At 32.6% G+C, this 72,089-nt stretch overlaps 4 protein-coding genes, 1 long non-coding RNA gene and 3 pseudogenes across 5 annotated transcripts; 2 read left to right on the top strand and 6 right to left on the bottom strand.

Moving 5' to 3' along the window:
• The first annotated feature begins 6,873 nt into the window (after nucleotides 1-6,873).
• LOC120128180 (pyruvate dehydrogenase E1 component subunit beta-2, mitochondrial-like) lies at nucleotides 6,874-10,008 on the top strand. Its single transcript, XM_039145929.1, has 14 exons — nucleotides 6,874-6,920; nucleotides 7,016-7,090; nucleotides 7,273-7,353; nucleotides 7,462-7,488; nucleotides 7,600-7,662; nucleotides 7,816-7,902; nucleotides 8,305-8,430; nucleotides 8,649-8,782; nucleotides 8,896-8,968; nucleotides 9,121-9,186; nucleotides 9,318-9,356; nucleotides 9,456-9,580; nucleotides 9,679-9,793; nucleotides 9,901-10,008. The coding sequence occupies exons 1-14, from the start codon at nucleotides 6,897-6,899 to the stop codon at nucleotides 9,952-9,954; spliced, it is 1,089 nt and encodes a 362-aa protein (XP_039001860.1). The 5' UTR covers nucleotides 6,874-6,896; the 3' UTR covers nucleotides 9,955-10,008.
• A 759-nt stretch (nucleotides 10,009-10,767) lies between these two features.
• On the bottom strand, nucleotides 10,768-12,036 carry LOC120127989 (leucine-rich repeat protein 1-like). The gene is made up of 6 exons (XM_039145776.1): nucleotides 11,810-12,036; nucleotides 11,663-11,734; nucleotides 11,318-11,461; nucleotides 11,156-11,227; nucleotides 10,980-11,051; nucleotides 10,768-10,902 (listed from the first exon to the last, which is right to left on the bottom strand). The coding sequence occupies exons 1-6, from the start codon at nucleotides 12,019-12,021 to the stop codon at nucleotides 10,827-10,829; spliced, it is 648 nt and encodes a 215-aa protein (XP_039001707.1). The 5' UTR covers nucleotides 12,022-12,036; the 3' UTR covers nucleotides 10,768-10,826.
• Nucleotides 12,037-32,998: 20,962 nt separating this feature from the next.
• Nucleotides 32,999-34,556, bottom strand: LOC120128023 (annotated as a pseudogene).
• An 11,850-nt stretch (nucleotides 34,557-46,406) lies between these two features.
• On the top strand, nucleotides 46,407-47,237 carry LOC120128110. Its single transcript, XM_039145885.1, has 2 exons — nucleotides 46,407-46,711; nucleotides 46,804-47,237. The coding sequence occupies exons 1-2, from the start codon at nucleotides 46,508-46,510 to the stop codon at nucleotides 47,164-47,166; spliced, it is 567 nt and encodes a 188-aa protein (XP_039001816.1). The 5' UTR covers nucleotides 46,407-46,507; the 3' UTR covers nucleotides 47,167-47,237.
• Nucleotides 47,238-51,198: 3,961 nt separating this feature from the next.
• LOC120128163 lies at nucleotides 51,199-55,995 on the bottom strand. The gene is made up of 4 exons (XR_005516606.1): nucleotides 55,985-55,995; nucleotides 55,775-55,779; nucleotides 54,812-54,823; nucleotides 51,199-51,421 (listed from the first exon to the last, which is right to left on the bottom strand). It is a non-coding gene; the product is annotated as an uncharacterized LOC120128163 (long non-coding RNA).
• Nucleotides 51,520-53,554, bottom strand: LOC120128162 (protein TIFY 9-like). The gene is made up of 6 exons (XM_039145915.1): nucleotides 53,314-53,554; nucleotides 53,046-53,217; nucleotides 52,866-52,956; nucleotides 52,652-52,772; nucleotides 52,451-52,508; nucleotides 51,520-51,586 (listed from the first exon to the last, which is right to left on the bottom strand). Exons 1-6 carry the CDS (start codon nucleotides 53,534-53,536, stop codon nucleotides 51,556-51,558), a joined length of 696 nt encoding a protein of 231 aa, XP_039001846.1. The 5' UTR covers nucleotides 53,537-53,554; the 3' UTR covers nucleotides 51,520-51,555.
• A 5,107-nt stretch (nucleotides 55,996-61,102) lies between the features above and the next one.
• LOC120128161 lies at nucleotides 61,103-65,983 on the bottom strand (annotated as a pseudogene).
• Nucleotides 65,984-70,581: 4,598 nt separating this feature from the next.
• The window catches only part of LOC120128173, a 2,751-nt pseudogene continuing 1,243 nt past the window's right edge, over nucleotides 70,582-72,089 (bottom strand).

Genomic DNA, 72,089 nt, shown 5'->3' with positions numbered 1-72,089 from the left:
GTCAAATGGTTGATAGTCTTTGAATATATACTATCTTGTATAACCTATTAAGCAAGCACATTTGGTCGGTTAGTCAAACTGCTCATCTTTGTTCCTTCATATTCCCTTAGGTAATATGTTATAGATTCACTAGGAGCATTTCCTTTTCTTATCCCAGAATCTCCCCTTCCTCTTCCTCTAAGTAGGATTATGATTAAATTCAGGATCAGTAGGAAATAATATTGATACTGTACGAAAACAAAACCGACGAAGCCGAATCATGAGGCTTTAGGTTAAACACAAGATAATTTCTCTCCCTATATATATAATGTTTTGTTTTATTGTTTTTGTCTTTGGTATTCCACGTAAATGCGTGTCCGATCCAAAGTACACATAAATTATAGAGTTGTACAAATCACCACAAACATGAAGGACCCAAGTTTATTCTATGCTAGGATTTAATATATTATATAGTTTGTTTTAAATGATTTATTCTTTTAATAAATTATTCTTTTTGCATGGATCAGCTAACCTACAAAAAATTTAGAATCGCATTGATGAATCAATCATACAATTACTAATAATAATTTGTATACCATCTTCATGCTACAAACACGTGTATTTTATAATTCATGATTGATATATAAAGAAACAAAACACTCACATGACATTAGGTATGGGAGGAAACACTCGTTTTTGTTTCATGGAGACAAGTGAGACTTATCTTTTTCTCAATAATTCGTGTATTCCTATAGTATTTATTTTTATTCTATTTTATTTTAATATTATATAAAATTTATTAATTTTACATAAAATACAGTTCATGTAAAATTAATAAATAAAACAATGTCATATGAGTAATATTGTTAGATGTATATATAAAATAAATCAAAATTTTATATGTACAATTATATAAAATCAAAATATTTTTTTCTGTTGTATATTAAATAATATGTCAGATGTGCGATATGGTCGATCTAAATTAGCCAGAACAAATCACTGAGAATCATGATGAAAAAAAAACATAATGTGTTCTCTTGTACGTGATTATTACTTGTTGACTAAAGTTGATGAATCATGAAAATGGACAGGGAACAAAGAGAAGATCATATCCATATATCATGGAATCTATTTGTATTTTTTTTCTCGAATGAATATTCTTTATGGGACAATAATATCAAGAATGCATACCACCTAATTCAAATTTATTTATTAACATGATTTAAATGTATTTTTAAAATTAATTTAAAATTAATATTTAATCCTTGTACTTTATTCTGACATAATTTATAATACAATTCAGTTTAGATGAAAAACTATATGTATGATTAACTATCGATGAGACATTGATTTGATGATAAGAAAGAGATTTGAGAATTCTATAAGTTTCAATTTTAAATATAATTGCATATGATTCAAATATTTAAATTTAATTTAAATTAAGTCGAACTTTTCAATAAAATATTGTCTAAATTGAACTCGAACTCGAAGTTTATATTTGGGTTTATAATCACATTTATCATAGATAAGCCTAATATTGCATATTAGACCCACATATGATTTTGGGTATTAGACTTGGGCTTTATTTCAATTTGAGCCATGCACAGGTATCATAATTATGTGTTTTTAATAGATGATTATATGTAATTATAAGATTTGTTGTCGTATATAGTAATTTATAAGTCTATGCGTGCCATAATTATATAGGGATATTGGCACGATTGACCCCTGAATTTTTAAAATACTCAATGTAACTCTTAAAGTTTGAGTCCGTTTTATCGTTATAACCTTAAACTATGGGGTTTATTCTAATGTGGCCCCCGATAATTAAGTCCATTTCAATATAGCCCATGACACTAACGTTGATGGGCTTTATAGTTGATATTATCAAATTGGGAAAAATTTCTAAGTTCATATATCAAAATGGTTTAAAAATAAGTTTATGCATTACTTTGAGAAAGATTACCAGATCTAGAAACCAAAGTGATTGAAAAAAAAAGTAAAACAAATTCTGTCATAGGTACTACTTTGAGAATAATTGCTCAAGTTCAAATATCAACATAGATTTTTTTTTTGGATAAGTAAGAATTTATTATCCAGAGAAACAGTTGCTACAAAATCGTTCCAAAGGGAGTAGAAACTATAATTACAACAAAAAAATGGTTAGTCTATACCCCATTTACAGCAAATATTAAAGTTAATAATATCAGTTCTGTTGATGTTTTTTCCAATAAGCTTGACCCGAGCAATATATTTGATAGCTGACAGAAGTTGAGCAACCTCCCTTTTCCTTTGTTGGAAAATTCTTCTATTCCTCTCTTCGCAAATCATATATATGTAGGAAGTCTATACAATTTTCAGTAGGATGGAGATCAAAGATTTACCCCTTCATTCATGGCAAGCCTATTCAAGCATTGATTCCCAAGACATTTGAGGTTTATGCAAGTGAGTCAAGTTTAAGATAGCTTGCCACAGGTTTTTAGCAAAATTACAATCAGCAAAAAGATGGTTCCTAGTTTCGATAGTCTCATTGTATAGAACACATTGAGTATCATTGAGAACTCTCATCCTTGACAGTCTTTCCTGAGTTGGAAGTTTGTCTAGGATTGCCATCCAAGCTATCATACTAAACTTGGGAACATGCATGGAGAACCAAATGATTTTGTGCCAAGAAACCTTACTTTTTCTTTCTCTAACAGCTTCCCAAATATCTTTTGTGCAAATTGTTTGTGTGTTCACAATGGGAAGAGCAAAATGTCTCAATTTCAGAAGTTTTTTAGTACTTCAGCTTTGAGCATTGTTAACAACCATATCACGGAAATCATTGTTCTTAAGAACATAACAGTGCAGTCAAGCCACCCAAAGGGATCCTTCACCTGCCAGAATATTCCGAATTAACAACATCATGCAAGCAATATTCCATGATTTTAAAATTTCCAGGCCTAAGTCACCTTCTGATTTAGGAGAGCAAATATTTGACCAGCTAACACGCGCCCCTGAAGCAGCCTGATCAGTACCTTTCCACAGGAACCGAGAACAAAGCTGGTCAATTCGGTTAATAATAGACTGAGGGAGCATGAATTGTCTGCACCAGAAATTAGCCACGCTGAATAGAACAGTTTTGATTAACTCAAGTCTCCCCGCTTAACTGAGTAGTTTATTAGACTAATGATACAGCTTTAATTTGATTTTTTTCTAGAAGAGGCTGGCAGTCAAGCTCAGAAAGTTTTTTAGTGGTTAATAGAACCCCTAAATACCTGACTGAAAGCTGACCAATCTTAAAGCCAGAAATGGCATGAATGATTTCAAGATTTCTTGAGGAAATACCAGTAGCAAATAATTCAGTCTTGCTAACATTAAGTTTGAGTCCATACAAGGAATAGAAATGATTTAAGACTGTAATGATTCCAGTAATAGAGTCAAGATTTCCTTTGCAGAAGATTAGAAGGTTGCCAGCAAAAGAGAGATGGGTTAAACCAATTTTTCTGCATTTAGGGTGATACCCAAAGATCCCTTTAGAAGCAGCAAGATTAAGAAATTTGGAGAGTATGTTCATAGCAAGCACAAAAATGATAGGTGATAAGGGGTCTCCTTGTCTAATTCCCCTTTGACCTTTAAAATAGCCCACTAAGCTACCATTGAAGGAGATAGAATATCTGACTTCTTTGAAACAAACCTCTATCCAATTTAAGAAGGTACTAAGAAGGACAATGGCTTTGAGAGTAGCAGAGATGAAATCTCAATGAAGAGAATCAAAAGCCTTATGAAGATCCATTTTAAGAGCACATCTTGGAGAGATAAGTTTCCTTCCATAGCCTCTAACAAGTTCCTGAGCTAGAAGAGTGTTGTCAATAATAGATCTTCCACGAACAAAAGCAGACTGGTTAGGAGTAATAATAGCAGGAAGCAAAGTGGCCAGTCTTTTAACAAGGATTTTGGAGATGGTTTTGTACACCACTGAGTAACATGAGATGGGTCTATAATCCTTGATAGAACTTGGATTATGAGTCTTAGGAATCAAGGCTATAATTGTAGAGTTAAAAGCTGACATAATGAATGCTTCTTCAAAAAAGAATCTGATTGCTTTGGTTACATCATCCCCAACAAAAGACCAAGATCTTTTAAAGAAAAGAGGGGTAAATCCATATGGGACGGGAGATTTATCATTTCCTTGACTGAATATGGCTTATTTGATCTGTTCGTTAGAAACATTTTTTACTAAGTCTGAAGAAAGTTCAGCAGGCATGTTGAATTGAAGAATATTTTTCAAGAAATGAGGGTCAGTTTACTGCAAATTAGGATCAACAGTTCCTAATTGTTGTTTGAAGAATTCCAAGGCTTCTGAAGACATGTCTTTGAAAGATTCCAGTCTTTTACCTTGAGCATTTATAAGGACTCTTATGGTATCATTTTTGTTCTTTGTTGCCATAACTGAGTGAAAGTATTTAGAACACTTGTCTCCCTCTTTAAGCCACTTGATCTTTGATTTTTGCCTTAAAACAGTTTTTCAGCTTCCTCAAGTTTTGAACAGATAGTTCCTTCTCAAGGGGGCTAGTTCCTTTAAGAGTAGAAATTTGAACTTGTTCCAGCTATGTTTTATTGAGCTTGACTCTATTAGAAAGGTTGTTGTAGTAATTATTGTTCAAAGCTTTTAAACAAGGCTTAAGTCTTTTAAGTTTGAGGAAAAAAGCCTGCATTGGATTACCATGAATAGGTTGCTGCTAGGAATTTCGCACTTCATCAAGGAAAGTAGGATGGTTGGACCAAAAATTGAAGAACTTGAAAGGTTTTGGTCTGTTGGTATGGGCTTCTTTGTTCAACCAAACAAGAGCCATGCAGTGATCAGAGGGGCCTGGAGCTAAAAATTCCACAAAAGACTTTTTGAAGTAATTGACCCAAAGAGAGTTTATGAGAACTCTATCAAGTTTTCTTGCAAGGAATGTTTCTTTTTGTTTGTTACTCCAAGTAAAGGTAAGGCCAAAAAATGGATGGTCCTGAAGAGAAGGTCTTGAACCACATCAAGGAAGTCTTTCATGTCAATAGAAAGATAAGGACCTAAAAGGTCAGAGTCAGAGCTTTCTTTGTAGTGAAGGAATGAGTTAAAATCTCCTCCAAGAATCCAAGGGAGAGAACAGAAATAAGAATTTAAATATCTAAGATGCTGCCAAATGTGTCTTCTAGAAATGCCATTGTTGTTGCCATAGATGGCAGAGATGATAAAAGAGATATTGTTGAATCTGCATTTGATAGTAATACTTTGATCCGAAGAATTACAAAAGCATATGTTAATTCCTTTTTTCCATAGCAGCCAAATTCTTCCATTAAAAGCAAATTCATAATTAGTGAAGCATTCCAACTTCCAAATTTAGAGTGTAACATGTTGACATAGTTTTCAGTCTTGATACGAGTCTCCATCAAACAAAGGAGATCTATTTTATATAGATTGGCTATTTGGAGAACTTTTATTTGTTTTTGAGGATTGTTTAACCCTCTGATGTTCCAAAAACAAATAATCATTGAGAGAGAGGTTTTGAAGTTTCCTTTTTTTCTCTAGAAGGGGTTTCAACTTTTACTATTTGTTCCTTCTTTTTTGCTTTAAGTTCCTTTAGAAGGTTAACCACTCCTGAAGCTACTGGTCGTGTTTTCTTAATTCGAACCTTGCAATAGGTGAATTTTCATCAACGGTATTGAGGATTTCGAATCTATTAGCTGAACCCTTAAGAGCAACTTTGGTTTTAGCCTTAATAGGTCTACCTCTACCTCTTTTAGGGAAAGAGGTAGGCTCTTGATCCTTGTCAAAGGAAGATTGACAACCTTGTCAGATTCTTCACTTTGGGAATGAGTTGAAGGTAGCTTTCCTTCAGTAGCAGGGTTGACAGAAGAAAGTGAAGAATCATCATTAGGAGCCTTAGGGGATTGCTCTGTTAGATTATGATGATCAACTGAAATCTCTCTTGTAGGAGTGTCTTTAGGATCAGATTATTCCTTTAGAATCTGAGATAGAATTAAATACTATTTTTTTTCTCTAGATTTTCTTTGTTTGAGGAGTTGTTGGTTGATGAGAAGGACAGTTCTTGTTAGAGTGCCCAAAAGATGATTAAGCCTCTTTTAGGAAAGAGGTAGGCTCTTCAACATGGATTTGAGAACTATTGTCAAGAGGCAAATTGTTATATTAAGTCTTTCAAATATACTTCACTTCTTCTGATCCGTTCCAACGTTTAATGCCTAAGCAGATGATTAAGCCGTCAGGAAGTACCTAATTGATATAATATAGATAATTTGAAGATTCAATTAAAATATTATAAAGTTTGAAGACTAAATTAAAATCTAGACTATAATTGGAGGATTTATTTTTGAATTACTCCATTTTATTATTTAATTTTTTCTTTGAATTGTGTCACACCGTCACTCGATTAGCTTAGTTGAGCTTCCTCCTTGCCTTCCGGTATCTACTATATATTCCTTTCTATTTTTGGCTATCTCCTTGCTGATTAATTTCCAATTCTAAACCCCCAAAGTCTACATTTTCATTAACATCTTTTCAAACGAAAAAAAGGGTATGTTCTTCTTTGATATTCCATCGATCAGCATTTGGTTCGCAGTTTTCAGCAACTTTTTTTCAATGTGTGAATTAGATTTCTCGATTTGTTTCGTCCATTTATACATAAATATAATATAATTTATTGTTTCTTTATAATTGGTTTTTATTGATTGAAGTCTCTGATTTAATTAGTTAGCATAAACAAACCTCATAATTAGTTATATAAGAACTTCACACTGGTCATTGTTGTGATTTACACTGTAATACTTTTTTTTCCTGATATTTGTATGAAACTGGGTTATCTTTGAAATTACTAAATCATTAATAGATTTATATTTTTTTGGTGATCATAGAAATTTAATTTGGAGAAGGAAAGATGTTGGGAATAGTAAGGCAAAAGGTGATTTTCTGTAATTCAGCTGATATCTTATATATGAAAATGATAGGCTTTTATTGTTGTTTTTTGGTTCTAATTTTATGACCTTCTTTATTCAGATGTTGGAGCAGTCGTTGAAAAAGATTCGGCCTGCGGTGGCGGTGTTGAGAAGTTACTCATCTGCTGCAAAACAGGTAATTTGTATCACTGGATTTGATGAACAATATTTAGTAGAAAGACCCACATCTCAGATGTGTTTGCAAAATGCACACATACACAATTGGAAACATGGTTATGCTTGCGTGTATTTGTTTATGTATATACCCAGTTTACATTTTCTTGCAGTCAATTTTTCTCTAATGACAATTATATGCAGATGAATGTGAGAGAGGCATTAAACTCTGCTCTCAACGAGGAGATGTCAGCTGATTCGAAAGTCTTTTTGATAGGTGAAGAGGTAAGGAAATGATAACAAGGATCATTTTTTTATGATTCTAACCATTTTTCAGATAATCTTTATTGCTTTTATTCCCATTCTTATGTTTTTTAAAATTATAAACTGCAGGTCGGAGAATATCAGGGTGCATACAAGGTTGACATTTAATGTGCAAGAATGAAATTCTTATTTCACCATCTATAATAGTGGCCATAGGAGCATTTTTAAAACTTTCTGAGTATTGGCTTTTGTTTTCTCGTCTTTTAGATAACCAAGGGGCTTCTGGACAAGTATGGAACTGAAAGGGTTCTTGATACTCCAATTACTGAGGTTATTTTTGTGCTGCCTTGCATAATCAATGTCTCTTTTATTTGATCTAATGATTAATTTCAAATCATTCTTAAATGTGCATGTATTGATGCCTTTTAGTTTCTTATTACATTCTTTTTTCTCACCACAGATTTTTTTTATCTTGTTTCATAGGCCGGTTTTGCTGGGATTGCGGTTGGTGCGGCTTACTATGGTCTGAAGCCTGTCGTGGAGTTCATGACATTTAACTTCTCCATGCAGGTCCGAGATTTCTGACTCCAATATCTGCTTATGTACACTTCTATTAGTTTTTTGTGCTCCCATATGCATGTTGTGAAAAAGAAAAAATGGAGATCATATGCTATCATTTGCTGTGTTCGACAATGAGGTTAACAAGTGAAATCCTTGTAAGTTCAAATGAATGAAGTATGCATGTTTTGCCTTGAATCCTAACATACTGAAGGAACATAGGTGGTTTATATGTTTAAACTGTACTTCATAATAAGATACTAAAATTGGGATGTTCGAAAGAGAAAATGATTTGGAAGTGATTTATGTATGCTGAATCATACGAATGTTCCAGCATTGTATTTGCTTCTTGGAGTAGCACATTGTGTTTTTTGTCTGATACATTGTTTTAGATCCCATTTTCTTTTACTGCAGGCAATTGACCACATTATCAACTCTGCTGCAAAGTCAAACTACATGTCTGCTGGCCAGATTTCTGTACCCATAGTTTTCAGAGGTCCCAATGGTGCTGCAGCTGGTGTTGGTGCCCAACACTCTCAGGTTTGGTTTCTTAATACTGTTACTTGCACCCATTATTTGATTTGTTTACATTCATCTACTTTCTCTCGTTCCCTAGAGCTTACCGAGGTTAAAAATTAAGTTACGTTGTACTACGTGTTGTAATTAATGTTTACTTGCTTCCATATTTTAGAAATCTAACTTATTTTCAATAGAGTAAGAAGCTTGTTTGATTGTTTTGTCTCTTGGTTACTTTTCAGTGTTATGCTGCATGGTATGCTACTTGTCCTGGGTTGAAAGTGCTGACTCCATACAATTCTGAAGATGCTCGTGGACTACTCAAAGCTGCTATCAGAGATCCTGATCCAGTTGTTTTCCTTGAGAATGAGTTGCTGTAAGTGAATTAGTAAACTATGACTCTTTGTGTATCGAATCCCACTCCACTGGTTCCCTGTCTATCAGAATTTTAATTCCTGATGCTACTTCGATATAATCGTTCTGCTTCAGATATGGAGAATCATTCCCGATTTCCAATGAAGTTCTGGACTCCAGCTTTTGCCTTCCAATTGGTAAAGCTAAGGTAAACGCTACAGCGCCCCTGAAATTTTACTCACAAGGCTGTTAGCATTACTATTTCTATGCTTCTGCTTCCACCGGTTCTGCTATAAATTCGATATCATGAAGCTGCATTTGAATACACATACATATAGTTTTTAACCACAACTTTAACAGATAGAGAGAAAAGGAAAGCATGTGACTATTGCTGCTTATTCAAAAATGGTGGGCTATTCTCTTAAGGTATGTCTTGTATGCAGTATCTGTTTGGATATGCAGATGCCTAGTTATAATTCGAGATACATTTATATAGTACTTTCATTTCGGCTTGTGGGGTTATCAACTTACCATTTAAGAGATTGTTTGTTGTTCAGGCAGCTGAGATACTCGAAAAGGATGGAATCGATGCCGAGGTAAAAATTATAACTCAAAGTAGTGCATGCCCTTACAAGGCTCAATTTGATTTGACCATTCTACCGAGAAGTGCAATGTCTGATCTTTGTTAAATACAGGTCATAAATCTGCGTTCGATTAGGCCGCTAGATCGATCCACGATTAATGACTCGGTCAGGAAAACCAACAGATTGGTCACAGTTGAAGAAGCGTTTCCACAGCATGGGGTTGGTGCTGAAATATGGTTAGAGTTTTTTTATCCTAAAATCATTTAAGTTTCTGCTTAACATGTATAATATTCTGGGACCCTGTATATATTTACGCAGTATACTTCGTTCACAGTGCGTGTGTTGTGGAGGAGAGTTTTGCATATCTCGATGCACCGGTTGAGAGAATCGCCGGAGCTGATGTTCCTATGCCGTATGCGGCAAATCTCGAGAGAATGGCGGTGCCACAGGTGGTTCTATTTCTCCCTGTTCTTACTACAATTACCATTATGATATATACACACACAGACACGCAGTCTATAGATAAAGTTAATTCATTTATACATGAATTGTGCAGGTTGAAGATATAGTTCGCGCTGCAAAGAGAGCATGCTACAGATCTGTACCGTAGGCTGCCGCTGCATAATTGAAACCACGTTAGAACATTTTAAATTCGTCACACAGGTACCAAATTAGAAAAAAGTGTCGAATTCAGGTACCAAATCGGATATAAAAACAGTGACAAGTCCGGGTATCAAATCGTATATTATAGGTCCTAACTTAACCAATGAATCATTGTTTCAGGAATGAAGCTCAACACTGTTGGGAAGGAGCTGCATCATTTTAATAACTAGAAGGAGATTGTTTGAAATTTGGTGATCATTAAACCTCAAGATAAGATTTTATGTTTTTGTTTCATCTTTTGGTGCGTCTGAGCTTGAGTTTTTGATTATCTTTGATTTTGATGTTCCTAAATCACTACGAAGTAGTGTTTGTTTTGAACTTTGAAACCACTTTGTAGCAGAAAGAAGTAATGAAAATAATGTGAGCATTTAGCTATGGGATTCTAAATTTTCATATATTTTATCTAAACCTATTTAATTAAAGGAAGGTTATGTTTCGGGTCGGATCAAGTTAAGTTTTCTGTCTATTCGAATCCGACTCAAATATAATACCTTTGCATGATTTGGATTTAGAAAAAATCCGACCCTACCAAAGTTCAAGGAAGGTCCATCAAGGTAACAATATTCATTCGATGTTATCCAAATTGAACTCGTTAGGTTCAGGTCAAATACTCCTCTCTACCCTTAATGCATATAGTTATTAATTTTAATATATTTAATTGGGAACAAATGTTGAATATATGAAGTCAATTCCATTGATACCCCCAAAAAGAGATACAATTGGCTTCCAAAGATGACATCTTTAGGGCTACAAAACAGCATTTTCCATATATAAAGAGAGAATATATATGGAATTTCGGTTATATAACTTGTAATGTTTTCATTTGCATCCCCCTGTATCATATCTCACAAACCCCATCAGCTCAGGTCCTTCAAGTCTTGAGTTATTCCTAAAACTGCAACAAAATATAATAATAATCAAACATTTATGCAACAACAATCTAATTAGCAAAATTGTAAATCACTCATGTACCTTTCCTCCGTAAACTTAGAGAAGGAACCCGTCGTCGGGATTGTGCCGCACAAATCGTTGTTCGATACGTCGCTGTTTCACACCACACAATCGTATTAAACAACAACAATAACAAAATCGGAATCTCTACCGGACCGGTAGTGTTGTAAACAAAGCTTTATTATTATGTGACTCACAAGATCTTTAAATTTTGGAGTTGTGTAAGTTGTCTCGGAATCATTCCGATCAGTCGATTACTGTTGAGTCTCCTGCAAGGAATGGACAGAACATTAGTACAAACATTAACAACGACCGTATCGTCTCGATTTTATCGGATGTCCCCGGAGGCAATTACATACATGAACTTGAGATTTGAAAGCTTGGAAAGGGAAGCAGGGATGGAGACTGTAAGGTTATTATGGTAAAGATCCAAACTCACTAAGCTTTTCAATTCTCCAATTTCCTCTGGTATTGAACCCACCAAGTTGTTCCTGTATAGCTCTCTGCATACAATACATGAAAAATCACGTCTTTCATAAAAAAATATAGGTCAAATTCCATAGAGGGTCCATGAACTCTGTTTTCCTGACGAATTTAGTCCCTCTATCATAATTTGATTCTTTTTTAGTGAAATAAATACATTGTACAGGGACCTTTTATATCATTTGACCTAAAATAAACTACTGTAGATGTTATTTGCTTACAGATATTGAAGGCGCTCAAGCTTTCCCAAGTCGGGCACTAAACGGCCCCGCAGCTTTGCATTTCCAAGATCTCTGCAATGTTTAGCACGAAGTAATGATTAATACATACCCGTATTTGACACTCACATTCGAATTTGAGTTACTTACAGACGAGTAACTCGATTATCGGCATCACAGGTGACATGGAACCAAGTACAAGGATCGACCAACGTAGGATCCCAGCTCTGCAGTACCTTCTTTGGGTCTCTAACAGCTCTCCTGAAAGCAAACAAAGCATCAACTTCTACATTTGCATTTGCCAATGTGTTCAACAGAGTTACTGTAAGAACAAGTTGATGCAGTAGACTGGCCATCGCCATTATCACTGGTTTAAACGACACTTTAATGGTGTTTATATATAGAAATCTTGGTAATCGTGAGAATGCAAAGGGAAGCATGGAAACAAGAGGTTTTGGTGTGATGGAAGAATTTATAGAGCCCATCAAAGGATGGATGGCTTTAATGAATGAAGTGTGGGGCTGTTTCACGTGGGGTGGAGAGCATCTTCTCTAGTGCAATGCACACTCCCCTATTCACAGGTTTGTGGTTACTAGGTGTTTGTAGAGGGTTCAAGTTTATATTCCATCACTTTGTATAGGTCTAATTATGAATTTATCCATTTACTCTATGAAAATCGAAAAGTTAAAGCTTTTATATATTAGATTGCATGCAAGAGTGGGGAAAAGACAAGAGAGCAGAGGGAAATCTTTTGAACTCTGTCGGAGCCAAAAAAACAGACTGGTATGAATAATGGAGACCCCTATGCACTGACATTTGTCTATTTTTTGCCTTATCTATATGTTCTTCCGACACCATAAATAAATAGTAAAATACATCACATGTCTCTCACTTATTAATAAGGTTATAAATGGGTCACTGAATTTAAAACAATAATTCTTATATGGATAAATAGAATGACATGATTGACTTAACTTCCGTTTCATTTTTAATGATATATTAATTTATTTGTTACGATCGATTAATTGACTTATTTATGATTTTTTGAAATTCAATGACCTATTTATAATCTTATTAATAATTGAATGACATAATATAATATTTCCTAAAATAAAAGTAGCTACAACAACGATGTATATACGCAAAGGGGTAAACTATATCCAATGTCATTTAATTAAGAGTTTGGTAACAAACAAGCTCATTTTTCTAAAATTTATAAATATGACATTCAATTAAAATATTATTATAAACAAATCACTCTATCATTAAATATTAAATAAAATTACTACATGACATGACATGATATAATAATATTTTTTTATTAAAACAAATACAATTTGTCAATTTAGTCTTAATTTAAAAATTATTCAATAAATTTAACTTTTTAGGTTTAAAAAGCTACTCATTTGAGGCTTTGTTCTTATCTTATAAATGGTATAATATTTTCATTTTTTTGTATAATAATAATTTAATAGTAACTTGTCGTTGTTTTATGACTAAATGCAAATATCCGATTACTATTTTGATTGACCTTCTTAGTTTGGTAGTATCATAAAAAGAGGGTAAAGTATAGTAATAGTCATTGAACTTTTCTAAAACTTTCATTTAGGTCTCTCAACTTTTAAAACTTGCAATACAGTCACCCAATATTTAGTACGCTTGCAATATGGTCCCCCAACAGTTACGTTGGGGACCATATTGCAAAAAGACTAAATGTTAGAGGACCATATCACAAACAAACTAAATGTTGGGGGACTGTATTGTAAGTTTTAAAAGTTGGGGACCTAAATGAAAGCTTTAGAAAAGTTCAATGACCATTACTATACTTTACCCTTAATTTATTTAAAATTTTGTTTGTAATTTTACATTTCTTCAATTTTGTCCTTAAATTTATATTTTTTTACAAAATTGATCCATGATTATTTTTTCGTAATTTACTCGAAATAATATACAATTACAACTTGGAATTCAACAATCACGAAAGATGACAAAATAATTAATCCAAAATTAAAAACGACCCGACCTGAACTCAATATGTATCTGGTAAACATCCGACCTGAATTTTATCTATCAATGATGTGACCCGATCTGAACGAGATCCGTCTGAAGTCCACCTGAACCTGAATTAACTGGTCTTTATTTGCTTCGGACCTGAACGATTTTGACCTGAACTGACATCGATTCGAACTGAAAATGACTCGACTTGAACCCGATATGGATCTGGTGTTAATCAACCTGAAAATAACCCGAACTGATTTGACCTGTACCCGACCTGATCCGAGTCAAACCATCAAATTAATCTGACTTGACATGTACCCGATTTTACTCGACCTGCTAGGATCCGACTGAAACCTGACAAATTACCTGATTTTACAGCCTTAACTGACACCTTCTTGAGTAGATATTCCACCACACCGGGCTATTGAGGCCGCCCTCTAAGAACGAGGGTAAGGATGTTGTTTGGGTAAAATTATTGAATTCTTACGTAATAAATTTAATCATCTAGAAATTTTTAATCATTCGAATTATAATAGAATTTAATTTAATTATTAATTAAAATTTGAATAATCTAATAATAAATTATATAATACTCTAATTATATTTATAACATAAAATATAAGATTAATTAATACTTGAATATGATATATTATAAAATAAAATATAAAATAAATAATAGGGTAAAGTATAGTAATGGTCACTGATGTAATACCCCAAACTATGGGTTAGTGACTAAATGGTAAACTTTTAGAATTTGGGGATTAAAGTAGAAGAATGGATTAGTTCAATGATTTATCTGGAAATAAATCCTAAAAGATGTTAGTAATTATAAAAGGTATTAAAGGGCAAAAGGGTCATTTGACCAAGAGATGAATTAAATAATGATATATATATATATCGATAAGGATGATAGATTTTCCAGAAATCTTTTCTCTCTTTTCTTCTTCGTCTTCTTCTTCCTCCCGTGAAAGCTCCAAGGCAAAGGTAAGATTCCTTGTTAGCTGATGATTTGTTGATTTTAAGAGTGGGTTTTGATCCTTAGGTAATACTTAAGATTATGGAAAGCTTAGGTTGTCCTAAAATCAAAAGATAAAGGAGATAAAGAAGATTAAAGATTAGTGGTTCTTGAATGAAATATTGAAATAGAGTTTATAATAAGAATTGAAAGTTGGATTTGACTTGTCATCAATCTAAGTAAGAGATATGAAGTAATATAATTGGATTTGAAACATGTTGCAAAATTGATGTAATTATTGAATTATATATGGAATATAGGATTTTGAGGTTTAAGATGAAATAAATATGTATAGATTGGTTTAAGTATGTGTACTAGCGTTAAGAATGAAAAATGGGATGAAACATGAAGGATTTAAGCCAAAATGAATGATTTTCGGGTTCAAAAAGAGGATTCTGGGCAGAGTGCATCGATGCATATTCATTGTGCATCGATGCATCAAGGTTAAAACCCAGAAATTGTTTGAATGTGCACCGATGCATTGGTAGTGCATCGATGCACTCTTTTAAAATAAATACATCGAATGCAATTCATGCATCGATGCATAAGTAGTGCATCGATGCATCCCATTAATAATGAAACATCGAATGCAATTGGTGCATCGATGCATAAGGAGTGCATCGATGCATCCCAGCAATAATATTACATCGAATACCTTTTATGCACCGATGCATCAGTAGTGCATCGATGCATACCTTAATTAAAAGATGAAATTGACTTTTCTCTTAATCTAAAGAGTGAACCATTATAGTATATTAGTTATAATACTACTATAGATCTATGTATGATTATGTAGATATAGAACGTGATCCCGTTCTGAATCAATTGAAGGATTATAATCGAATCAAAGCAAAGCTAAGGTGAGTGCAATTTAATTGTACTTATGTTATCGAATAAACATTGGCTTGTGATAAGCCAGTGATGGAGTTACTATGGTAAGAAGTGACTCCTAAAATGTTATTTGATTTGTGAATGATATGATGCTTATGTGTGTATGAGTACATGATTACATCTATATGTGATATTGAACTATATGAAATTATAATATATGAGAATACATGCCTATGTGACAAGCTATGTGAAACTGAATTAAGTAAATACATGAGAATATGACATGAGATAGATAATATGAGTTATGTGATCATATTAGAAAATATGTTAAGTGATATGTGAAAGTGGATTACATGTTTATGTGAATATGTGATACGATATGAGATTCATAAATATATGTTTATGAGATATATGTTTACACATACATAGGGTATGTGACAGAAGAGAAGGAATATGGGATTATAAGATCAATGATTACACGTATATGTGATACGTGACAGAAAAGAAGAGATATGTGTTTATAAGAGAAATGATATGATATAAGTTATGTGATTACATGTATGTATTGATACATCTTGATTGCATTACATGTTAGTGTGATTGTGAATAGGTGGGAAGGAAACAAATGATGATATAAGAATCTATTATAAGATATATGATATGAAATACATGGTTACACATACATGTGGTATGTGACAGAAGAGAAAGAACAAGTGATGAGAAATGTATTCATAATGATAATGCCCATGTTATGTAATATGAGAGCTAGTGGTATAGTTGGCATGCCAAGAGTCGAGGGTATAACTATGTTCTACGGAACATATGGACAGAATTACCTATGTCTTTCGAGACATATGGACAGTATACCTATGCTCTAAGGAACATATGGACAGTTTACCTAGGTTCTTCGGAACCTATGGACAGTTGCCAAGGATCTTTATGACCTCTGAATAGGTCCTTCGGGACATATATGTATTCTTTGGAACATGTGTGAAGCCTGGTGAGACACATACTTGATCCTTGACATATGTATATGATTCTTAAGGAATGATATGTGGTCCTTCGGGACATTTATATGAGCTGTGGTGACAGCATATGTGTGCACAACCTCAATGTACTCACATACCTTAAGTTCTCACTAGTGTACATGGGCTAATAAAGAGATTAAACAAACATACTGAATGTGATATGTATACGATGGGTTTATAAATGGTTATCAAAAGTAAGTGGTTTGAAATATGTTACATGAACCATATGATGTTATGTGTGTTTCTTAATGATAATGATAGAGATTATGATAATGATGGTATATGTTTATGTATGCTTTATGTTATATGAAATATTATATGTTTTATATGCCTCACTAAGTCATCGACTTAGCGTGTGATTGTTTCACACGTAGGTTTGGAAAGCGAAAAGAGAAGTAAAGAGGAACAAGACAGGTCAGTTCTCCTTACCGAATGTCAGATCAGAAGAGAGGTGAATAATATGTATTTTTGTATATAAAGTTCTAGTTGGCATGTAATCAAAAGAATATATTGTATAAGCTCTGAATAGTTTTGTAAATGATTTGAATAAGTTAAATGTTATAAAAGTTTTTAAAATTACTCACTATTTTATACGAATAAAGGTTTGAAAAGTCAATGCGACACTTCGGACTCGTATCCGGGTTGGATACGGGTTGGGGGTGTTACAACTGAACTTTTCTAAAGCTTTCATTTAGGTCCCCTAACTTTTAAAACTTGCAATACAATCCCCAACATTTAGTTCATTTGCAATCTGGTCCCCCAACAGTTACGTTGGGGACCATATTGCAAACGGACTAAATGTACCATATTGCAAACGAACTAAATGTTGGAGGATTGTATTGCAAGTTTTAAAAGTTGGGGGACCTAAATGAAAGCTTCAGAAGAGTTCAGTGACCAATACTATATTTTACCCTAAAAATTAATATAATTTTTAAATATTATATGTGTGTGTTTTTTTTAATTAAGACAAAAATGATAAAATATACAAGTTGAGAAAATTAAAAATATTAGAGAAAATAACCTCAGTGACCAAAAATGCCTTATAATATACGAATTTAACCAACTTTTTTTGGATTTGCCAAAATGACCAACAAATTCGCAACGCGAATTCCAATTTCGCAACCCAGTTTCCAATTTCGCAACGCGAATATGTAAATCGCATTGCGATTTTCCAAATTCGCAACGCGAATTTGTAAATCGCAACACATAAGTCAAATGTTTTTACACGAAACACACTATTAATTTCGTAACACAAATGTAAACAGTATTATCGCAAATCATCTCTAACCTAAAACCCTAAAGCACAACTCAGTCTCATCTCCATCTCTCACTCTCTACGGCGACATCCGTCCCCATCTCCGACGAAATTCGCCCCTATTCCCGACAAAATCCGTCTATCTCTATCTCTCAGATCAACCCTCACAACCATTCACGGTCAGAAATGGAAAATCAACCACCGAGGGTTAGTTTTTTTAATCTCTTATTTTTATTTTGAAATTTTTGTATTATTATTAGATTAACCATTTCACTGAGATTACTAAATTCATTCGGTTGATGATAATACTGCTAAATTGTTTAGTCTTTAACCCTGTGAAGTTAGTATTTATCTTTGTTTTGTCTTTTTGTTGAAGAAACCCTAAATCGCAACACCAAATTCACAACGCGAAAATGAAAATCGCAACGCGAAACTAAAATCGCGTTGCAAATTTAAGTTTCAGAAACTTCTTTTATTCGACAAATTGAAACTTGAATGAATTGTATTACTTCAACCAAAAAACAAAGACAAATACTAACTTCACAGTGTTGCTAATTTAAGTTTCAAGAATAAACTACTACTCTTTATGTTGTCTTTGAACCTGCACTAAACCTATATGTTGTCCTTTTAAATGTTTATATAAGTGCTTACTTCTGGAATGTTATCTGATGCATTTTGTGAACTATGATGGAATAATGACTTGGGTGAATATCGTGCTAGTTTGAAACATATTTGGCTTTGTTTTCACTGTTTAATATCATGTCTGTTTATAGTGTATAATTTGTAGTTTTTGGTATATCTAACTTGGTATGTTTATTGTTTTTGTAGAAATTTTTATCGGCTGCATTGACCTTAAAGAATAAATTAAGCCTAGCCACTAAAATTGCGTCAACGCTTACACCTCTATAAAGAAAATTATTTGAGGATACTTGTTTCGGGCCATGGCTGAAAGTGCAATATACGGGTGGAGATGCTATGTTGACACATTTGTTTCTTCAGACCATGACTAACAATCTACCCGAGGGGGTACAGCGTGGTGATGAGGAGATATGGTTTTATTTTCCTCCAGCACCGGCGTATACTTGTTTTGGGCGGGATGAGTTTTGCTTAATCACCGGTCTACGCTTCGGACATGATGATGTAGGTCGGTACACTAGTCATATCGGCCGCCCATCATGGTTATATCGGGTTTTTCATGAGCTGGCAAAGTCGAAGTCGAGTATACACGTCGACGACTTGAAGAGATTATTTGAAAAAGATGGTTTTACTCAGATGGATGATCTTGATGTTGTCCGAGTATGCCATTTATTACTTTTGCATGCCGGCTTTTTAGGCAAAGAGGGCAGACAACCAATCTCCGATGACCTAATGTTATTGGTAGATGACCTAAATGCATGGAACCTATTTACGTGGGATTCATATCTATGGAAAGCTACCTGGAAGAAGTTGTCGTCTGCCTTTGAGGACCGAAAAAGTTTGTGGGGCGATGGTTCTAAATACACTTTGACAGGCTTTACTTGGGCCTTTAAGGTAAGAATTTATATAGTATAATGTTTCCAAAATTATAATTAATTATTTAACAATTACTAATGTTTGTGTATTATATTGTTTGTAGATTTGGATATTTGAGGCTTTCCCTAGCATGTAGACATATGTGATAAAAAGATCAAATGATATTCCTATGGCTATTACCTAGAAGAGGATTCGCATGTTGGATTGGGAAGAGTTACTCCCATATACGACGATGAATGATGTAAGTTAACACACAAATAATACCATATAAACAAGTTATTACTAGTACAAGTTTAACTTTGTTTGAGCTTTTATATTGTTAGGTGGCCAACTATCCATACCCACAGGGGCTGAGCTTGCCACTGATTGGTGGCAAGCTAGTAAGCGGGGTTTTGATGGGACGGATGATGAGCACCCCCACCTCGAGAGCCATCACCTATTCGGGCCGATTCTACAGCTCGACACCCGGAGCCATCACCTGATCGAGCCTCTTCTCCACCTCCACCATCACCTATTCCATCACATCATCGAGCCTCTTCTCCACCATCACCTCATGATAGGCGACCGGCAAAGAGGCCACGACATTTATCTCCATGTTCTCCACCTCCACGGGATGAGTTAGGGGAATTACGTGATGAGGTCGGTGCTTTGCGTCATGAGGTCGGTACTTTACGTGAAGATAATGGTGCATGGCGTGATGAGGTTTGATCTTTACGTGGTGAAGTGGATTTTTTACGCGATGATACTAGTGTGCTACGTGGTGAGGTATCTACCTTACGTGATGAGGTTGTCGCTCTACGCGAGATTGTTTCATTGTTGCAGAATGAGGTTAATACTCTACGCAATGAGGTAAATTTGTTTAATACTATACTAAAAATGCAAATAATATTTTTTCGACATTATTTATTTATTTATTTACTGATTTATATATTAATTTATTTTCAGCGGCCCGTTAAGGTAGATGCTTTACGTCGGATTTTTCTTACACGATGGGGTTTACGCATCAAACGTCGTGCACGTGCCATTACGTCTCCGTTCACCCCACTAGTGCCAAGACTCCGTAAGAATAAGCCCGATGCACCTATCATCATTCAAGAGGTGCCTCCTATCGTTCAAGAGGCCCCTCTCATCATCGAAGAAGCCCCTCCCACCGTTTAAGAGGCCCCTATCATCGTTCAAGTGGTCTCGTCCGCCGTTCAAGAGCCTGATTCATTTGGCGTCATAAGTCAACATATTGATAAACCACCTCCCGTTCCCGATATGATGGATGCGTGTTGGCTTTCGTATGAGTTACCGGCCAGTACCATTCCTCAGCAGGAGATGGAAACACTACCGAACACAATTACGGATAATACCCTTTGGGCTAAGACCGCAGTTGATTTTTATCTACATGAGCGGAGCAAGGGGTGTTATTCTGACCTATGCCAAATCGACGATGCTATTCATTTGTTTCTTGATCGGTCTTGGTGGGGTATTTTATTAGGGGTTGAAGATAATGGCTACCTCGAAGGGGGTAAGTATTATATTCTTCTTATATTGCATTTTGATTAATTTTTTTAAAAATTATTAATAAATTCACTAATATATTTATTTTTTTTATAAAATATCATATTGATGCATGGGTGTCACGTCTTCTAATAATAAGGAAATTAAAGAAAAGAGGTACTCGATGGACTATTATGCCGACGTTTTTTCACGCAGCTCACTTGAAGGATCAGAGAGATGCTTCATATAAGTTGGTTAATGGAAAAGCTAAACTTTATCCTGCGTGGTGGGAGGTCGATAAGGTTAGTATTTATTTTTTGAATATTTTAAAGGTTTTCATAAATTTTATTTGATGTGCGCAATTATTTATGATTGCAAGTGTTTATCCCTGTTTTGGAACATCGTCATTGGCTTCTCATCGAGCTTCAGCTCCCATCCCTAAAGACAATAGTATATGACAACATGTTGAATTACATACCATTGTCTGATTTGAGATATATTATTACAAAGAGATGGAGCGATCATTTGGCTAAATACTTGAATGCGATTGATTATTGGACAAAATCTGGAAACAATAAGCCAAAGAAGTTGAAAATTACAATGATCAGAGACGAGACTGCGCCATAACAAATGCAGGGAGCCATAGGGGATTGTGGTCCTCTCATATGCTTGTTCTTGGAACGTTTGATGACAGAAGTATACAATATCTACCTCCCACATAAAGAGATAGAGCTATAGTAGGCTTGTGGTTTCGGCATTATATGGCCAGATCAATATATACGAGACGCTGCCTACCTGCATCCGCGTGCTGAAAGTTGTACATAAACAATTGGTAAGTTTGAGCAAGTATTGTTAACATATATACTCTTTAATTGGTTTGAAAAATTTGGTTAAGTACCTAATAGAATTCAGTAATTTGTTGTTTGTTGGTTTTAAATGTGTAGAAAGTGTTGTTTGAGCAAATGTTTGGTTTCTGCAGGTTAATCCTGAAGTGAGCTGCGTGAAATGTATTTGTGCATAAACAACAGTTTGGGGTACACTTTTTTTTTCTTTGTTTAATTGAATTTTACATTGAAAGTTGATTTGTTACAATTGATGAGGAAATAAGATTTATTTTTTGATTAATTGATTTGTAAAAATTGATTTGTTTAATTTGATTTGTAAATAAGAATTATTTTTTGCTTGTTTAATTGATTTGTAAAAGTTGATTTGTTATTTCTAAAAAATTCAATCTGCATTATGTTTGAAGGCAAAAAAGACCTGTTGAAGGTACAAATTTGCAACGCGAAAGTAAAATTCGTAACACGAAAGTCAAATTCGCAACGCTTATTTCGTGTTGCAAATTTGACTTTCGCGTTGCGAATTTGACTTTCACGTTGATCGCAACATACAACATCAAACACATTCCAAGCTATAAATACAAGCTAAAGACACTTGAAGAAGCAAGAGAACAACTATAAAATCAAACAAGATAAAATCCCAACATGATAACAACTGAACAAATCATATCAATGTTCAAACTCAAGTTGTAGATTTTGATTTCCTTTTGCTTGGCACCATATGAGCTTTGGATTTTGATGAGCATCAGAAGCATTTCGGACTTATGATTTGGGTGGTACTTAGAAGCATTTCGGACTTATTATTTTTGTTATTATTACAAGTTGTAGCCCTCAATTATCAGGATTTTTAGTTGCCATTTGTTGCATTTCTCGTATACCACCCAGATCATACGCCCGAAACGTTTCTGACGCTTTAAAGTTGACCAAAAAATACGATGGTTGGGATTTCCCTCGAGTTTAAAGTTGAAAAAAAAAACAATGGAAATTAGGAATAATCAATGATAACATGCATATTGGCTTGGGCTAATATTTATAGTGGAGCCGAAATTTATATTGAAATTCAAACTCAAATTGAAATTTAAATTCAAACTCCAATTATATATGAAATGAATTTGAAATGCAGTGTTAAATTGAACATGGAAATTGCATAATTGATTCATACTGTTCAAGTAACATGCTTTATGAACCATCAAGATAAAAGACAATATTAAATTGAGTTCAAAGTTGAGTTGTGAGTTGATGGGGTTGTCACACTTGTCACATGGTTGGAATAAAGTACTCATCTGAATGAAAATATATATACAATATAATCAAACCAAAACATACATACACAATAAATTTATACATAACAATGTTCAAATAATATACACACAAAAATGAAATTAATCCGATGAAAAAGGGTTATTTCTAACGAAGTCTGAAATATTATTTTTCCAAATAATGTACCCATAAAAATGTTCAAATAATGTACCCACAACAATGTTTAATTGATTTGTTGTTTAATTTTTAATCTGAATTATGTTGAATGTAAAAAAGACCTGTTGAAGGTAAATTCGCAACGCTTATTTCGCGTTGCGAATTTGACTTTCGTGTTGATCGCAACATACAACATCAAGGTATATACAACATCAAACACATTCCAAGCTATAAATACAAGCTAAGGACACTTGAAGAAGCAAGAGAACAACTATCCAAGCAATCAAACACAAGAGAAAATCCCAACATGATAACAACTGAACAGATCATAGCAATTTTCAAACTCAAGTTACTAATGAATGTCTAACTGAAAATGTATGCATTCACACATAAAATACAACGTTTGCATTTAAAAATCACCTAAGTTAATAAGTCCCAAAAGGTGAAGCCGGTTGTGATTGGGATTTTGATTTTGATTGCGATTTTGATTTCCTTTTTCTTGGCACCATATGAGCTTTAGATTTTGATGAGGATCCATTTTTTGGTAGAGGAAAAGATTATTGTGATGGCACTGGTGATCCACAGGTCAACCTTGTATGACCACTCTCCTTGCACCGACTACATGTCGATATCCTCTTCTCTTCACCCTTAGACGATATACGATCGTGATTTTTTGGTCGGCCAGGTAGCCTGCTGTCCATGACTGGTGGAAAAGCTGTTTGTAAGTCATCTGGTATGTCCCACTCAGAAGGATGTGGACATGGGTAGACAATCTCGGTATAAGTCTGTCGATATACTTCTGTAGTGTAGCAATCCATAGCGTATGCGCTTGAATCATCTTGGTTTAGATGAAGAGCAACTTTTATAACATGGTCACACGTATAACCAGATGTTTGTGATTTCTTACAACTATACGTCTTTATGTTTAGATCGACAAGCCCATTTAAGTTATTATCCAATACTTCAAACAAAGTGTTTGAACATGGTTCAACTCTCCAGGACGTTGACTTCACAACACGTTTCGTTATCTTTTTTTTTTCAGTCCATGGTGTAACACGACGTTCCAATGTTCATGTAAATTTAAATAAATAATACTTAGTAAAATATATGATAAGTTACGAATTTAAAGAAATAATACCTGCATGGTTTCTTTTCTTGTAGTACCACTGTTGAATAGAGGCTTGAAAAAACTCTATTAACATAGTAATGAGATTTCCGGGAATGACGACTTAGAGCGTTGATTGATTCTGCACTATTAGACGTCATGAAACCATATCTTGCTCCAAGTTGATGTACTTTTGACCATCTTTCAAACTCGACATCTTCTAGTATTTGAGCACATTGAGGCAAAACACGTCTTAAACAATTTATATGCTTATTAAAATCCACGTCCCGATAAGCTTTTACAGCCTTCCAGTATGTTCATTTGTGATTTTTTATACCAGTGGACCTTGATTTTAGATTTCTGTACAAATGAACACCACAAAGTCCATGAAAAGCATATGGGAAACACCTTCTAACAACGTTGTCAATTGAGTTTGCCCTATCGAATATGATTGTCATATTGCTAATAGGACTTATGCAATCCCTAAGATGCCCCATAAACCATTTCCATGAATCAGAGGTTTCAGATTTGCCAACCCCGTAAGCTATTGGCAATATCTCATTGTTAGCATCCATGACTACTGCTAATAAGTTTACTCCAAGGTATCGACCTTTCAAATGTGCTCCATCAACTATAATAACTGGGCGCATGCAAGTAATAAACGAACGAATCTACAAAATCATATACACAAGAAATATAATCATTTAAATGTAAAATGCATGCAACTAACAAAAATGAGTCAACAAAATTATAATTATTTACTAACCGCAGCACCAATGGTGATAAACAGCAACTCAAAGCGCCAATATCTATCTGTTTTGATATGAGTTACCGACCCAGGATTTTTCAGCTTTAAATTGTGACAATAAGCCGGCAGTTGGGCAAACGATGCTTCTGGCGACCCCCTCAACAATTCCAAGGCATAATATTTGGCTTTCCAAGCTTTAGAATATGAGATACTAATCTTGAACCGAGCATTCATGTCAGTCATAATTTCATGTCCCCGATATACCCTTACATTCAAAAACATTAACTCAGCCAGAAAACCACCCAACACTTTTTTGTTTGTCTGTCTATGGTGAGGGAAAACTTGGGTTCTTGAACATGTATGTTTATCAATAAAAGTCCTAACTTGAAACATTTCACAATCTTTTATCCTCTTTGCAATCATACGCCACGTACAGTTTTTGTCAATCATACACCTTGTTTCGAAACGATCTTTGCTTGATTTGTTAAATCTTAGTTGATAGCCATATTCCACACATTTCGTATAAAAAGCTATCTTCAAGTCTTCCTTTGTATAAAAACAATCATCTTTCTTGATACGAATAACTTTTGTGTAACAATCAACTGATATCTTTACCAACTCTTCTTCCGGTATCTGAAGTAATTCTGGCATATTCCAGTTATACTCCCGTGGCATTTTATTCTTTTTCCTTTCTTCGGGGACTTCTTCTTCTTCTTCTTCTTCGGGGTTATATGAATTACAGAATGGATGTTCAACATGTTCATTCACAGTCGTAACTTCCTTCTCATTATCATCAACAAAATCTTCCTCAGCAGCGGCTGTTTCATCATCAAAATTCGGGCATTGCCCAATATCAAAATCATTACATGCATGGTCTATTTCTTCTTCCATCACATCATCAAAATCCGAGTATTGACCAAGATCAAAGTCCGGGTATTGACCAAGATCAAATTTTGAATACTGACTAGTGCTCATAATTTTTTTCTGTTGGCTCATAATCGTATAGCTGGTCAATATGAAAACCAGAATTTGGTGCTGAAAGTTGATTGGGATTTGGATTAGGAAAAGGTTGTGGGTTTTGATATTGTGTTTGATATTATGTTTGGTATTGGAAATGTGGTGAAACAAAATTTGCTTGGTGATGAAATTGTGGTGGAACCATTAAATTTTGGGTTGAAGAACTTAGTTGATTACTACCCGCTACTAACCCAACTTCACTACTTCTAGGTTCAACAACATATAATGTAACATCATCTTCTTGCGAAACACTAATGTAAGCAATGAATCGTTCAACATCTTCAATGTCGGTTAACAAATAAACTTTACCTTTTCTCAGATAAGATAGCCTAAATCCACTTAGAGGCTCTAAATTCAATTTCTTTGCAACACGTAACATTGGAGTTTCATAAGTTAACTTTTTTAATGACAGTTTTAGTTGAAGATTCATGGGTAAAGGCACATATTGTAAAACATCATGACATTCTCACATGACCATTCTCACATGACCCTCCAAAACACAAATTTATCCAAACATGATCAACATTACATGATTTCATTCTAAAAATTGTAAATTAATTTACTAAACAAACGAGCTATAAACTAGATATCATCACTAACTTAGAGAAAAGCATACCTTTATTAAGTTGATAGTTGATAATTTGGGAGAGAAATCATTGAAAATTATATAGAAATAAGATTAAGTAAAAAAAATAGAGATGGGGAAGGATGTCGTTGGATATAGGAACGGATGTCGCCAGAGAGAGTGATAGATGGAGATGGAATGAGTTGCGATTTAGGGATTTAGGGTATGAGTTGTTGTTGCCGCATTGTTATATACCCAAAACATTTGTGTTGCGAAACTAAAACCTGTTGCGAAATTAAATTCGCGTTGCGAATTTGAAATTCAGTTGCGATTTACAACTTCGCGTTGCGAAATTGGAAACTGGGTTGCGAAATTGGAATTCGCGTTGCGAATTTGAGACCGCATTGCGAATTTGTTGGTCATTTTGGCAAATCCAAAAAAAGTTGGTTAAATTCGTATATTATAAGGCATTTTTGGTCACTGAGGTTATTTTCTCAAAATATTATTATACCAAGATATATTAGATATTGGTTCAACTTTAGCCACGAATTGACGTGTTTATAATAATATTTTAATTAAACAATTTATTTATATTTTCTTATGAAGGCAACATATTTGTTACTAGATTAATAATTAAGTGATATTATGTATAATTTACCCTAAATAAAATTATAATATTTTTATGTTTAAAGTTGCAAGAATATATGGATAATTTTAAACAGCATTTGGCAAAAGAGATTAATGTTGCGTTCCATATTCTTTTTCTTGAACTATTTATGCAAGATATTCGTTGGGTTAAAGTCGAGAAAACTTTAATTAATTAATATATATATATTTTTAAAATAGTATGAATTGAACAACTTTAATAATTAAACGATTGTTATTATTATTTAAAATTCTAGATTTCTCATATATATAAAAATACAATTATTTAATATTAAATAAATTATTTTTTAAGCAGATACTACTTTTAATTTATCACGTTCTAAGAAGAAGAAAAAAGATATTCGTTCAAATTTTCTACAATGTAGAAATAGACATGCCCAAAGAACGGTAATAATGCAATTGCGACATTGAAATTGAAATCTCAGTATCTTTGAATGTTGTGTCAGAAAAGTTGGTAAAATTACAACATTCTGCCAAATATAATTACTAATTTGATTTTTTTAAGTTATCCACGTGTATAAACGTATGATTTTATATAGAGATGTGAGCTTGAGAAATTATATTAAAAAATTAATATAAAACTAAAAAGATTTTAAACGTGAGAATTAGATGATCAATAAAAATCTAAATATGTAAAAATTTAAAATTTTAAGTAGGATGCGACTGCATCCTTCAATTAAAATCTGATTATCGATATATTTGTTAAAGTGTTACTATGCCACAACAATATAATTTATTAATGATATTCAATAACGATTTATCATCAGTTCATCGTGTATGCATACATTTTTTTAGGCTTAAGGTCATTTTTCTCCTTGTAGTATACATAGTTTATCATTTTCACCCAGTCATATTTTCACATCAATTTAGCCTTAAAAATTGTTTAGTTGTATTATTCTATACCCTATCCCAACTTAAAATCTTAAATTGATAATCCTAAACCCTAAACTCATAACCTCTAAACCATAAAACCTTCCTTTAAGTTATGGTTATGATATATAATGATGCAATTGAACAATTTCAAGAGCTAAATTGATATTAAAATACAATAGGAGATAAAATGATAACTTTGGTCTACTACATGAATAAAGATAATCCTTTTGCCTTTTTTTTAAACTGAAAGATATTATATTTTTAATAAAAATATTAAAATTTTAACTCATACAAAATTAAATAATATAAATATTCTTAATAATTCTGGATTTCATTTTTCGTGTGAGAGCAACAAAACTGTAAATTATTTTATTGAACTTAGCAGAAGAAATCTCGTGAGAATTATAAAATCTATTACTGAATTATCTGAAAATCTTATTCTCTGCTAAATAAATTAAAACATTTAATTATTAAATATTTTTTAGAGACAAGCTTTTTGGGTTCATAATGTCGTTACTTTAATCTTTACACAACAAAAATATTTTCATTGACTCTCTCCAATAGAGTATGTTATCTTTGCTGCGTGTTGTGTTGTGTTTCATATTCTTTTTATTGAATTATTTATGCAAAATATTCGATGCGTTAAAGCTGAGAAAACTTTAATTAATATATATATATATATATATATATATATATATATATATATATATATATATATAGAGAGAGAGAGAGAGAGAGAGAGAGAGAGAGAGAGAGAGAGAGAGAGAGAATAATATGATTTTTTTGACTGGGTTAAAATAATAGAATAAAGTAATTAATCATGGGTCCACTATTTATTATTTTAGTCCTTAACTATATTCGGTATTGAGAGGCAGAGAGCCAAAGTTTTAGTTAATTATAGTCAATAGATAATTGTATAGGATGTCCCTAAATTATAATGTTTATATTAAATTAATCTCTAAATTTTAAAATATTATATATCAATCCTAAAACTGATACCTATTATATTAATTTTATTGATAAGTATAGATTTAATTATATATCATAAAAAAATCTCATAAGTTTTCAATGTAAAAATCGGCATGCACGAAGGACAGCAATAATGCAATTGTGACATTGAAATAGAAATATCAGTGTCTTTGTCAGAATGGTTGATAAAATTACAACATTGTACCAAATATCATTACCAACACCCAATCTTTTGTTTGGCTCCAATTCTTTTATTTATTTTTTGTCGGTGCACAACTAATTTAGTGTAAATTCTGAATAATATAGAATGTGTGATTTTACTTTTTACGGATTATTATTTGATATAAATTTATTTATTTTTTATAAATATAATATTAATAATAATGAACAAAGATGATGAGTATGGACAAAAATTAATGAATATCATGTGAACGGAAACTCGTCTTTTAATGTTTTGATGATGAAATGGCTTTGGCCTTTAGGGGTCCATTCCTTGTAATGTTTTGACTTCACTTTCACTAGGATTGCACTTTGCATGTGTTTACACCTTCATCTTTGTGATTATGTAGGGGTTTAAGTCTAAAATTATACATAAACACTGATTTAATATTTTATATGTTAAGAAAATTTTGATTTAATATATATATTTTTATCATATGTAACTAATTCCTCACATGAGCTATATTTTTTTATGTATTTATATCAGAGGTAGATATACTCTTCGATAAGGGTAGACATTAAAATCTTATTCTTTTTCGGATAAATGTTTATTTTATCGTTTATACTCATTCTGAAATTTTATTTATGCTCAAGCCGTAGAAAAAATTTATACTATTTATATATATATTTGCTCTCAAAAATACTTTTAGATGGGATACTAATTGATAGTGAATCTCAATTCAACTTTAAAAAATATCTTGCATACTTCTTATAATCACCAAAATTATCTTAAATGATTCTTAACATCTTTATTCATAGTAATTATTAAATTTTAGGCATATGAATGAATCAAGTTTAAATGAATACGCATGTTTGTTTGTTTATTTTTTAATGTGTTTATGTTTGGTTCATATTTGTTTAAATTTTTAAAATTGTGTTTGTATACATTTATTTATTTTTTAATATGTTAGTGTTTGGTTTGTTTAACGTTTACGAACAAGTTTATTTAAATTTTAAATTTTATCTAGAGTTAATTGCATCATACGTCTCTAAATTGTAACTCTCATTTTAAATTGGTTTTTAAACTTTTAAATATTCTAATTTCATTCCCAAACTATGACCCTCTTTCTAAATTAATCCTCAAACTTTTAAATATTCTAATTTTATCCCCAAATTCATCCAAATACGTAAGTTTCAACCATAATTTAACCTATTTTTTTATCAAACATATAATAATATAACTTAGCCTAACGATTTTATTAACAAGGGATGCGATTAGTGTATACATATAGATCGGTTCGTGTTTGTTTAAATTTTAAAATCGTGTTTGCATATATTTATTTATTTTTTAATGTACTAGTGTTCGGTTTGTTTAACATTCACGAACATATTTATTTAATTTTTAAATTTTATTTAATGTTTGACAACTAACACTCTACTTTTACTCTTATATTTGCAAGCTAAATAAAATTGGTAAAATTACACCACTAATCTTAATTTCCTTAGACTTCACTGAACTTTAAATATAAAAGTTAAAAAGAAAATAATAATCGAATAAACGAGCTTATAAACGAGTTTGTTCGTGAATATAAACAAACTAAACACACTTTTATTCGTGTTCATTCATTATTAAATAATTATAAAATTTTTATTTGTATTCATTTATTAAGATTAATAAAAGAAATGTTCAATGTCGTATCAATATTATATATAATATGATTTGAAATATGAAAAATCAAAATTAGGTGGGACACACATAAAACACCTTTTAAAGTTTGGGTTAAATGAAAGATTAGATTAGATATGATGGCAACTTTCTTCTCAAAAGAAGTGACTTCACTTGCCCAACATTAAAGCACCTTATATTTGTATTGTATCTTTTGTTCTTCCTTTAATCATAGATTTGGAAAAAGGAAGGACCAAACTGCAAAAAGCTATGTCCTTCATTTTTCTTCTTCTACGAAGAGAATGAAAAGGCTTTCTACACGGACCATTGATAGTATAATCACTACCACCCCCATCATTCTTTCTTCTTTTCATACTTTTGGCGGTCAAATTTTGACCTTTGGCTTTTATTCTTATTTATTGGTCTAATTTGATTTTATCCCCTCCACTATATTGAAATTTGAGAATTAATCCTTCTTCATTTTTGGAACCAATTATATATGTTTTGCTGTTCATATTTGGGATTTATAGTTTCTCCTTTCAAGCCAAAATTCAAACCTAAATCATCTCTTTTAGGGTGCGATGAAATTGATTTTTTTTAAATTGAGTTATAAAATATAAATACACATAAAGTTGAGTAATGAAAACACAATTTACCCGAAAGAAAAAAGGAAAAAAAAAAAGGAAAAATGGTAGAGATCATATGAAAACTTATAGATACGAAGTTTTAAAAGATAGAAAGTTGAAATTAAAACTAAAAATTTCAACGATTTAGATTAAAGTATTGATGGTGCATAAGTTTATATATTACAAGTTATTCATATATAAAATTTTGTTTGTTAAATTAGTATAATTACTTGTTTATGTTTAATTTAGATTTTAAAAATTAATTAGTGTCGTAATAAAAATTTATGACCAACAATCAGTTAGTTTAGTGGGATGAGACACTAGATTCCTTAAGAAAGGTCAAGAGTTTGAAATCTGACGTTTGCAAATGGAGCAAATTGGGTTAGGAGGTCGCCCTAGCCTCTGCAGTTCCCTATCTGAATTAGTCGGTTAATAGATCGGATACCGATTACTATAAAAAATATAAATTTCATACCGTACATAATTTGTGGGATAATAATAAAACCAAAATGAAGTCAAATAGGCCAAAGATGAACATAATGAGTTTGCATATAGCAAGCAAAGAGCATGGGGTCAAAAGGGATGGATCCTTTGATAGTGCAATTTCGAAATGTAAATTGACCAACATCCACATGATAGAGGCAACAAGGTTCCCTACACACCTTTATTTCCCTCCTCCTTCAAATTAAACCCATGTCTCCAAACTCGCTTTTCTCTACCTAATTTTGCCTTTATATAATTTTAATTATCGGCATTTTGTCACAATCATGTAAGTCTTTATAACTTCAGAATTTTAAAGATTTGACAAGAGATTAAGAAATCATCATATGATCCAGAGTAAAGTCATTAAGTCATGAAGCAAGTATTGGGGGCTAAAATAAAATTTAAAGATTTTGTAAGGTCAAAGTTAAAATGTTTGTACTAAAATTTAAATCTGCTTAAATTGAATTAGCGATTTAAAGAAGGACCCAATTCTGCAATTTTCCATTTATTTATAGGTTATAAAAGAAACACTAAATTGAGTCTTTCATATTTTAGAGAGGCTAAATCTACAATTGGACTATTTAACCAAGAGAGGCCAAGTCCCCTACGTGCCTCTTGGCTAATGCGATTGCACATGTCAGTTTCTTAATATTGCTTTTTAAAAATTAAAATTTAATTAATATATGATACGACACAAATAAGAATATTTTAAAATTTATATAATATATGACTCATTGAATGATGTTAGTGGAAAATGAAGTGTGATTTTCTTTTAAGATATTGGGTTCCAGTAACCGTATCTACAGAATGTGTACATTATAAGCGTGAACCAAGTGACCTTTATGGTAAAAGAAATGTTGTTATTCTTTGAGGATCCGGGTTCTAGTTCTATAGATACCAGGGGTATAAGCGTTTAATATCGAGGGTTTAAGAGTTATCTTTATACGTATACTATCTTTTACTTACCCCAAATTAATAAAAATAACGTAAAACTAATCTCCAAAGATTATTAAAAAACAATTAATATAATATGATTATAAATGTATCTGATCATATAAGTCAAACATAACATGATGATGACCTGTAACAAATACTCAAACGAGCATCTTAAGTTTGTATTACTTGAAACTCTACGAGGCTCTGGGATCTTGGATTATTGTTGTTACTGCAAATTATATACAACAAGGGGAATAGGTTACAAACAAAGGCCCCACTCATTATGAATTTAAACAAAATTTAAAATAAATTCTTATTTATTTTTTAAATATCAATAATTTAATTTAATTTTTTAATATAAAAATGGTAACTTATTACTTAAAAGTTTATAATATTATTTAGATTCCGACATAAGTTTCCGAGTTTACCCTTACCTGTAAGATTTGTTCGGTGAACGGTTCCTGAAAACATATTGTCTGATACATTCCTGATACACACAAAAAATACTTGTATTACCCGTCACTCTTTTATAAGGGGAAAATCAATTAGGGATTTTAGAAAAACAAGTACTAAAGTTTATAAAATTTTGATTTCATAATCATAATTCAATGTTGAACATTCTCAAATATAAAGGGAAACAAAGAAGTAGTAAAAGATGTGCAAAGTGCAAACTCACATAACGATCAAATTGCCTCTTTGAATAAGTTGGAACAAATTCGAAGGAATTGTGCCACTATTCAAGTACCTGTGATCAGAATATACAGAGTGAGTTTATGAATCTTAAACTATTGTAGTACAAAGAAAATTAACTTTTGTTTTTATTATTCGAACAGAATAGTAATGATTTGACAAATCTCACCAACAATTAAATTTTAAAAAATGTAAAAAAAAAATTAAAGGGTAGTATCATATATAAACTTACAAGAATGACAGAGAAATTAGGTTTCCAATAGATGAAGGAATAACGCCGCCAAATTGATTATGCTGCAAATCTAAGCTCACAAGGCTCGTTAAGTTACCAATCGCAGTTGGAATGCTACCGCTGAGATTATTATCAGATACCTCCCTGCCAATCGAAACATTTGGTTAAAATACTAAAAAGGACCTTCATTTATTTTACTTCTACTATACGAGTCACTGCACTTTTTTTTTTTACTTAAATAAACCCAATTTTAAAATACTGGACTTACAAATATCGGAGATTTGCAAGTTGTCCAAGCTCAGGAACAAGGGGTCCTGATAAATTTGCATTACCGAGTTTCCTTCAACAATCAAGCCCCCATTTCAATACATACATACATAGTTACATTCATACATATACATACATACACTTACACTCTAACGACAGAGTTTCAGAGTTGCAAGTGACGAGAAACCAGGTGCATGGATTAACAAGTGTGGGATCCCAACTCTGAAGAACGTTGTTTGGATCCAGCAGTTGGGTTCTCCAGGCATTAAGAGCATCTCCTGTAATAATTATTACAAGGATTAAGACAGCATAATAAGCATCAATTGTCATAAATCATATAACATATATTTATACCTTCAGAATTGCAGTCTGCAACAACACTCATAGCTGCAACAAAGAGGAGGTAAACTAGAATATGAGAAGCCATAAGAACACTAACAAATTTTAATCAGTTGAGGATGGAGATTAGGTTGACTCTGATCAACAATCTTATGGAGGAAATATATAGGTCCCCCGTGGAAGGAGAGAGTCGTAAGCAAATATTGCCTTCATTCATCGACTTTAAACCTGTTCTATTTTTTTTTATTGTCGACCATTTCAAAGTTTTTGAATTCGTCGTTTCTATCGTCTGTGTTTTTTATACCACATCCACAACTCACAAATTTGGTAAATATATAGATATCGTTTAATATACTCTTGTTGAAAAAAAAATATTTCTATAAACAATGTTCTGATAAATGTATTTTTAAATTTTAAAATAAATTTAAGAAAATAAGATCTATTATCAACTAAATATTTTCATCCGTCAATGATGTTGATCAAGAGGTATGAGATCTACAAGATATATGTATAATAATACTCTAAGTTGTATCGTTTTATTGAATTAGTATTACGATCCAAGTTCTCATTTATTAGTTTTTATTTATTGTATAATATAAATTTAATTATTATTCAAAAGTACTATAATTTGTATAAGTTATAAACGAACCTTACACATATTCATAGTTATGATTAATATATTAAAAATAGTGGATAAAATAATAATTGATTAGAATAAAACTTGAATTAGCTGATTTTAAAAATAGAATTTTATTTGAATAAATATTATCTTGTGATCACTCTAAATTATTTAAAATAATAATAAAAAATTCTCAAATAAATTATAATAACACGACTAAGTCTCAGTCAAAAGGCCAAATTTAAATACGCTAACGATAAGAGCATGAATCCAAGTAAATAGACTTGCCTTTATGGCAAAGATGACATGGTAATATGGACAGTTTCTTCAATATAATACTTGAACAAACAACTTTAGAAATCTAATCATTGGTTTACACAGATTTAAAATCATTAGATGAATGAAAATAGATGTTTGAGATTAAAAGTAAGAAATAAGAATATATTTATTGAGGGAAAATAAAGAGTTAATCTCAACAATTAATTTTTACTCATTCAACTATCTTAAATATGTATAAAATTAAAAGAGTTTTACGTAGTGTAAGTGTATCATAACTCTATATACAATTAAATAAATGAAATTAATGATATCGATAATAAAATATAATTATATCATAAAAGACGTACAATAAACCAAGAACACATTACGATACATACAAACTCTTTTTTACTAAACTTAAAAACCCAAAATATATATTGATAGTTGTATGAACAGAAAGAACATTTATCATAAACTTTTCAATCGGTCAAAATGTCGGATTACAATCTCTAACTGTACGTATAAAAGAGGATTTATCAGGTAGACATAAAACTGCTACGTACTGGGACAGAGCTATTAAGGAGGTGGGAGGATCAGTCGCCCCTCAAAAACTTTTTTATATAATAATATTTTAGGCCTTTTTTAATTTAAATATCAGTTAAATAAAAAATTTCCCCTCCCCGATTTTATATTTAAATACTTCATTAAACATTATTCTTTCATTGGAAAAAAATTAACCCCTCCCAAAGTTTAATCCTAGCTTTGTCCCGGAACACGTAGACATATTCTTGACACATCCATTGACCTCACCTTTCCCATGAACATGAAAAGAACAAAACAGAACATGCAAGCCAATTATCAGCATTGTTCGAATTTTAATGAAGAAGATTGGTATAAGGATTTGACCTTCAGTCCTTTCATGGTTTAAATCCTATAGAAAAACGACTTTATGTGACCTCTCTAAATCACATTAGTCAAAGGGAATAAACACAATCTCCGAATCCAATCGCAAAAATGACAAGTGTCTCTTCCACCATGCACAGACGAAGTGTCATCGTCCAATACAAGGCTGAGTTGTCGACGGAGGTATGACCTTTGCATGATGAATGGGGTCCGAATCAAAACGAGTCCAACGCAATATCAACATGAGCAGAAACCGAATATTTGCATTAAAGATTTTGTTCTTCTGTCTCCCTCTTCTTAAAGGGATAAGAAGAGTTAAAACAAAAGTCAAAACAGTATTATCCACTCGAACAACATCGATGTCGAACCTTTTTCATGTGACATTTATCGCAATTGATCGTAATAACATTCGTTAAGTTCACGATCTAAATTAAAGAAGTCAGCGGTGATTGCATGCAATAATACGATTACTGGTACTGAAGATGAGTGGCATGGTCTGGACCGAATATATTCCACGATAGGAACCGGGGCTAAACTGATTGGATCATTGGTTATAAATTAGAGTCCCCTAAAGCCAAAGCATTGCAAGTGAGGCATTCCATTGGAGAAAGGAAATGAGTTTTTGTAGGGGTCGGGGTCTGACTCGGCTCGACTCCGAAATACTTGAGACTCAATGTGACTACTGGATACCGAAAGGGTATAAGATCGGAAAAAAAGAAGATACATTCGAAACTAAATTGACGAGGAAGAGAAGTCCTACATGAAAACTAGAGTGTTGTATTGTAGCCAAGGATGACTTGCCTGTGGACTAGGCCAAGCATGGAATCGGATCATTGTTGCTTGAGTGGTACACTACAGGCAGTCTCCTTGGCTATCGGAACATGCTCTTTTCTCTCATGCCGGACTTTCTCTTCTTCCGCTGCTAGACCGGGGTCATTTTGCCGAGATAGTCTTCCAAAAGAGAGATGGTAATAGGTAAATTAACTACCTACATTTATATATATGTTTGTACACATTTCTCTCTTATAACAAATATGTTATTACATTTGATATATACGTGTAGGACCAATACCATATATATAGAACGACTCAAATTACAAATGAAATGAAATGAAATATAACACAGTTCATCGGCTTGGTTTCAGGCTACGTATGTGCAGATTAGATCGAATGAAGCAGTTAAATTCCTTACTAATGAACATAAAGATAATACAAATGCTTAAATAGCATAACAAAAGAATGGTTTTACTAGACTTATCAAGCAGGAATAGCAAAACTCTCCTGCGCCCATTGTGGCAGATCGACCACCACACATGGATCCTTTTTCTCGAATTCAGCCACCTGCAAGAGAACCATCGAACGAGAATACAATCAAAAAGGAGGCAAATAACGTTCGGAGCAGATAAAGTCCCCTGGCGAGACTCCTTGCACGTGTACAGAGAAAATGGAGAATCGTACTTTACCTTCTCTGTGCAGTGCGGGCAATAATGATACTTATGCCAGAGGCAATCCATTGTGGGGCAAAGAAAGCAGAATCCAAGCATAAAGGGCATCATGCATGCAACAACTGCTGCCAAGCTAAGTTTAGATCTGAAATATACACATAATATTTTTTACTCGTGCTCGTTTGTTTAACTCCACAAACAAACATAAACAAATAATACACAAATGGATTACGATTAATTCATCGAAGTCTGTTCATTTACATCGGAGAGGTCCAAGATTTTATTTTCGTCTTCAAGACACATAACACGAAGTTTACCCGATTTTCTCATTGGATCATAAACCAAAAAGAAAGAAAGCAAAGGAAATGACATTAGATTTACCAGATGAAGGTGAGTCCGTAATTACCGCAGCAAGGGCAGTTAAAAGGAGCAGGGGTATCACGATACATGGTTTGCTGAATCGGAATATGCCCGGGATCACCGTATATGACGTCCTGCTGGTATGGATTCACCCCCACAAAGTATGGGACTCCGATCACCGGCTCATCGTGTTTCTTAAACATTTTTTGATGGGGAGATTTCTCGGAAACAACACAAGGCAAAATCTGATTACTTGGAATTAAATTACTTGCAACTTTGGTGTCGGAAAAATAACGGAATTCCGATTTCTGTGTTTTCTAGAATAAGGTTTGAGCTTTACGTACGCAGCTACGGGCAATTTGCGCCAATTGCCCCCTCTAACTATTCTTGCGTATTTTATTTCCTTATATATATATATATATATATATATATAATCTTAAATTTTATCTTTTTATTATTGAACTGAAATAATGAAATGTATTGAAAAAAATGGGGCGAATTGTGTAGGATGTTTCTTGTTTGGGTAAATTACACTTTTGATAACTAAATTTTACTTCTTTCCTATTTCACTTATTGTACTTTTAATTTTTTTTCAATTTAATCATTGAACTTTATACATTAAATTTTTTTGGTCACTCGACCGTTAACTTCATAACACCGTTATTACTTGGCTTATCTTAATATTAAAATAAGCCACGTAAGTTTTACATTTAATAAAATAAAAGTTAATATTTAAGGTCAAAATCCTTTAACACTAAAAACTTACCGTGAAAGGAAAAAAAAGAAGAAAGCATCCATGACAGCCTCTTTTCTTTGTCATCTTCATCACCTCTCTCAAAAACCATCTCCAGAAATAATTATTTAACCTTCATTCAATGGAGGTCGGGCATACATCAGTACCGGAGTTAACACCCTGAGCGTGGCCAAGACAGTGGAGAGATGGTTAAAGGACAAGAAGAAGAAAAAGAAAGAAGAAACCATACAACTTTATGCCAACATCTCAATTGATACGATTGCCTCCGTTGTAGTAGCCATTGCGGCCGCCATCACAACTTCTTCTTCGTCCCCCACCTCAGGCAAAGCGAACAGTCGACGACGATAGACATGGACGTCCCCCACATGGACGATAGTTATGGGAGCTGAATGTTGCCATCTTGCTTCGGCTGTGAGCTTCACCGTTAAAATCCGTTCCCACAATGAACACAAGTGTTATTAAGGACCTTAAACTGCAACATCTCATTCAATTTCCTAAAGCTCACTCATGCTGTACATGAAAGAGCTCATTACTCATTATGTAATTCCATTTTAAAACAGAAATAACTTTGAATACTAGTGTCTCACCTCTGCAGCATAGTCTAGGATGCTAACCATAAACTAACAATGAAAAAACAAAGGAATTCGTTCCATTCCGTGTTATTAAGGAAACTAGCTTATGATGTAAGGTAATTCTACCTTCTCGTTTGATTGTGGATCTAGGAAGGAAGCAAAACAACCTGCACAAGTGAATGGCTCAAAACAGAATGGATAAGGGTGGTAAACGTATGGTTTAATAGATAGGCTATTTAATAAATGAGAGATGGAAGCGGAAGATGATTGAAATGGTTATGGCGATGAAACAAAAAGGATGGTTGTGAGGATAGTATATTGAAGAATGCTCAAAGAAGAACCAATGCTATAGAGAGCAAAGACCCAATCTTTATATTGTTTCTTCAAGGGGTGGTGTTAAGTTCTTTGACCCACTAGTTATATGAACTAGGAACCAGAAGTATCAAGATGAAAAAAGAGGGTTGATGTCACAAGTATAAATTATACTTGATAAGTTGATAAAAAGTCACCAGGACTTAAGGAAGAGAATAATCTCACTTTAATTAAAAAAAAGTCTGATTACAAATGATGAATGCTTTCCTATTTATAGGAAATGGAGGGGCATAGCCGAATAGAGACATAATGGTTCGACCAGCCCATGTATCTCCCTATAAAGACATAATTTAAATGCTAAAAGAGATGATGGTTCGGCCCTTGATGGAGGGAAATGATCATTGGCCGAATAACACTTGTATCCCTTCAAATTGGCGCCAAATGGGAGAGGAGATGATGCTTGGCCGAATGGTTAAATGGCTCTTCATCTTGGTGCCTAAATGAGATCATATGTACGGCACATGGGGGCTGGTCATATGGCACGCACATGGGTGTTCTAGGGAGCCTTGTGGTGCAGCCTTGTGCATGGGATGATGGTTGGTCATGTTCTCTCTCTTGGGCGTGCATGTGTCTCCTCCAAGCTAGCTTGAGTTGTGGAGCTAGCTAGCAAACATGGGCTGTTTGTGAACAAGCTTCCTAGCTAAGTCCTTGTGAGCTCCTTAACATTATGTTCAGCTACATTCAGCTACCTTTGACATCACTTTTGGCAACTCAGCTCCAAATAGTCCAACTAGCTAAGTTTAGCTAGCCTTAAGCTCCTCCAGCTGAATCGAGCTTCCCTTAGTGTTCCATGAGTTGCCTTTTACTTTGTAAGCTGTTTGTGAGCTGCATATGACGTCCAAATCATTCACCAAGCTACCTCAACGTTTATTATGCTCCAATGTACCTACATGTGCAAGGAAACAAGGTAATTCCATGGTATTGAGCTAATATGAGCTAATTACCTTGCTGCCATGTTTGATTATGGTAATGTGAGCTAAGTTTGAATGTCATGAGCTAATTATATCATCTCCTAATATGTGTAAGGTAAGGAATAAAGCCTAAGAGCTAATATGAATGCAAAATGAACTAATGAAATGCATTATAAGTATGTTGCCTTGATGTATATGTTATAATCATGCATAATATAATTATATAGCTATCCTAACATGCTTAACATATTAAAATAACAATGTGTAAGATGTATTCATACTAAGTTATTATTTAACTTCATAACTAATATCCTTAGAATGATATGTAATATAATAGTATATATTATAAGGTTATTATAAAGTAAATGCATTAAAAGGATGTTCAACAGTACTCCCTTTATAGTTGAAAACGTGCTTGCATCATCCCCCCTTCTTTAGGGTGATTTATCCTCAAATCGAGTCCATTATTTCCTTGCATAGCTTCATGCCTCTTTGCTAAAAGAAAGTATCCTTTGAACGTTTGTGTTCTTCCATTATATACCATTTTATAAGATTTCCCTTTAGGCCTTTCTTTGGAATATGATTTACCAACAGGTACCTTTTGGGAATGATATTTATCTAGGGATATCCCTTTTAGAAGTGACCTTTCACGTGAATTTTCCTGAAAAGTGAAAAGAGAAAATGTTTCATATGAAGAGGTACTTACTTTTTGTAGATTAAAATCATTGGCGAAGAGTTGTGACTTTAAGTCCCAAACATCACCACTTTTCGTAGGTGACCCTTCATTTTCTAGCATTGAACCATCATGTATCTCTATGAAGAAGTTTGGTTCCTTGTTTAGTTCATCTTCATTTTTCGTCGGAGTTTTGTCTTTACGCCATGCTTGTACACTCTTTCGCATATGTAATTGATCCTGTTGTACTTCTTTTGGCATTAAAGGCATCAAGGTCACCTTGCGTCCATCATGCTTAAAAGTGTATTGATTGTGAAAACAATCATGAATGGCCCTTTTATCATACTTACATGGTCTCCCAAGTAAGATGTGGCTAGCATGCATAGGGACAATGTCACAAAGTACCTCGTCCTTGTACCTACCAACTGAGAAAGGAATTAGAACTTGTTTGGTAATATTTAACTCACCTCCTTCATTGAGTCATTGGATTTTATATAGAGTAGGATGTTTTGATGTTGCCAATCCAAGTTTTTCAACCATAAGAGTGCTGGCTACGTTTGTGCAACTTCCTACATCGATGATCATTGTGCAAACCTTATCCTTGACATGGCATCTTATATTAAAGATATTGTTTCTCTGAATATCATCTTGGGATGTTTGTGATTGTAGGCACCTCTTTGAAACAAGCATCTCACCATGATCTGCATTTTCTTCCGTTTCTTCTTCTTGTATTGTTTCAGGTTCCTCGTCAAAAATAGGCTCATCAGAATCTGATACAATATCTCCATTGTCAAGCATCATCATGGTATTTTGGTTGGGACATTGACTAGCAATATGTTCTTTTCCAAAACACTTGAAACATTTGATGTCTCTTGATCTCTCAAAAGTGCTGGTTTGCTTTTCTTTACCCTTGCTAGATTCGCCCACTTGTGTAGTTTTAGGTACCTCTGCACGATCCTTTGTTTGGACTGGAGTTTTCTTTTGGAAAGTAATAGGTTATTGCTTCCATTTGGTGGCCGAGTTTGGACTGCTCCTAGTGTAGGATTTCCTTTTGAGTTGTCTTTCAATTTTCATGGCCATATGCACCATTTCTTTAATCTCTACATAATACTGAAGTTCAACAAGGTTAGCAATATCAAGATTTAGGCCAGATAAAAATCTTGCCATTGTTGCTTCTCTATCTTCATCCACATTGGCTCGGATCATGGTAATCTCCATTTCTTTGAAATAATCTTCAACGTTCTTGCTTCTTTGTTTTAAATTTTGTAATTTATGATAAAGATCTCAGTGATAGTGAGTAGGAACAAACCTATTCCTCATAATAGCCTTCATTTCATCCCATGTTGTGATGGGGCGTTCACCATTTTGTCTTCTTGAACTCACCAATTGGTCCCACCAAACTAAGGCATAGTCCACGAATTCCATAGCAGCAAGCCTAACCTTCTTTTGCTCCGTATAGCTTTGGCATTAAAAAATGTGTTCAATTTTGATTACCCAATCAAGATAGGCTTCTGGATCAGTTCGTCCTTGAAATGGAGGAATAGTCACTTTGATGTTGCTGAAGTTGTCATTTTGATTTCGATGAACATCTTTCCTTGCTACTGATGTTACTTCAACCTCTTCCTCTTCTAAGTCTTCTTCCATTCTAGGGTGGTTTACTCTCCGGTTGCCTAAAGATGCTTCTAATTGATCCATACGATCTTGCAAAGGCTCCAATTCTAATTTCAACAATCTTTCCATTTCGTGCATAATAGCTTGTGTTTGTAAGTTAGGGTTTTCTCTTTCTGGGGATCGTCTTGAACTCCAAGACATGGTTAGTGAAATAAGAAAAGAATAAGATGTGTAAAAGACCTTACCAGAATATACTCTCATAAAGCCTCATGAGTCACTCCAAGGAAACTTGATGTCACTCAATCCGCTCGTGTTTGCACTCTAGGACTTTAATGGCTTTTACTTGTCCTCTTCTAATCTCACACACGCTCCAGCCTTTTTCCTCTCGATTCTCTTGCCTCAAGTTCTAGAAAACTTTTACTCAAGAATATATCAAGTAAATTTTACTTGTTTGACGTCGGCTGCAAAAAGGTTACTAGGAAGGGGAAAAATATAATGAAAGGGTGGCTTAGAAATAGAAAGAATAGAAACAAAAGGGTTACTTACACAAGTCACTTCATAACCTTCTATCACCACAATCAAAGGCTTACTTGAATGGCTTGGTGATGAGAATTGTTGATGAGTTCTTCCAACTTTTCTTTCTTTCTTTTTCTTCTTTTCGAGTGCTTTCAATTTCTTCTTTTGAGTGCTTTGATTTTCTTTGCTGGATTTTTCTTGATTTCTTTCACTTTGCACTTCACTTGCACTTCTTTTTGTATTTTTTTTTGTTGTTGTTGCACGTTGCTTTCTTCCACCAAAGCTCTGATTACCGCTTGATGTAAGGTAATTCTACCTTCTCGTTTGATTGTTGATCTAGGAAGTAAGCAAAATAACCTGCACAAGTGAATGACTCAAAACAGAATGGATAAGGGTGGTAAATGTATGGTTTAATAGGTAGGCTATTTAATAAATGAGAAATGGAAGCGGAAGATGATTGAAATGGTTATGGTTATGGCGATGAAACAAAAAGGATGGTTGTGAGGATAGTATCTTGAAGAATGCTCAAAGAAGAACCAATGCTATAGAGAGCAAAGACCCAATCTTTATATTGTTTCTTCAAGGGGTGGTGTTAAGTACTTTGACCCACTAGTTATATGAACTAAGAACCAGAAGTATCAAGATGAAAGAAGAAGGTTAACGCCACAAGTATAAATTATACTTGATAAGTCGATAAAAAGTCACCAGGACTTAAGGAAGAGAATAATCTCACTTTAATTAAAACAAAGGTCTGATTACAAATGATGAATGATTTCCTATTTATAGGAAATGGAGGGGCATAGCCGAATAGAGACATAATGGTTCGACCAGCCCATGTATCTCCCTATAAAGACATAATTTAAATGCTAAAAGAGATAATGGTTCAGCCCTTGATGGAGGGAAATGATCCTTGGCCGAATAACACTTGTATCCCTTCAAATTGGCGCCAAATGGGAGAGGAGATGATGCTTGGCCGAATGGTTAAATGGTTCTTCATCTTGGCGCCTAAATGAGATCATATGCACGGCACATGGGGGCTGGTCATATGGCACGCACATGGGTGTTCTAGGGAGCCTTGTGGTGCAGCCTTGTGCATGGGATGATGGCTGGTCATGTTCTCTCTCTTGGGTGTGCATATGTCTCCTCCAAGCTAGCTAGCAAACATGGGCTATTTATGAACAAGCTTCCTAGTTAAGTCCTTGTGAGCTCCTTAACATTATGTTCAGCTACATTCAGCTACCTTTGACATCACTTTTGGCAACTCAGCTCCAAATAGTCCAACTAGCTAAGTTTAGCTAGCCTTAAGCTCCTCCAGCTGAATCGAGCTTCCCTTAGTGTTTCATGAGCTGCCTTTTACTTTGTAAGCTGTTTGTGAGCTGCATATGACGTCCAAATCATTCACCAAGCTACCTCAACGTTTATTATGCTCCAATGTACCTACATGTGCAAGGAAACAAGGTAATTCCATGGTATTGAGCTAATATGAGCTAATTACCTTGCTGCCATGTTTGATTATGGTAATGTGAGCTAAGTTTGAATGTCATGAGCTAATTATATCATCTCCTAATATGTGTAAGGTAAGGTATAAAGCCTAAGAGCTAATATGAATGCAAAATGAACTAATGAACTGCATTATAAGTATGATGCCTTGATGTATATGTTATAATCATGCATAATATAATTATATAGCTATCCTAACATGCTTAACATATTAAAATAACAATGTGTAAGATGTGTTCATACTAAGTTATTCTTTAACTTCATAACTAATATCCTTAGAATGATATGTAATATAATAGTATATATTATAAGGTTATTATAAAGTAAATGCATTAAAAGGATGCTCAAGAGTACTCCCTTTATAGTTGAAAACGTGCTTGCATCAGCTTAGTTCATAAAAAAAACTAACTTAGCTACTAGAATATGGCAAACTATAGTGGATCAGAGAAAACCATATTAGCATTGTCAAATAATAGGTAGAAGCTTAATAGGATTTTTCGTCTAACACAAAGTTAACTCCCTTCAGACTTCACCAACTGCAAGAACTCTTTACTCATTGAAACAACCGAGAGGTCGTTCACACTTGATGCCAAAAACTGTGCAGAAGGAAGTATGGAACATAGCAGTAGTTCTTCCATCGGAGAAAAGACTAACAGGTGAAGCGGAGATGTTCTTCTTCAATCAAATTTCCTTTTCCACGCTAGTTAGGTATTTTTGACCCTAAAAATTAAATTTTATGTATTAATATTTATTATATTAAATATAAATAACATGTGGCTAGTTTTAATATTAAAATAAGTCATGTCATAACGGTGTTATGAAGTTAACGGTCGAGTGATGAAAAAAATTTAATATATAAAGTTCAGTGATTAGATTGAAAAAAATTGAAAGTACAGTGGGTGAAATAGAAGAGTGAGCAAACTTCAATTACCAAACGAGTAATTTACCCTTATTGTTTTAATATTTTTATACGTAAGCAGTTTCTATCCTTATCCTTTCGTTGGTATTTTATCCAAATCGTTTTATACATATTTCTTTTATGTTGAGATACTCATACAAGTGTTTCCACGAGTTTTAGATTAATTCGATGTTTTTATGATTTTTTAATTGATTCTAAATCCATATTAATCGCTCTTTAAACCCTAATTCAGTATTATTATTATTAGACTGTCCCATCCTCTATACTTATATATTTGTTCTCTAGTTGATTGAAACGTTGCTTTTATTTTATTTTTTATTTAAAAAAAGAAGAAGCAAATTTCAAAATGTTGTGTGTAAGGAAAATCCGAATGAGAATGGGCCCATCCAAATTCCATCGTCCATCTCGTGAAGTTGTAGTCTACAATTCCAGTTTGTAGGGTAAAAGAAGCAATACATTGGTCTTGTCGATTCCTTCTTTTAACTCACTTCTTCGTCCTTTTCTCCGTTTATTTCCCTTTTTAAAACATTCCTTCACAGTTTCACTTCGGCCTTTTTCGCCTTACATTTCTGTCCATTTTTACTTTGTTCATATCATCATTAAACCTCTCTCTCTCTCTCTCTCTCTCTCTCTCTCTCTTGTTGTTTTCTCCCATGAATCATTCATCTTTTCTTCATTTCTTGTTTTCTGGGGATTTCACGTTTGGGAGCACATAATGAAAGAACCAAAGATGACGACGATCACAGCATCTTTGGAAAGGTCTTCACGAAACTGTACTCTAAACCATAAAAATGGCGTTGGAGAAGGAGACGATGATAACAAGGACCCAAACGGTGCCGTTTTCAACACTAGCGTCGAGGAGCACAACTCCCGTGTCTCCCTCCCTTACTACTGGGAAGAACAATGCCTTGATGTAAAGGTAAATTCGTTCTTTAATGGCTTTTCCTCATAGTATCATAGCCTCATAGGGTTTTTTAACCATAACACTAAAACTTTTTATATGGCAGATAGCGGAATTTTACTATAAAAAAACGGAAGGACTGGGTGGAACCGACGGAGGATCCAACGACTAAAGCGGCAGCCGAATACAGCAGAGATTTCTCCTCCCAAGAAGACGACGACCGCGATATCTGGTATGACAGTGATAACTACTTATCATCGGAATCATCTCCTTCAAGGGATTACAACAATAACAGTAACAACAAGCAGCATGGGGTACTCGAGAAAGAAACCGACAACGTCTTGGTGGTGGCTGGTTGCAAGAGCTGCTATATGTATTTCATGGTCCCCAAGAAAGTTGATGATTGTCCCAAATGTAATGGTCATCTTCTTCGCTTCGATCGATCCCCAAGTAGTTCACCATCAACAAAATGAACCAGATGTGTGAATGATTTTAGGGTTTTCAAAGATTTCTAAAGTTTTTTTTTAGGTCTGAATAATGAGATAGTAGAGAGATAAATATTGATGCTTAGCGTTTGTTTGGGGCCCATCCAGAGTTCAATGGTAAAACACAAGGAATATTATTGGTGATGATTGCGACTTGGGATTTTTAATTTTCTACATTCAATCTTTTATCTAAGATATATATATATATACATTCATATCTGTCTATCTATCTAGCATTTTATACATTCAATCTTCATATTTGAAGATGATAAAAAATAATATAAAAATAGTTTGTTTCTCAAAATAATATTCAACCCAACTTGACCTCAAATTTTACGAAAGTCACCGTGAATACTGAGTACAAGATTTGTCCTTTTAAACAATATGTGACATTCATTATCTGGACCAAAGGCTTATAGTCGAATAAGAGTCGTCACATTCGGGAATCGAAGTAAATACATAACTAAAATAGAATTTCCCCCCCCCCCCCAAAAATTTCATATAGACAAAATCAAACGATTAGGAATTATATTATTAAACGTATAAAGTACAAGAGAAGCAATTCAATCATTATCATACATGAAAGATCGATACAAATCTTTTTTTTATAAATCAATCAAATAACATTGAAGCTCATGCATACATTTATAACAAATATAAACTTGCACACATGAATTACCTTCTCCACTAACAATGAATTCAGCATAAATTATAATATAGCCCTTTAGCTTTCAATTCTTTCATATATCAATTATGACTTAATCCCCTTTTTCATCTCAATACTTATATAAACTCTACATTCCAGTCTCTACACTTAAATGGCATATTGTACTTAAAGGCATTAAATAAAATAATCTGATGTCCAATTTAGTCGCTCGATATTAGAATAGTCGGGATTCAATATCTTCAAATATTAGTATCTGAACCAAAAAATATACTATAAAATAAAATTATTGTTATAGCTTGTTTAATTTTGCATTTTATCATATATAGAAGTCCTTTAATCAATATTTAAATAATTATTAATTCTGCCGTTGAAAGATTTAAATAATCAAGATGTAGAATCGAGCATATTTAAGTGTTTAATAATCAAGATGTTGAAATAAATAATATGGAGGCGAATATCTACAAACAGCTATGGAAACTGCAGTGTCCCCCTAAGGTCCGTATACTAGTATGGAAGTGTGTACGTAACTATGTTCCTACTTTTCATAACTTGAGTATTAAACGAATTACGAACGATTCAAGTTGCCCCCGTTGCAAGGCTCCAATGGAAAATATTACTCATGTTGCTAGGGACTGTCTTTTTGCTAAATAGGTTTGGAACACTTTAAAAGTTAAATGGCCTACAGAAGTTTCTAATGTAGATTCCGTGGAGTGGCCCTCTTGGCTATTTCAGCATAGCAATCGGTCTCATAAGGTAATTGTAGCAACTGCAATATGGTGTTTATGGCATGCTCGCATTTTAATCTATGAAAATAAATTGCTAAGGGTGGAAGCTACTGTTACCTCCATCAGGACCTTGGGAAAGAATTTGAAAGCATAGTCTTGGCTCGTGCTTCTTCTATAACCCCTCCTCCGGCTGCTTGGTTTCCTCCACCTACCAATCTAGCAAAGATTAATGTTGACGCTGGATACTCTTCGACATTGAAGAAAGCAACTTCCGGTGTAATTATTAGAGATGAATTTGGTAACGTTTTGGGCTCCTGTCTCCAAATTTAAAGCTTGCTATCTTCAATTTTCATGGCAGAAACAGTTGCAGCTCTAAATGGTCTTCAATTTGCAGAAGATTTGGGGCTCTCTAGAGTTATTTTGGAAAGTGATTCGAAGTCCATCATCATCAAGCTTCATTACGGTGTCGACGATTCATCGGTCATTCGCAGCACAATTTGGGACATCCACTGCTTTTTCAAGACGTTCACGGAGTGCCATGAATTGGCAAAAGAGGGTCTGTCTTCACCCGAGGATCTTTTTGGGTGGAGGAAGTTCCACAAATCGCACGGTTGATGATTATCGTCGTTTCTCCGATCCACCTTACCCGATGATCGTGTTGTTGTCTATTTTTGGGGTTTCCTTTCTATCTCCCTCTCGAGGCTCCCCTTGTTTTCCTTCTCCGAGCTTGCTCTCTACATTTCATCTCTGAATGCTTAGGAGATCTGCCGTTTGGATAATTTGTGCGTTGTTTGCGTGTTTTTTTTCCTGTTGTTTTTTCAGTTATTTTAACTTTACTCTTTTGTAATAACTTCCTCTCAATAAAATCAAACAGCTCTATATTCAAAAAAGAAAGTGTTAAATATCTTTTGGTTTACAAGTGGAAAAGTATTTGAATTGTGTAGAAGTTGTTTTAAAATTATATGTTCTGTAGGGATGTTCAGATTTAATTTAATCCAAAAAAAAAATCGAAAATCGATTTAAAAGATCAATAACCAAAAAAAAATTAAAACTGATTAAGTGAGTTTGATTTTTTTTTTAAATTGATAGGTTCGATTCGATTCGATTTTGGTTTGAAAATTCAAAACCGAACCGAACCGATATCTATTACTATAAGTGTTTTCATATTGCTTGACTCTTGAATATATATAATATAGGTCCCTAAAGTTGTAACCAGATTATTAAAAATACAAGAGATTATTTTACCTATTGTTATGCCGATTTACAAATTCTAAATGTAAGGATTTTAAAGGATTGTGTTTTTTCCTTCACATTGTTTGTTCATCAAGAATTCCCAGTTTCTAAGGGAAATTAACCCCTGACTTAAAGCATCACCTTAAGAATTCAAAGCTTTCGACAAAACAGACAGCATGAACTCAATTACTAGATTGAGAATAACAAAACAATACATGTGCGCAAGTCCTCGTGATTAAGTTGATATTGTTCCTTTTATGTTCATCAACGGTGTTTATTCGATCTATGTTAGCTTAGGATGTGAAATGGTGAAACTGTTTGACCCCTTAGACAGTGTTGTTGCTTTGAATTATTTTGAAAAATTAGAATTCAAAAACTGCACAAATTCAAACCGAATCAAATCGTATTTAATTGTATCGGATCGAATTTTTTTAAAAACATCCAAATCGATTTAAACCGCAAACATTTATACTTTTGGATCGGATGATTTTTTTAACCAAAAACGATCCAAACATACCGCGAACACCCCTAAAAGTAAGTATTGATTCTTTGTACTAATTATCCATGCCGCAATCAAACCAACCAAAATCGTCAGGTTCTCCCGAATAACTAATCAACATATTCAGGTCGATTCATTAGTTAAATTCAAATTCAAATTAATCTACGATCATAGTAATTTTCTCTATACATAAATATAATATATTATATATAAGGGTTAGAAGTAAATCAATCAAACCATATGATTCGTGCAAAATCTAAAAAAATATTTATTTTATCTTTTATTTATAATTTTTTACGTAAAATCTTAATATTCGATCTTTTATTTTACGATCGTTTCTAAAGTCATTATACACATATATTACCCTATAGTAGCTCCAAGTCTCCTGGCGTAATGGAGCAGTGAAAGATAAGGGACGATCACTGCTAAAAGGCACCCTTGCAGTGGATAAGTAAAGAGTTCCAGGCTGCCACCCAGTTATTGTTGAGAGGTTTAACGAAAGCATTCTAATTAAATGAGGTTAATTTCACCTGACATCCTCAAACTATGCTCATAGTTTAAATTGGTCCCAAACTTCAATGCGTTCTAATTAAATCATCAATATATGATGATTAAAAAAATTAAATATTGTATATTCTCAAATAAAAAATTAGTACATTAACTTACTTTTGTAAATATAAAATATATTATAAAAAATTAAATATTGTATATCCTCAAATAAAAAATTAGTACATTAACTTACTTTTGTAAATATAAAATATATTATTAAATTTTAAAATAATAAAAAGAAATCCATGACATATTTAATTCTATCATATATGGATTGAACTTAATTTTTCAATCTTCATAAAATAAAAATATTAAACTTATAATTAAACTTATTTAAAAAATAATAATAAACACAAAAAATCATTAATTAATTCATCAATAAAGAAGGTATCTTGCTTCCATACAAAGGTCACCATAGATAATATAAAATGGAAGTCCAAACCCACATATGTATAAACTAAAAATAATAATAATGCCTTCAAATTCTTAATTGACATAAGCATATGCTACCCAAAATACAAGTATTGTTCAACTAATTTAATTCATGATAAATGTCTAAATATATATTATCTGTCTAAAACCAAAAAAAAAAATCCCTATCTTCTTGTCGGCTCCTTTTTTCCTAGCATCTTCAATGTATAAGTTTGACAAAATTTAGGCCCCTTTCATTTTCTCGAAAACGCGTTTAGTTTTAGGTGTAACGACTACCAAGCATAAGGCGGTGTACAAGTCAACCTGAACACACAAATGAAAAGTAACCACGTGTTAGATGTTTGACAAATTTGGGATAAAAAATCTACATTAAGTATTTCAAGCATAACAAGAAAATGAAAAACAATAGTCATTTAAGATTTAAATACTTATTTTTATGTAAGATTTAAAATATTTGTAATTTTTTTTAAAAATAATAGTTAAATAAAATATTTAAAAGTATCATTTAAATTAAAATTCAATCGGTTGAGTTTGTTTACGTTTGGGTTAGTAACGGTCTATGTGGCTGCCCTTATTCAAAGGTGCGTGCTGTTTCTTAACTTGGAAGTTTTTAGTGCTTTCGGTGCGTTGTGTATTATGGACATTGAAACGTCAAAGTAAATTTAAATATGTTTTCTTTCGCCTTTTCCATGTGCCTAAATGCAAGCAAGCGCAAAGATGCATTTTACAAAGGCTTATTACTTTATCTACGTTGAAATCCATTATGCTTTCAAAGGATTTTTATGAATATAAGGTGTTTTTCCTAATTCCATTTTAAATAAAATATATATTTTTTAAGATAATTATCTGATATTACAACAAATAATTTTTCAATTTCATACAATTTACCGTAAGCCTTTGATTTATAAATAAATCAATTTTAAACACGTCGAATTAAATATTTTATCATTAATGTATTAAATAAATATTTATCATCTACTTTTATTTTAGATATTTGTTTAATAATATGCCGGTTGGTTGATTTGGTTTTGATAATTTACCATAAAGATAAAAAAAATTAATTAAGATTAGATTTATTTTGTACTTATAATTTCATTAATCAATCTCTTAGATAAATGATGATGCTAACTTTCCCTAGTAATACTCTTAAGTAAATGACTATCTTACCTCTCTTTGCGCTTTTCCAGAAATCTCTGCAGCGACTTTCTTCTAGCAATTGGCAAATCTGCATAAAAATATCCACAAATAGATGAAGTCTTTTGTATACGAATTTGGTAACTTTCCCTAGTCATGTACATATACTGTATAATACATATTACTAAAATAAAGGCTGAAAATGGAAGGAAAAAGTTAAAAACAGGAACTGACCACCATTACGAGTTTCGAGAAGGTTTTGTTGATCGTTAGAAGGATTTGCAACTTTTGATGAATCTGTCGATTCAACATTTTTTAAGCTTCCTACAACCGCGAGTTTGAAAATACTCTCCGCCTATTCAAAATTGAATAGATCACAATTTTCAATGCATTGATTTTCAAAAACAAATCTATGGATATTATATTTAGATAAATGATTAAACCAAACCTTGTCTCGAGGTACATTGAACACGGAAACCGTTCCGTTGTAGAAAATCGTCAACGGAGCTGTTTCACGACCGTCCTCAGAAAAACTAGGCCTGAAAAATGAATAAAACGTTAACGTCTTTCACGCTGATTATTTTAATCCAAGTTTATTAGCGATGAAACTGCAGAAAAGTCGATTTACCTTAAGGCGGGATTCAGAATAGGTAAAGAAGGAATCGGGCTACGATCTTCTTTTGGACTCGAAGGCACCGAAAAGGACTTTCTCCAGTCAACCGGACTCCGGTTCATCGAGCCGTACGAAATCACAGACTTAATCAGCTCAGGATTCATCTTCGAAATGGCTCCTTGAATGCCTGTTAACATTAATCACCATCGTTTTTCACTTTAAACACACTCATTCACTAAAAATAAAGGGAAAAACTAAAAATGATGGAAGAAAAAAAACTTACCTCGGAAGCTCCGACGGCGATCGAGGAATTTCTGGAACTGAGATTTGCAGGAGTTAGCCTTCTCCATTCCGAAGAAATCAAGCTCAACGGTAGCTCTCGACATTTTTGTATAAATTTTCTCGAGTAAACTTTCTTTTCCTTTTTGGATTCGGTTTGTTTGGGAGAAGAGGGGGGAAAATTGAAGAGTATATAAAATGGAGGCGAGGGAAAATGAAAATTGCATTACACGAGATGCATGAGAAAGTATTAAAGGAGGATTCGCTGTAATTAATAATAATAATTTATTAAATAAATAAAGATTTTATTTTATTTATTTAATATTTTTTTTGAATATAAAGCGTATATATAACGTACACTTCTTCCACGTGGAGTTTGTCTGACCGTAACACTGTATTTGAGTCTTTTTAATTTGCTTTTCTTCTGGGTTAATTGTCTTTTACATCTCTAAACTTCAAGACATTCTAATTAAGTCCTTCAAATATAATTATTGTATCAATCTGATCCTTATTTCAGTCTAGCCATCAGTTCAAGACATTACATGTTATATTGGATCTAACATGAATTGTATGTAAATCATGCACTTCAAAATTTTAAATATATTTGTATCAATCACATCAATAAGAATATGGTACATTATTAGAAAAGATACAATCTCTTAATCTGAATTGTATTTTTTAACGTGTTGGATCTAAATTATCATTATCATAAATAAATATTATTTAAATTTTAACCCTTATGTATTAAATTTGCTTTACGCAAAATACCAATCGGTATTGGAACACCCAAGCTCATGTCTGTGGAGACTAAATGATCTAATTGATACATGTTAATATTGTGGGATTCTTTTGGAAAATATATAACCTTGCCAACAAGACTTATCATTCAAAGTAGGACTTGAAAAAATATGCAGTATCTTGTTGGACTGTTTTGATATTTCTTTACTTTGGCAAATTCTCCTATTTGGAAATTTTACAATTTCAACTTGAAAACCCAAAACATTTTACATGTGATATTAATTAGTATTCTGGATTTTAATCTTGGATGAAATAATTATATTTATGGAAAGACAATAGACTATTTACTGCACGTCACATGTGTAATCCCTTTACTCTCTTTTTTTTGAAGGTAGATGCTTATTATTGTGAAGGAAAATAAGCAGGACATTGATAATAGCTTCGATAAAAAATTTCTCTAATTCTAACATAAAGAAAAATAAGACGCCTTCTTAATATCATTATAATAATGTGCCTTAACTTCTCTTGATTAAATGGCACAATCCTATCTTGGGCCCTTCTTAAATACTATAAATTTAATTTGGACATAATGAAAATATACTTAAGATTTGACAAACGATAATTTTTAAAAATGAAAATTTTAGTAAAAGTCATATTTTTTAAACTTAACCCCAATGAGAGTGTTACATTAAATTTCATCGAATTGTAACAAATTGATCATTAGATTTAACGAAATTAATTAGTATTTTATAAAGTACAATTACAATTTATAATAACTTAACAAATCTAATGATCAATTTATAACTTCAAAAGTTTTAATGGCCAAACAAATTATTTTAATATAATTTAATTATAATTTTTTACACTTTATCCATCATTAACAAATCAAAATAGTTATAATTTATAATATATATTGTTAATTTAATATTAGAATGGTTGCACGAAGGAACCTCAATGGTAAATGAACAGAGGCGGGGTTGGGACATGTACAATTTGAGTGACGGAACATGGCCCCAAAAAAATTAGATTTATTACAATAAAAATCTCATTTTTTGGGTGTCTAACTCAACTTTACGAGAGATGAGTTCATCTTCATGATCTCCCTATCCCACACCGTTATGATTTGAGTTAGTAATATCACCAATCTCCCTATATATACTGCATTCAAACTTTGCAATTTTTACTAAGGGCCTCTTTTTAAGAATTTGCACAGGACCTCAAACGTCATAACTCCGACCCTGTAAATGAATTATTATTATTCCTTGAGATATCTAGTTCGAACACATTGAATGTCAGGAGCGTGAGCATTCAATGTCAATTAGTTTAGAGTTGTCTTTAAACATATATTATTTTGTACTTACACGAATTAATAAAAAAAGGATAAATAGAATTGCCAAACTAATGGGTTGTTAGGAAATTAGGGTGTAAAGATCATGCACAGTCCGATTAGGTTCACTGTTTCTAGACAAAGCGCCAAGTCAGTGCAGAGCTAGCTATCGTTGAATGTGTATTTACATAAACTTTTTGAAAGTATTACAAGTATAATTCCAAACAATATAATTTAAATAACTACAATAAAATTTATAATAAAAAACATATAAATTTTATCAAATAAAATTAGGCAAGACTCACATATAATTAAATTTATCAAGATATCAACTTTAACATTAAATCAGCTCGTTAGTGGTACAAGTTATGATACGTTGATCATTTGTAGTATTTATCACGTGTCCTCAAATCATGACTTTCATTCTAAATTGCTCTCTAAACTTTTAAATATTTTAATTTTATCCTCAAATTATGACCATTGTTTTTAATTAGTCCTCAAACTATTCTCTTCATTCTAATCGCATCCTATGTTAAAAAAATCACTAGGGAAAGCTATATTGTTATATGTTTGAAGAAAAATAATTTTTAAGTTAAAATATGGTTGAAACTAATTATATATCTGGATAAATTTGAGGGTGCAACTGGAATATTCAAAAGTTTGAGGATCAATTTAGAAGTAGTATCATAGTTTTGGGATGAAATAGGAATATTTAGAAGTTTAAAAATTAATTTAAAATAAAAGTCATAATTTAGAGATAAAATTAAAATAATCAAAAGTATAAGGATCAATTGAAATGAGAATAATAATTTAAAGTAGAGGTGATCATAACTCGAGTCGAAAAATCGAGTTTTCGACTTTAATTGACTTTGAGTTGTAATGTCATAAACTCTACTCGACTAAAAAAAATTCAAGTTCAAGTCGAGTTATAAAATACAACTCGAATAGTAGTTTGAATAACTCGAAACTTTTAGTAATTGGTTGATTAGTTTTCAAGTTTGAGTCGAGCCCCTCGACTTTGTATGATATATTACATATGAAAAATATTTGAAGAAATATAGTATGTATATATCGCATATGGTTATAAAAAATCATTCAAATTAGAATTAAATAATATCATAATATTAAAAATATATACAATTAAATTTAAATTTAAACTCAAAAATTCGACTCGACTCGAATTTTATAAACTCGACTCAGCTCAGAAAAATTTCAAATAAAGTTTGAGTTATAAAATAGGACTCGTCAACTCGAATAATTCAAGATTTGTTGACTTGATTCGATCGAGCGTTCATCCATAATTTAAAAACTTGTGATATAATTGAATTAACTCGATTTATAATTATTTTTATTACATAAATATAAATCCTTGATTATGGCGTGAACGCAATAAAAGGAATATCCCAAGAATTAGGTGGGTAAATTTATTGAAAGTGGAAAACCCCTCTTTAAGGTCCTAAGTGGAATGTTTCCCCTGACGGCAAAACAGTCTTGCCTTAATAATTGACTAATGTATCTGTAATTAAATTTCAGGATAAAGTCCATAAATTTAACAATTTCTTCAACTTTATCCCCCTTTATTTGAATCTGTATTCATTCTTCAGCTTTATAATTTTTCACATTTTGCTTGACATAAAACTCTGAGATTGCATTATATTACAGGGTATAATGTTTTCGTGACGTCGACAAAACAGTCCTACTACTTAATAATTGATTAATATTTAATACATCAAATTAAATGGTATGATAAAATAATATTTAATCCATAAATTTTATATTTTATAATTTTATAATATCACATCATTAAATGATGAGAATTTTAAATTTAAGGATTGAGTGTAGCTAAAATATTTAGGAATTAAATTAAAAGTTGTCGAATTTAAGGGCTAAAAGTTAGTTTATCCCTTACAAATATTAAATAAAGCTGCATTTAAACAGCGTGAGTGCAAGAGACGTGGTTTGGTGGAGTAATGTCCATTATGTTGGGTGTCGTGATCTGCCTTGCCCTAAACCTCACGCAATATACGGTGCGTAATCTCCACATGATTGGATTATTCCTCTAAATTCCAAGATTTTGTATGGTACATGAAAATATTTAGGTTAAATTTTATTAATAGTTATTAAGGTATTTTACTTTGATTATAGAATTTTAATTTTTCTTATCACAATCACTAAACGTTTAATTCGTTTCAATCACTACATTATCGTTAGATGTCTTAAGAATTGTTAATGTTACATATTAAAGTAACCTTCATAAAATTATATATATATAATTGACAAACATTACAATGGTTAATTTTTCGATAAATGAAGCGGTTGACGATTAATTCTAACGATGAGAAAACTTCACTTGGTTAAAAGTTTAATATAGATATATTCCAAGTTGATCTAACAGTAAACAAGGGTCGATTGAAAAAATTTCAACTTTTAATTTTGATTAGATTGTTACCTCCTTTCATTGTTGTTTATATCATCGTTAGGTGACTTCTTTGAACAACAAAATCATTGAACTACTCCTCTTCTTATTCTCGTCATTTCCTTTAGTTTAAACTTGTAAAAATATAGCTTTCTCTATCAAAAATCAAAACAAAAATTTGTATATGACACTACCAACAGTTGGGTCATTTTGAAACAGAACTATGTTAATCTTATGATCAAATAAAATCCTTCAATCATTAAGATTGATTGATAGCTTCTTCGTTCATTGAAAACTCAACCTTTACTATAACTATCAACTTGGAAAATTAAAGTTTTGAGGAGAATAAAATTTTAATGTCACATGTCAACACTTTTTAATGAACGATATAGTAAAAACAAATTAAAATTTTAATCATTGTAATGTAAGTTTTAAAAGTTCAATGAACTATTAGTGTAATTTACCATAACATTTAAAGCTAAAATCAAAATTTATACAAATATAATTTTAATTAGGGTAAACGTTTAGTATCTCAATTATTATTTTATTACGTTTAGTCATTAACTATTGTTTTTTTTAAATATACCTAACGTTACATTTTGGTCACTCCTCATTAAAAAATTAACAGAACTACATACGTGATATTCTTTTAGATGTCTTTTAATGATGTTGTGGCATTACGTTAGGGTGACATGTTAACATAGTCGTTAATTTTTTATTGGTGGGTGAACAAAATGAAACCAAAATGTAACGTTAGGTATGATTTTGAAAAACAAAATAGTCAGGTGATTAAAATGAAATAAAAATGATAGTTAGGGTACTAAACATGTAGTTTACTCTTTTAATTTATGTAAAACACAAACAAGTCTTCTACTAAATACCAGACTTTTGTGCCAAGGATATGCATGGGTCAGGTTTTTGGTCGACCCGACTCGAGAACAAGGGAGTCTCCACCCGAGACCCGACCCGACCAAAACAAGGTTTCACCCAACCCGACCCGAATATATGACTTAGAAACCCGATCGACCCGAAATAATTATAAAAAAATATTTTTATTCAATAAAAACAGTGACTTAATTAGAAAAGAATATTTTAAAAAATATTATTATTCATAAATATATAAGGTAAAATTATATATTTTTTCTGGTCGGGTCAGATAGTTTTCATCCTAAACCTTACCCGAATATCACACTTAAAAAATCTGACCCGAACCCAAAATTTTTAAAAAAAATCCGAACCGATTGGGTCGGAACATGTCGGGCTCAGGTTGAGTGCCCAACCCTAGTCAGAACCACGTGTCTTGTAGACCAAATTTTTCAAAACCATTTTCATTACAACCAACTCCATCATAAACTAATCAAACCTTTTTGCTTCAAACCACGTGTTATATACCTAATTTTTCCTTCAAAAAAGACACTCTTCTTACATATAGAAAATAATAATAATGCATATTTGACCCACGGTTCTATACATGGTAAACTTAACTCGAATCCGATTATTTGAACCGATTTACTTAATCTAATACATGATATTAACCAAAACATTATAATTAAATTTGATCTGATACCCGACCAGAATCATACCCGATCTAAAATTTAGCGAAACTGAAATCAATCAAAATCGAAATTAACCTGAACCGAAACCAAAATTAACCCGAACCAAAAGCAACCTAAACTGAATTTTAACTCGATCCAAAAGCAATCTGAACCAAATTTAACTTGACCCGAAAACAACCCGAACATATTGAAATTAATAAAAGTTATTAAACGAAAAAAGTTATTTTCAATAATAAATTAATTTAAATAAAATTGATAATTTATTAAAAATATTAGATTTATAATATACTAATAGAAAATTTAAGAGGAATATAAAAGTAAAAATCTAATTGTAAGATTGAAAACAGTAATAAATAAAGTTTATTTATCTCGTTATAAAAATATTATATTTATAATAAAAAAATAATAGAAAATAACTAAAACAAAAGAAATAATATTATATTTATAATAAAAATAATATAAAATTTACTTAAATTACGATTAAAACTTAACAAATAAAGTTATGTATTATTTTTTAAATTTTAATAAAAATACTAAATTTATATTTGGAAATAAAAAATTTAATAAAAATTATTTCTTTATTAAATAGTTTTCATTATAAACTTTTCATGCGAGATCAATATAAAAGTTTGATAACAAATTCTAACACGTATTATAAGATCGTATTTATGTCAAATTATCGATTTATCATCTCTAAATGATGGTTTAATTCAAAATATTGAATGATTGAGAATTGAAATTAAACCTAAATAATAAAATTAACAAATAAGAAGACATATTCTTTCAAGTATATATTAATTATTCTATATATACTTGATTTTGATTAGATCATAACCAATTCAACCCGAATTGACCTGATCTAAAGGTTAACCTAAATCGAAAATCAATTGATCCGATATTGACCCGACCTAAAATGTAACTGATATAGTATAAACCAGACCAAAAAATCAACCGATTCAATATTGACCCGACCCGATCAAAAAATCAATCGATCCGAACCGAAAAACAACTGATCCAATAATCACCCGACCAGAAATTGACCATACCTGATCCGATTCACCGTACACGCTCCGAACCAAATCTGATCCAATCTAAACAAAATTAAATCAAATTCAATCTAGAACCGAAATTACCCAATCCAAATTACCTATTTGCCACCTCTACGCAGTTATGACATCAAATAATCAATATCTGAGTTAAAAAAAAAATTGTCGGTTCATACCTATCTGTTAAATGTTTGTCTACTTCGATTTAATGTATGTTACATACTGGGATCAACGATAATGTAAGTGTCCCACTGTTTGTCACATCAAATAGTATATCCAACTTAATAATCTCTCGATTTAAGTAAACTTATAAAGTATTGTCCGTTTTTAGTTAAAACAGGAACAAGATCATGAATGGAAGGCCTATCAGCTGGCAAATATGATACGAGTAGGTGAGTATGGTTTTAATCTCTCTACTTTTCCCAAATTTGGAATTTGATTCATGCAGCGTTTTCTAAAAAGGACTTAGATTTGATAAAATTCACGTGTGTATATATAGACAAAAATGTTTGAATTCAGATTATTCAAGAAAAACATTTATGTAGAGAAAAACGACTTTATCTTCCACTACTAGGATCACTGATTAATGTAGTTTAACACATTAATTTTTGTTATTTTTTTCATATCCAATGAACAATTCCACACGTCCGTTTTATGATTTATCTTCTTCGAACATGTATTTATAAATATATTATATAGTAATGGGGGGAAAACAGAAGAAAACATCTCAATAAAACAAATTTAAAAACACGGAATTGCCCTAAAATCTATTCCCCAACCCAACAGCTTCACTAGGAAAGGAATAAAACTAATAAACACAACACATGGCATACACTCTCCACTCCCCTCTAAAATCCTCCCTCAAACCAAACACTGCTGACATCCATTTCAATGAGAAGAACCGGCCCTTTCGATTCATTTAATTACACAAAGAAGGAATACATTTTTCAAATTCCACACTTTGGGTTCCATTCGTACTTCCATTTTGGTTTTCCATTACCCGTTTGCGTGTGATAATAAATCAAGTACCTCACCTTCACGGAAATCAGATCCTACTGCAAGCTCAAGAGGGGTTTTCCCTTCCTTATTTAATGCACGTGGATCCGCTCCCCTGCATAAAACCATGTAAATCTTCGTAACAATTCCATATACGGTATACACATACAAGCCATATTAAAACACCATGTAAACGGCCATGAAGACAATGCAGATATAACCATCAAGTAGCAAAGATGTAAAGATCACCTGGTAAGTAGTAAATTAGCAAATGCTGCTTTGCCTCGGAGAATACATCGGTCAAGTGGCGTTTGACCTCTAGAATCAGTTGCATTTATATTTGCTCCATATTGTAATAGAAGTTCAAGCATGCCAATGTCTGCAGCTTCACAGGCAAGGTGAAGTAAGGTGCAACCGTCTAAATGTCCGTAACTTGGCCCTCACTGGTTCCCACCAAGTTGATAGAGCTAGCAGAGAAGCTATCAGATGAATCCACTCTCATGTAACTGGAGTTGTTATCGGCATTCTCATGTTCTTGCAATAGCATGGCCTTTGCAAGGGTTAGTGAAGACGAAGGAGATTGTTCATACACAGCATTTATATCTGCTTCAAAATTAACAATACAGCGGTACACAGCCTTCTTGTCATTGGCATGAACACCCTCCCAAATCTGCTGTGCCATGGAATTAGGATGTTGCTTGTCTTTAGGCTTGCGAACAAAAAGCTTTTCCGCATACTGAGATCAAGAGAAAACAGAATTCCTTCAATTGTTTACACTAAACAAATAATTGTTGTCCTTGTGAGCCGTAATAAATTTAAATCAAATTATCCAACCTTCAGAGGAAAGGTACAGTAAAAAAGATTATCTTATGCAACTATCTAAAATAATAAATATGTAAAGATCTGAATACAAGGAAAATGCTTAACCTTTGCATGAATGAACTTCTCCTTTGCAGATATATAATCAGTATGACATGGTTTGCCCGTAAGAAGCAACTGCAGTTTATCAGACTTGTAAAAGCTTCATCACCGGAATAATGAAAGTTAGTAACAAGCAGCAAGAAAAACAAATTTGCTTTTATATTACTGAAAATGTCTTATTTATTTAAAGAAAAACAAAAATCTTTACCCCGTGAGGGAAAGATCGACGTGGAGAGCACTCCTTGACTGCAAAAATTCCTCCCAAACTGAGTTAGCAAAGGTATTGCCCAAAGATTGAAACAAACCTATAACAGAGGGCTCCCATACTTTGGCATCAAGGGTAAGTGACCTAACCTGAAATACGAACCATTTACCATTTTAGAAATAAGAAAATCAAGAGAGAGAGCAATCAATGAATCAAATACTTTAGTTTTAGTGATGCAGGATTCTCACCAAGTGATGAAAAAATAGGTTGATTGTAATCTATTAAATTTACCTTTGATATGTGAACACCAAGATTACGGTGAACACCAGAACATTCAATACAAACAAGAACACCCAGATTCAAAGATGCCCAATCGGGGTCAGAGGCACCACAATCTGCACATTTATCATTCCCGCACACTCTTCGCAGTACATCAATTGGCTTTTCATTTTTCATACAGGACCTTAGATGTTGCGAAGCTTTTGATCGGTGTTCATTATGTGCACTAACAAGATTTCTCTGAGTTATACTCTTCAACAGCAGTATGATCAAAGTCAGAACTTTCAAATGAACTCTCACTGGTGGATCGATGATGACCACTTCCCATGGGACTAGCAGAAAGACACTGAAACATTATTGGAGTATAATTGTCAATATCTCAATATGGACATCAACAAAAAAAAAACTCACGCTAAACCTTTAATTACCCTCTCAGGAGCCTGAGAATTAAGTAATGATGCAATAACTCCAGTTATCTTTTCAATCCAATCCATCTGATCTAGCGCACTCTCTGCCTGTACTGACAAGCACAAACAAGCATTATTGAGGATCAATTTGCCAAATAAAAATCCTCATTCCTACACAGGCCATATTCTGTGTTCACTGATTTGTCAATAGGATGATCCCAGAAACAACATACATATACACACACAATCACACACTAACCCTTACACACAAGTCATACCTGCAAAGTGTAATTCTTTGTTGGAGATATTATCCTAAAACAAAACCTCAAATTTGATTGGTCAGCATCTACTTTAATAGTTGATGTAAGCAGGTTCACTGTGTGACGGGCAACAGATTTTTCATCATGTGCGCCACCATGATGATGAGAAGAAAGCCAACGACCCAATATTCCAGATCCAAGCTCAGAGCTATTTCTCTGACCAGAAAGCTGACTGCCAGACGCCTATCAAAAGACAAAGAACAATTATATGAGCAGAAAACAATCATAAAATAAAGTTCAAGCACCCTAATTATCAACTTTTTTCCAACAGGGGAAAACAGGAAGAGTCTTACAGATGCTTTACTACACTGCTTGCGGTAGTAATACAGCATCCCTCTGCTACCAAGGACAAAAAATCTTCTTTTCCAGTCTCCTCTTAAGTTTGATGAACGTTTTGAGAGATAACCTTGTCGAATAGTTTGAACCTAGAGTACTTTTCATATTTAGATGCAGATTGACAGTTAAATGCAAAAGCATCAATAAGACAATCTCACAAACAGAGCTTGGCCACAACTTAAAAGCTTCTTTAAACCTTTCCCTTTGCAGCAGATTGCATAACTGCCTCTATCATTTTATGTTAACTTCTACCAATTGCTTGTATACCATCTTCATTGGGAGAAGAACCATTAGAAGACCATCTACTCTCTCTGGCAACCTGCCTTTTGTACTCCTGCATTCTTTCATTTAAAGCTGCCTGCTCATAGTTTGATCTTTCCCTTGATTGTCGTGCATAAGTCAAGACCTGCAGGACTTGTATTTCAACAATTAGCACAAAATAAATAGATTATTGAAAGTACATGTAGGTATCGTCAAAAAGAACAAGATACAATTTTTCTTTCTGCTTTGGTTTTCTTCAAAGGCCATACCAAATATAAACCAGACATCTTATAACATGCTATGACTAACCTATCAAATAAACAATATATATTTGGTATATGTTATTATTTCTAGCTTTTGCAGAAATGAATAGGGTAAAGAAAAGAAAGTCAAGTCAGAGAAGTTGTAGAGATATCTGTCCGAGTCTAGAGGTAATTTATATGATAGTTGGTAGCAAACCTGATTGATAGATGGCTCCATTTGATGCAATAATTCATATCCCTACAAATGAACAAAATTTTTAATAAGAAATGCACTAAGTGATAGAAACACGAGGAAGAATTGAGAAGGCCTGTCATATTATCACCTGTTTGAAATAACGGCGATGTGCATCCATAGTCACACTGACTGCTTCTAGAAACTCAAATCTCCTTTTGGCTTCAACATTTGAAAGAGCAGTTACCTGTATTTATAAACCAAAGTACTCCCATTTCATATGTTAAACATTCTGAAATATCAGAAACATCAATTTAGAAAATGATCAGCTAGGAATTAACTCACTAGATTGAAACGAGCTTGCTCAAATGTCGACCTCGCATTATGAAGTTCCTAGAATAGCTCCAACCGTATCAGAACATATAGGAGTTTTCCATCAATATGATAGATGCATAGGTAAGAATGTTAGATACAAGAAATTTTTAGGTAGCCAATAAGAAAATAACAAATTAGCTCTGTTTCAACCTGAGAAAGAAAAGAAAGAGTTCCATAATTTTCAATATCAACAAACTATTTACAATGTTAAAAAAGATCTAAAATGACATGAGATCAGTTCTCAAAAGTTGTTCAGTGCAATTTTTAGGTAGTCAATAAGAAAACAACAAATTAAAAAAGAAACATTTATGACTGGAAATTCTAATAAAAAAAAGGACAGATATCATAATATTCAATATCAACAACTATACAGTGCTTAAAAAAAGGATCTAAAAATGAAATGAGATCAGTTCTCAAAAGTTGTTCATTGCAATTTTTAGGTAGCCAATAAGAAAATAACAAATTAAAAAAGACACAATTATGACTGAAATTTCTAAAAGACTAATCAGTCTTTCAGTTGCTATTCTTGCAGCAGCAGTTGGAAATGTCAAAGATCCAAAATCAGTTATTTTCAGGTCCTCGCTCTCAAAAATTTTATATTCATGCTCAGAAGATACTTCAGGAATTTACCTGGGACCGAAGAATTTCCTTGTGCGTGCCAAATTCTCTCAATGCTATGGTAAACTTGGTCATGACAGGCCCTAAAGAAGTAGAGAAAAAAGGGTTCAATTACTGCTATAGTGCCATAAGAATCAGAATCACACCAGAATAAATCTTCTTGTGATGCCAGGACCGAAGAACAAAGTGGCAAACTAATGACACCAAAGAAATTATTACAACAGGAAGAGCCACCAAAGCAACAATGGTGAAGCCACTGCCACTAAAGACTGCCCAAACAGTTCAAGGTGCATATACATCAACTGACATTTGAGAAATTCCAATAAACAACTTTCACACAAAGATTGGGCGAATACATACCTCCAAAAGCCACACTAATATTGTCATTATGCCCTCCACCAAACATTTCAAGGGCATTTGCAAAAGCAATATCCCCATCATATGATCATATCCTTCCCCAAGTCCTTCACTGCAATCATCAATCACTGCAAATGAATATTTCACAAACTCATGGTTCCAATAACAAGCGGTAGCAACCCCACTCTACTTCCTTCCCTCATCAAAGGAAGAGACCAAAGGGAATTTTTTTTTTTTTTTTAAGAAAATATCTACTCCAGTTGAGAGTTGCAATTAAGTAACTAGTTTTACAGTAATGGAAAGGATATTTGTGAGCACCAGCATCCAAGTAAATGAAAGTGAGGACTTGACACAGATTTCCATCTATTATTTGAGGGTAAAGTACCAAAAATGTTAGTTTTGGTTATAATGCAAGGCTGCATTCAGTTTTTTGTATCAGATGCTTGGTCCACGTGTACGAAGAATGTTGAAAAACATGAGACTTACCTCGAACAAGTTGAAATTTAGGAACAAAAATAGATTAAGACAATTTACACAATTGACACGCTTTATGTTCAAGAGGCACAAATAAACAAACATGAAGCAACAAATATTTTTCCCATAAGTGAAAGAAATATTGGACTATTTCTTTATTTAGTTTTTAAATTTAAGATTGGCCATGTCACATTCTCATGCATATCAGTTTAGATGGCCAAAAGAGATATTGTTTTCTGAAAACAATCATATTCGTACATAAATTTGATGATCTAAACATATGTGTATTTTTGACATCCTTTATAAAACCTTAAGCTTCTCTCCCGTAACAATTCTGCACTTTCCTCCATGGATTGTATCTGTCTCACCAAATAAATAAATAAATAAATTACCGATACACAATCCATATAAGTAACTAAAAAGATATATTCTCTTATAAGGCACTAGCATTAGTGCCCATCAGACACAGTAGGTAACAATGTGTAGAAAAAACAATAAACATGACAATAAATCAAATAATTTACTTTGAAACTTAAAGGCAAAATAGGAGGGAAAGCGACAACCAGTAATGAATTGGAAGCAAGGAGAAAACATGAATATCTTAAAATTAAAGAAGCTAGCTGAACAATGATCTACATAGGCATAAGAACATCTCACTGTAACCATGCAGATGTTAAAAGTAAACAATGCCTTAAAGCAAAATTAGATACCCCGTGCTCCATCTCACTACTATTAGCAATTTACCAAGACAAATTCGGATGTAGGATTGACACTTGACAAAGATATATTCTTGAGATTAAAAGTTAACCAGGGAAAAAAACAAGGTTTCAAAGTATTATTCTATTCTTCCAACCCCATTTCATTCTTATCTCTTCTTATTCATAAACAGAACATAATTAAGTCAAAATTAAAAGGCATAAGAGGCCATCTGATAATCAAAAACCTATTGTACCAAATAACTCATCACGAATCACAGAGAGATGAAGGATCACTCAATATCTACTGATCATTCTTTAGAAACCCGCCAATTAAAGATACTGGCCATCGAGCTAACTATCAATTTCCGTAAATATTCCCAACTCTTTCCCAAAAGTAAACCTCTCCGAATCTACAATATTTTTCATTATACGAACACTACAGTTGGTTTCTAGCTGAAAAGTTCTAAAGTTAGCAGTCAAACAAGCTTGTTTACCTAGCTTAGAAACCGTAAAGACATAATTAGGGGTTCGCCGCTTTGCTCTTTTTTTTCAAGAACACTGGAGTTACTAACACGGCAATAAAAAATACGCTACACGAAATAATTCAGCTAATTATGTGAAGCATTTTAGGGGAAATTTAAGTAATATTAAATCAACAACCTCGAACACGACGTACGAAGTAATACGAAGCTAGAGAGAGAGAGAAAGATATAGAGACCTGCTTGCGGAACATGGGAGAGTCATCGAGCTTAGCCAAATGCATTGTGGAGGCGATGGTTCTTTTTTCTCCTTACGGTGAATCTTAGTTATCATTACACTGATTTTCGATCCTTCTTAGAACAAAATTAACCCTCGAGATCTCAGTTTCAGCTCGATTTAAACCTTCCAAAAGGGGAAAAAAGAGCGAAACGCAGTGACTTGCGAGCTTGATTAACTAAGATAATTAGCTTTCAAAAGCAAGAGAATTCAGCCATATCAACTCGATTTTCATGGATTTTGATGACTTTTAAGTGAAAAGAAAGAGATTTTTGTTTTTATATATTTTGAATAAAGTTTGTTTACAGTATTTTCCCCCCACTTTACTATCTGTTTTTGCCGGCAAGAAAAACAAACCCAGAAACAAAGGAAGTAAATGGAAAGTCCGGGTCGGGTATTTGATCTGATTCCATGGTCCATTTATTACTCAAATATTAGAATATTATATTTTTTATATGCTCCGGTGAAAAATAATTATACAATCGATTTTAAATTGATAATAAGTATGTTTTTAATATTTTAAATTATAAAAAATAAATATAATATTTATTATATTTTAGTATTGTTTATGAAATTTAAATTTGTTAATAGAATAAACAGGTTGCGCTAGTAATTGGTGATTCACTTCTTCTAACTTCGGTGAAAATTTTGAATTGATTCAACTGTTAGATCCTTATTAACGAAAATTTGATAATTTCTTAAAAAACTTCTCAAGAGGGATAATATAATTATAAAATATTTTATTATTTGAATTAAATATAAATATACTTAAAACGTTCTCAATACTTAAAAAAAATTCTTCTTCTTCTTTGAGGTTATGGATTCGAACATCATATATATATATATATATATATATGAGTGTATGAATGTTTAATATAAAAATATAGAAATTCTTTAAACATATATTTTCTTATACTTATCCCAAATAATAAAACAAATATATTCAAAGCATACAAAATATTGTTAATGAAGTTTAACTAAATGACAAATTAAATTTATTAAAGGCAATAGGCCAAAAATTTGACACAAATAAATGGGTTTAAAAATATTTTACCATATGCAAATGTATAAAATAAAACAAAATATATATCTCAATCACATACATGATAACATGAATGTTAAGTGCAAACTACTAATATGTCACAACCCAAACAATTTCAAAATCGCATGATAACGAAACAAAAATCCCGACACGTAACACTTACCCTTAGAAAAAGCAAGAAACTGATTGAGAAAGGGGAAAAAGTTAACTGTACCACATACCTCTATATTATGATTTTTATTTTAAATTGATCTCTATACTTTTGAGCATTTCAATTTCATTTATAAACTATGAATATTATTCTGAATTTATTCTCAAACTATAACCTTCATTCTAAATTAGTCCCCATACTTTTAAACATTCTAATAATATCCCCAAAATCACTCAAAAATTTAGGGATCAATCTAAAATAAAGTCATAGTTAAAGGATGAATTTTGAATATTTATGTTTAGAGACTAATTTAAAATGAGAGTTATAATATGAGAACAAAATTAAAATATTCAAAAAATTCATAAATTAATTTAAAATAAGATCATAATTTAAAAATGTGTATTGTAATTAACTCAAAAAAAAAAAGAATAGATGATGATAAAAGAAATAAGCACTTGGTCTAGTGGGATGAGACACTATCCTTTAAGCAAATATTAATGGTTCGAATCTTAATATTTGCTAATGAAGAAAATTGGGTTGGGAGGATCATCCTCACCTCTATAATATCTAATTTAGATTAACCGATTAATAAATTATAAACTGATGATTATACAAATAAAAAAATTTGTTGAGACGAGAAACAAAAAGAAAGAGAATTGGTCCGACAAAAGGGCAGGGACAAGAGAAATACTCACGTGCGACAGCCTTAATAAACGGCTAAAAAAATACGTTACATGTTTTATTATTAATTTAAATAATAAAACCGGTAAAAATGACCGAAAATATTATTATTTCTACCTTAATTAATGATATAGGTAAATGTTGTAGAAAATCCCAATAAAAAATAATGTTTTCGATAAATCGCTACATAAAACATTATTTTTTTTATCGGATTTTTTACCCAAACACTACCCCACCTTATGTGGCCCGTCCTTGCTTTTTTTTTTCACATTTGCACTCCCCTCATTCCAATTCCGAAAAAAATATATATGATTTTTAGCAAATTATATGATATTTAAATGATTTTAAATTATTAAAACTTATTTAAGTTAAAATCAAATTTAAATTTGATATAATTATTTTTAATCTATAATTGAGTTTAAATAATTTAAATTATCAAACGAGTCAAATATAAATATCTTAATATTTAATTTATTATAATTTTAACTCGTGATCAAAATTAGAGATAAATATGAATTTTTTTTCTAGAATCAAAAATTAAAAACTTTGATAATAATTTTTAATATAATTTTTAATATTAGAATTAGTATAAACTGATTAAATTAATTAAATACTTATCAACATTTGATAATAATCAAATTTTGGACATGACCAATGATCCATTTGACCTTGTTCAACTTGACTCTAGCTTATGGAATAATGTTTTAACACATAGTCCTAATTTTTTCTATTAACAACTAATACAAAAATTAAGCACAATAGAATGATTAAAATCAAAATTAGACCCCTCCTTTACTAATAATATATGTCACTCTATACAAATATTATATGCAATTCAGTCCAAAATGTTAAAAAGGAGGGAAAAACAAATCATATGATCTCAAAGTAGAAATGTTGTATAAATCTACAAAATTCTAAACCTTATTTATTGGTGTGTAGCACTACTGGCAGAAACTAAACATGAATATGTAGTGGGAAAAATGCATATATCCTGAGACAAATAGAATAAATCAACAATTTGATCCATAAATTCAACCTTTTCAGCTACCATCTATTCGAACCTGCATCGTCTTACTCGATTTATGTACAAATGTGTTTCCCGATCACCTCCCGGTTATAACTTATCAGCGATCCTCCCTAGGGCATCTGCAAGCTTATTAAGAACGGCGACCAAGTTGTCGCCATGGTCTTTCCTTTGCTCCCTATCCTGTTGGAAGTTGATGTTTTGAGCTTCGAGTTGAGCAACCAACATTTTACCATTCTTTTCCAAGACGTCGATCAAGTGGTACTGTGGACTGCTGCTCGTCTCCTCGTCTCCGTCGGTTGCCGTCCGTTTCCTCTTCCTCGCGTATTGAGAAGCAGAACCGAGCTCAGGATTTGAGGTTGGATGTTTTTCCTTTGTTGTGCCTGCACGTTCAAGTCTCGATCATTTGAACATGGCATGCATTGCTATACAGGAACAGGCAAATTCTACTGTTTGTGCCCCTTCAAGTATAGAGACGATTAAAAATGAAAATCAGACAGATTGAATCGAGACGTCACGAATAATGTGTTCTAATCTGAACCTAGTTAGTCGCTTCATGAAACAACTCAAGCATGTTCAAGACTCGGTCGAGTCATCGACTTACAAATCGAACCAATAACAAGAAATACTCCAGAAATCACTAGGCTGAATTAAGTCAAAAAGGAACTTAACAGAAAATCATCAAAGTGATTACTTGTCCCAAGTCAGAGGATCCATTCATTTACAAGAACCGATTAAATGCAACAGAACATGTTTGAAAACAAACATCAGACTATCAGAATAGAACAATAATACATGTTGTCAAAAACAAAAACAAAGCATAAAAATAAAAGTTATGTTGTCCACACTTCTTTTTTAAGTATTTATGTCCGACATTAGAATAAGAAGATATGACCTTCAAGATCATCTATTTAAATAGAAAATCTTAGAAAATTTTATCACTACTCATATGTTAGAAACATATTCATATCCTACACTAACACCATATTTGAATAACATTAGCAGCAGAGTACATGAACTGAGGTAGGTAAAATCAAATATTACCTTGACTCTTATTCATTGGAATAACTGTCTGTTGATGTGGCTGGTACTGCAGCTCTGGAGCATGAAAGGTGATCAAAACAAAACATCTATAAGCATTTAATGGAACAATGATAACCTTTTTCCTCATTTTTGTAAAAGATCCAAAGAAAAGGAAAATGCACCAACCCCATTACCCTACTTTTCTTCAAAGATTTATTATCCGATAATTATATCAAATTGGCTGTTCTGAAATCAAATCAAGTCGGACTCGAAACTTTATATCACTCGATCCAAAAGTGAGTGATTTGTTTTAGGTAGTAATAGAAAAAACAGAGTGA

This window comes from Hibiscus syriacus, unplaced genomic scaffold (genome assembly GCF_006381635.1).
Source record: "Hibiscus syriacus cultivar Baekdansim isolate YM2019G1 unplaced genomic scaffold, ASM638163v2 tig00110474_pilon, whole genome shotgun sequence".
NCBI classification, from domain to species: domain Eukaryota; kingdom Viridiplantae; phylum Streptophyta; class Magnoliopsida; order Malvales; family Malvaceae; genus Hibiscus; species Hibiscus syriacus.
This window is presented reverse-complemented; position numbering and strand designations above follow the sequence as displayed.

Excerpts from the sequence above, each read along its gene's own strand:
- LOC120127989 (XM_039145776.1), bottom strand. The coding sequence starts at position 12,021 with ATGGCGATGGCCAGTCTACTGCATCAACTTGTTCTTACAGTAACTCTG. Across the intron at positions 11,228-11,317 it reads CTTTCAAATCTCAAGTTCAT|GAGACTCAACAGTAATCGAC; the intron begins GTATGTAATTGC and ends CATTCCTTGCAG. Across the intron at positions 11,052-11,155 it reads CTCCAAAATTTAAAGATCTT|CGACGTATCGAACAACGATT; the intron begins GTGAGTCACATA and ends GGTGTGAAACAG.
- LOC120128180 (XM_039145929.1), top strand. The coding sequence starts at position 6,897 with ATGTTGGGAATAGTAAGGCAAAAG. Across the intron at positions 7,354-7,461 it reads TCTTTTTGATAGGTGAAGAG|GTCGGAGAATATCAGGGTGC; the intron begins GTAAGGAAATGA and ends TATAAACTGCAG. Across the intron at positions 9,357-9,455 it reads AGGATGGAATCGATGCCGAG|GTCATAAATCTGCGTTCGAT; the intron begins GTAAAAATTATA and ends TGTTAAATACAG.
- LOC120128110 (XM_039145885.1), top strand. The coding sequence starts at position 46,508 with ATGAAAGAACCAAAGATGACGACGATCACAGCATCTTTGGAAAGGTCT. Across the intron at positions 46,712-46,803 it reads AACAATGCCTTGATGTAAAG|CGGAATTTTACTATAAAAAA; the intron begins GTAAATTCGTTC and ends TATGGCAGATAG.
- LOC120128162 (XM_039145915.1), bottom strand. The coding sequence starts at position 53,536 with ATGCAATTTTCATTTTCCCTCGCCTCCATTTTATATACTCTTCAATTT. Across the intron at positions 53,218-53,313 it reads TCGCCGTCGGAGCTTCCGAG|GCATTCAAGGAGCCATTTCG; the intron begins GTAAGTTTTTTT and ends TAATGTTAACAG. Across the intron at positions 52,957-53,045 it reads ATTCTGAATCCCGCCTTAAG|GCCTAGTTTTTCTGAGGACG; the intron begins GTAAATCGACTT and ends TTCATTTTTCAG.